The 60,948-nt window shown below is 46.9% G+C and overlaps 1 protein-coding gene across 1 annotated transcript; it reads right to left on the bottom strand.

Moving 5' to 3' along the window:
- Positions 1-2,276: 2,276 nt before the first annotated feature.
- LOC139280907 (aldo-keto reductase family 1 member D1-like) lies at positions 2,277-25,861 on the bottom strand. The gene is made up of 6 exons (XM_070900713.1): positions 25,791-25,861; positions 21,108-21,230; positions 18,062-18,171; positions 13,356-13,521; positions 5,014-5,096; positions 2,277-4,419 (listed from the first exon to the last, which is right to left on the bottom strand). The coding sequence occupies exons 2-5, from the start codon at positions 21,219-21,221 to the stop codon at positions 5,031-5,033; spliced, it is 456 nt and encodes a 151-aa protein (XP_070756814.1). The 5' UTR covers positions 21,222-21,230; positions 25,791-25,861; the 3' UTR covers positions 2,277-4,419; positions 5,014-5,030.
- Positions 25,862-60,948: the final 35,087 nt, after the last annotated feature.

Below are 60,948 nucleotides of genomic sequence, written 5' to 3'. Positions count from 1 at the left end.
CAACTGTTGTCTTTCCGTAACTGTAACTGTGACTGTCCCCAATGTAAGTTCATGCAAATCGTTCATTTATGAGCTGCTGACTCAACAGTTTTGCAGTCACGTAACTCCCACGGGGTTTTTCCAGTCTTGCGGGGGGAGCATGGGGGCAAGGGTTCATCACCCAGCTGACTGTCCTCCCCGAGATCCTCATCCTCCTCTTCCGCCACCCCTCTCTCCTGAGGTGGACCAGGGGTCCCATCTGGTAATGATTGTCCTCTCCTTATAGCTAGGTTATGCAACATGCAGCACACCACAATAAACTCAGCGAACTGGTCATGCTAGTATTGTAGGCTGCCTCCAGAGTGGTCCACACACCACTCCAATTGTCTTTTCAACGATATTTCGTGTAGCTATATGGTTTTCTCGGCTTCTGTCTGGGGATTATGTAGGGAGGTCATGAGCCAGCGGCAAGGCCATATCCTTTATTCCCCAGCATCCAACTGTGACCTTGTGGCTGACTGTTAAACAGGTCAGAGACAATGCTCTCATGCAAGATGTGCGCATCATGGATGAAGCCTGGAAAATTAGCATTTACTGCCATGATTATTTGGTTATGGTCGACAACGAGTTGCGCATTCAAGGAATGGAATCCCTCTCGATTACAAAATACCTCCACATCCTGCAAAGATGCTTTCAGGGTGATGTGCGTACTGTCTATTGCTCGCTGCACCTTGGGGAAGTTTGTTATTCTTGAGAAATCCAAAGCCCTCCTGGTCTGTGCCTCCCTGGTCATAGGGAAGCTTATAAAGTCCATCCTGCAAGTGTAAAGGGCTTGAGTCACATGTCGAATCTGCAGCCTACCAGCACCATCAGGACTGCACGTCCGTTGAGGTAAAGGTTACTGCGGCACTATCCTTCTCTGCATCGGGCAATGTGTGGCATGCGAAGAGATATCACAGATGTCGCTAGCTGAAGCTTGAAAGGAGCCCTATGTGTAGAAGGTTAGTGCGCAGTAACCTTTACCTCAACGGACAGTGCATTCCTGATGGTGCTGGCAGGCTGCAGATCTCCCTTGATGAGCTGGCATTTCTCAGGGATGACCTCCTTTCAGAAGCGCAGCCTCCTAAGGCAGGTGTTATCGGACAAGTTCAGGTATGATTGCTTTTCCCTGTAAGTTCGTCGGATGTACAGTCTCCTACTCCACATCAGTCTGCCACCTCTTTGATTGGGCTCTTCACTAAACCCAACTTCAGTCTCCAGCATGTGAGCATTTACTAATAATGGTACAGACCCCATCATTATCACTATTGCTATAAACGCCCTTTGTACTAATATAAATATAAATGTGAGTATCACAAGCTAGCATTAATCGTTTGCATGGATCATATAGAACAAGGAACTTATTAGAGCATAACAGGTCCCTAGCCTTCTCGAAAGCTGTCTCTTGAGATTTACCCCAAACCCAGTCATTACCCTGACGTAGCAACATGTGCAAAGGTTCTAACAACGTGCTCAGCCCAGGTAGAAAGTTAACAAAGTAATTGAGGAATCCCAGAAATGAATGCAGCTCCGTCACATTTTGGGGTCTAGGTGGTCTTGATGGTCTCCGTCTTGGAGTCCGTGGGCCTGATGCCATCAGCTGCGATCTTCCTCCCCAAACATTCAACCTCTGGCACCAGGAAAACACACTTGGAGTGTTTCAGCCTGAGTCCCACTCTGTCCAGGCGATGCAGGACTTCTTCCAGGTTGTGTAGGTGTTCTGTGGTGTCAGTGATCAGGATTTCACCTTGGAACACGACAGTCCTCGGGACGGATTTTAGCAAGCTCTCCATGTTCCTCTGGAATTTTGCAGCAGCCGAACGAATCCCAAAGGGGCATCGGTGGTAAATAAACAGTCCCTTGTGCATGTTAATGCACGTCGGCTTTTTCAAGGATTCAGCCAGCTCTTTAGTCACATAGGCAGAGGTCAGGTCCAACTTGGAAAATGACTTCCCGCCCTCCAGTGTTGCAAATAGATCGTCTGCCTTCGGTAGTGGGTACTGGTCCTGTAGCGAGACTCGGTTGATTGTCACCTTGTAGTCCCCGCAAATTCGGAGATCAACAAAATCTTCCCAATCAACAAATCATTCTAAAATACCAATGGAAGCCATGGTCGCATGAAAGTTCGTATTTCTTTACTCGTCACCAGTTAGTGTGTATGAAATAATCTCACGAGGCCAAGTACTGTAAGCTGAAATTAGTATGACCTTGGTTTCTTTATTAAAACTCCAGAGTGTCTAAACAACAAGGTAGCAAGCCTTTTATACCAGCACGAGGTGTGGGTGACCCGTAGGATTCCCGCAGTCACGCCATCTGGTGGCAACTATATATAGCTACATACATAATAGTGAGTGTCCGTGGTTTCAAGATGCAGCTTGTATTTATTACAATGTAAGTTATTTGGGACTGTCAATAAGTGTCCCTTTTAGCAGGTGACTGTTTTTTGGGGTTGTCGGATTGTACAGGTTTCATTGTAATCGGCCTGGTGCTGGGAACACTGCATTTTCACCACAATGATGCTGGACTTAAAGGGTTAAATTATGAGGCCAGTTTGCACAACCTTGAGTTTAGCCGGTTATGGGGTAATTGGATTGAGGTGTTTAATTGATGAAAGGATTCAATAGATTGAGAGAAACTATTTCCGTGGGTTGGGCAATGCAGAATACGTGGGCAGAATATTCCAATTAGAGCCAGACCATTCAGGAGGGAAATCAGAAAGCACCTTTTCACACACAGGAGAGTGGAAATCTAGAATGTTCTCCCTTTGTTGAAATGCTGCTCCAAAGTTTAAAAATACGTAAAAGTTACAACACGGAAATAGGCCATTCGGCCCAACCAGTCCATGCCAGTGTTTACCCTGCACACGAGCAAATAGTCCTAATCACATTTACCCCTCCTTCAATTCCATTTCCTCCACCCACCGATCCAGTCTAATCTTGAATGCCTCAGACACTAACTCTGGAAGTGAATTCCACAGCCTCACAACTCTCTGTGAAGATGTTTCTCTTGTTCTCTCTTCTAAATCTCGAACATTTAACCTTGTATCTGTGGCCCCTCGTTCTTCACCCCTCAACCACTGGAAACAATCTGCTTCTATCTACCCTGTCCCATCCTTTCATAACTTTAAACACTTCTATCATGTCGACCCATAATCTGTAATGTTGTAATGAAAAGCTCAACCAGCAATGACTTTCTGAATGTTAGCGACGAGAACACTGACTTGTCTGACTCATGGCTCTCGGTTTTTCTGGGGCTGAGTGTTACCTGACCTGTGACCCGTGGTTAGGTACAGAGCAAAGGTCACGGTCAGTGTGATGTCACCAGTGTCTCATTAACACACAGGTCGCGTTTGTGGCTCATTACCATTAATGGCCGGTACATCATGAGCACAACTGAAAAATCCCAGCCCTATTTTAATAGCAACTCCCTCCCTTCTGAGGTGCAACGATGTTCGTGCCATAACATCTTTGACAGTAAGAACATGAGCAGCACTAATTGGAGCGCTAAACAGACACAGCAAGATAGCACCCAATTTTCTGATGCACTGCAACTCAGGAAGTGGCCACTGATTAGGCCCTAAACCAAACTTAGGAATATCGCTCATGCCGCAATTTACTTTCCCTCAAAAACCAACAAGCAACAATAAGTACAGAAAAATAACTAGAGAGGGTGCAGAGGAGATTTACGAAGATGTTGCCTGGACTAGAGAATTTTGGCCAAGAAGAAAGATTGGATAGGCTGGGGTTGTTTTCTTTGGAACAGAGGAGGCTGAGGGGAGACATGATTGAGATGTACAAAATTATGCGTGGCTTGGATAGAGTGGATAGGACGGACATGTTTCCCTCAGCAGAGGGGTCAACAACCAGGGGGCATAGATTTAAAGTAATTGGGGGGCGGTTTAGAGGAGATTTGAGGGGAAATGTCTTCACCCAGAGGGTGGTGGGGGTCTGGAACTCACTGCATGAAAGGGTGGTAGAGGCAGAAGCCCTCACCACATTTAAAAAGTACTTGGATGTGCACCTGAAGTGCCGTAACCTACAGTGCTACGGACTGAGAGCTGGAAAGTGGGATTAGGCTGGATAGCTCTTGGTCGGCCGGCACGGACACAATGGGCTGAAATGGTCTCCTACCGTGCTGTAAATTTCTATGGTTCTATGGGGCGATAAGAAAAGGGATTTTACAAACATCAGGCACTACAAAAAATTTAAGACGATCTTTCTTTTCATTTCCAATCATTTGGCTCAGAAGAAAGTGATTGCTGGTGTGTACTGCGAGCCTCAATTCAGTTCCATCCACCCCCATTCAGGAATCCTGCATCACTTGTCCATCCTTGTACCTCTCGCGACAGACTCTGGAGTTCAGTATTCATCGTTGAAGGGATATTCTGGGTGATCGCTCCACCTACAGCAACAAAATAGGGAGTGATGGGTTAAGGTGAGGCAACAAAATCCATGCATGGCCAGGCTGGGCCCCACCTTTGTCCCTGTTAGCAGATTGCACAACTGAGGCATAGAGACCATAAGCTCCTGAATGGTGGGGGTGGTGGGGGGGGGGACCGTGGGGAGGTAATCCTGCTCCTCCCAGCCCACAAGGAGTGAACCCTGAGGTGATCCTCGCCTCACTGCAGCTGTGGGAGTCCCAGGGCCTGGGAACCCCGGCAGTTACACCTGCGAAGCAGGTTAAAACCGAGGATCCAGATAAAGATGGTACAGTTGGCCTCAGTGCTAATGCAGTAGGTAGAGGGAAAATCAACTTGCTCCTGATGGTTATCCAGTGACTGCTAATGGGAAGTGTTGTTGCAGGGTGAGTCTAGGGCTGGGTTTGGACAAGATCAGCCTGAACCAGGACCACACCAAGTGGCACATCTACCCACTGAGCCATCAGGGTTCGGTGGGGTTGAACAATAATAGTTATTTTGCCTTAAACAGTTGGAGGCTGCATTAGATGTGAAAGGTTCCTGACACTGATTCCTGGTTTCACAGATGGGAAGCTTACATCAAAAGTTCCACATATCACTGGTTTCTGTTGAGAGCACTGATCTTTTTCATTTCTTCACCCGTCAAAGAAAAGTCAAAAATCTAAGAAATGAGAGAAATCAGAGACAGTGAGGGGAACAAGAAATAAATTAAACATTATATTGGTTAAAAGTTACTGAAACTGCTGCTCCCTCTCAAATGATTCATCAGCTGCAATAGTTTTCACTGTGGCCTCACTGTGGATCTCACTCCCAATCCAACTGAAGGCTGAGGGTAATCTGATAGAGGTCTTTAAAATAATGAAAGGGTTTGCTAGGATAGATGTACAGAAGATGTTTCTACTTGTGGGGCAGTCCAAGGGGCTGTAAATATAAGATAGTCATTAATAAATCCAATGGGGAATTCAGGAGAAACTTCTTTACCCAGAGAGTGGTGAGAATGTGGAACTCTCTACCACAGGGAGTGGTTGGACGAAAAGTGTCATGTATTCAACCAGCAATGTAACCCAGGTATAATCTGACCTAAATTGTACACTGTGAGAACAATGACCACTTGGTGGTGAACTTGTGGGAGACACTCCTAACCTGGAGCTTCATAAGAACTTAAGAATTAGGAACAGGAGTAGGCCATCTAGCCCCTCGAGCCTGCTCCGCCATTCAAAAAGATCATGGCTGATCTGGCCGTGGACTCAGCTCCACTTACCCGCCCGCTCTCCATACCCCTTAATTCTCTTATTGGTTAAAAATTTATCTATCTGTGATTTGAATATATTCAATGAGCTAGCCTCAACTGCTTCCCTGGGCAGAGAATTCCACAGATTCACAACCCTCTGGGAGAAGAAATTCCTTCTCAACTCGGTTTTAAATTGGCTCCCCCGTATTTTGAGGCTGTGCCCCCTAGTTCTAGTCTCCCCAACTAGTGGAAACAACCTCTCTGCCTCTATCTTGTCTATCCCTTTCATTATTTTAAATGTTTCTATAAGATCACCCCTCATCCTTCTGAACTCCAACGAGTAAAGACACAGTCTACTCAATCTATCATCATAAGGTAACCCTCTCATCTCCGGAATCAGCCTAGTGAATCGTCTCTGTACCCCCTCCAAAGCTAGTATATCCTTCCTTAAGTAAGGTGACAAAAACTGCATGCAGTACTCCAGGTGCGGCCTCACCAATACCCTATACAGTTGCAGCAGGACCTCCCTGCTTTTGTACTCCATTCCTCTTGCAATGAAGGCCAACATTCCATTCGCCTTCCTGATTACCTGCTGCACCTGCAAACTAACTTTTTGGGATTCATGCACAAGGACCCCCAGGTCCCTCTGCACCGCAGCATGTTGTAATTTCTCCCCATTCAAATAATATTCCCTTTTACTGTTTATTTTCCAAGGTGGATGACCTCACATTTTCCGACATTGTATTCCATCTGCCAAACCTTAGCCCATGCGCTTAACCTATCTAAATCTCTTTGCAGCCTCTCTGTGTCCTCTACACAACCCGCTTTCCCACTAATCTTTGTGTCATCTGCAAATTTTGTTGCACTACACTCTGTCCCCTCCTCCAGGTCATCTATGTATATTGTAAACAGTTGTGGTCCCAGCACCGATCCCTGTGGCACACCATTAACCACCGATTTCCAACCCGAAAAGGACCCATTTATCCCAACTCTCTGCTTTCTGTTAGCCAGCCAATTCTCTATCCATGCTAATACATTTCCGCTGACTCCGCGTACCTTTATCTTCTGCAGTAACCTTTTGTGTGGCACCTTATCGAATGCCTTTTGGAAATCTAAATACACCACATCCATCGGTACACCTCTATCCACCATGCTCGTTATGTCTTGAAAGAATTCCAGTAAATTAGTTCAACATGATTTCCCCTTCATGAATCCATGTTGCGTCTGCTTGATTGCACTATTCCTATCTAGATGTCCCGCTATTTCTTCCTTAATGATAGCTTCAAGCATTTTCCCCACTAAAGTTGTTACACTAACCTGCCTTTTGTCTGCCCTCTTTTTTTAAACTGAGGCGTTACATTAGCTGCTTTCCAATCCGCTGGTACCTCCCCAGAGTCCAGAGAATTTTTGTAGATTATAACCAATGCATCTGCTATAACTTCTGCCATCTCTTTTAATACCCTGGGATGCATTTCATCAGGACCAGGGGACTTATCTACCTTGAGTCCCATTAGCCTGTCCAGCACTACCTCCCTAGTGATAGTGATTGTCTCAAGGTCCTCCCTTCCCACATTCCCGTGACCAGCAATTTTTGGCATGGTTTTTCTGTCTTCCACTGTGAAGACCGAAGCAAAATAATTGTTTAAGGTCTCAGCCATTTCCACATTTCCCATTACTAAATCCCCCTTCTCATCTTCTAAAGGATCAACATTTACTTTAGTCACTCTTTTCCGTTTTATATATCGGTAAAAGCTTTTACTATCTGTTTTTATGTTTTGCGCAAGTTTACTTTCGTAATCTATCTTTCCTTTCTTTATTGCTTTCTTAGTCATACTTTGCTGTCATTTAAAATTTTCCCAATCTTCTAGTTTCCCACTAACCTTGGCCACCTTATACGCATTGGTTTTTAATTTGATACTCTCCTTTATTTCCTTGGTTATCCACGGCTGGTTATCCCTTCTCTTACCGTCCTTCTTTTTCACTGGAATATATTTTTGTTGCGCACTATGAAAGAGCTCCTTAAAAGTCCTCCACTGTTCCTCAATTGTGCCACCGTTTAGTCTACATTCCCAGTCTAACTCTGCCCTCATCCCACTGTGGTCCCCTTTGTTTAAGCATAGTATGCTCGTTTGAGACATTACTTCCTCACCCTCAATCTGTATTACAAATTCAACCATACTGTGATCACTCATTTCGAGAGGATCTTTTACTAGGAGATCGTTTATTATTCCTGTCTCATTACACAGGACCAAATCTAAGATAGCTTGCTCCCTTGTAGGTTCTGTAACATACTGTTCTAAGAAACAATCCTGTATGCATTCTATGAATTCCTCCTCCAGGCTACCCCGTGCGATTTGATTTGACCAATCGATATGTAGGTTAAAATCCCCCATGATTACTGCCATTCCTTTTTCACATGCCTCTATTATTCCCTTGATTATTGTCCGCCCCACCGTGAAGTTATTATTTGGGGGCCTATAAACTACGCCCACCATTGACTTTTCCCCCTTACTATCTCTAATCTCCACCCACAATGATTCAACATTTTGTTCATTAGAGCCAATATCATCTCTCACAACTGCCCTGATATCATCCTTTATTAACAGAGTTACCCCACCTCCTTTCCCTTCTTGTCTATCCTTCCGAATTGTCAGATACCCCTGTATGTTTAATTCCCAGTCTTGGCCACCCTGCAACCACGTTTCTGTAATGGCCACCAAATCATACCCATTTGTAATGATTTGTGCCGTCAACTCATTTACTTTATTTCGAATGCTGCGTGCGTTTAGGTAGAGTGTTTTAATACTAGCTTTTAAACCATGATTTTTAGTTTTGACCCCTCCTGCAGCCCCTTTATCTTCATACATATTGTCCCTTCCTATCACCTTGTGGTTTACACTTACCCCAGTGCTACTCTGCTCTGTTGCCTCCTGCCTTTTGCATTCAGATATAAAAGGGGAGGCTCCACCCACTTCCTGCACTTGAGTGCGAAGGAATAAAGGACAGGTCACAGACTGACCTTCTCTCAAGCATGGGCCTCGTGTGCATTTATACTGTATAGTAAGGACGTATCAATGGCGACGAGAAATTGGGATTTATACGACGCGAGCATGACCACTAGCAGAACAGACGAGAGGTACTGTGTTAAGGAGTGGTTGGGACAGAGATTCAACATTGTTAAAGCAGCACACAGTTCTCCAGGCAGACAAGGGTAATCGGGCATGCCCCAACATGTAGCCGAATCCAGAGGGGGAGTTCGACAGAGACAATGGCAAGCTGAATGGCAATTCACACCATTGCAAGGGCCAATGTGGCCAGTAATGGGGCCATCAACATCTGTTAATGGTGCACTCAAGGACAATAACAGGGGCAGTCAGGGACGATCAACTGGCAAGAGACCTTTTGTTTCCAACAGCAGCTTATGTTGGAGGCGTGGAGGCACACACTCAGCCGGAGTTTGCAGAAATGAGCAAAATACCTGCAGAAATTGCAGAAATGAACGCTGGGGGAAATCGCTGGAAGCTGAAGTTCAGCGAGTTCATGTGGAGCACGTATACAGTTCATACACCAGGATGCCACCGATAATGATGAAAGTGCTCCTCAATGGCATCCCAGTATCAATGGAGCTAGACACGGGGGCCAGCCAGTCCCTGATGGGTACCAAACAGTTTGAAAAGTTGTGGGCGTCCAAGGCCAGGAGGCCAAAATTATCGCCGGTTGACGCATAGCTACGGACATACACAAAGAAGATCATTCCTGTGCTAGGCAGCGCCACAGTAGTCGTGACCCACAAAGATTCGGAGAACAGGTTGCCACTCTGGGTTGTCCCGGGGGATGGTCCAGCACTACTGGGGAGGAGTTGGCTTGCTGTCATGAACTGGAAATGGGGCGATGTCAATGCAATTTCCTCTGTGGAGCGAGTATCATGCTCACAGATCCTGGACAAATTTGACTCATTATTTCAACCCGGCATTGGCACTTTCATGGGGGCCAAGGTAGTGATTCACATAAACCCGGACACCAGGCCAGTACACCACAAGGCCAGGGTGATGCCGTACGTGATGCGGGAAAAGATAGAAGGCAATTTGGACCGCCTACTGAGGGAAGGCATCAGCTCATCAGTCGAATTCAGTGACTGGGCGAGCCCAATTGTGCCGGTGCTCAAGGCGGATGGATCGGTCAGGATATGTGGTGATTACAAGGCCACCATCAAGCGACGCAATCCGGTGGCAAACTTTTTTCAAAATTGGATCTGACCTCAGCTTACATGACCCAGAAGCTGGCGAATGAGTCGAAGAAGTTGACCACCATCACGACACACAAGGGGTTGTTTGAGTACAACAGATGTCCGTTCGGGATTCGCTCGGCCGCCGCGATCTTCCAACGAAATATGGAAAGCCTCCTCAAGTCGATTCCAGGGATGGTGGTTTTTCAAGGCGACATCCTCATCACGGGTTACGATACTGAACAACACCTCCACAACCTGGAGGAGGTGCTACGCAGACTGGACCAGGTAGAGCTGCGACTGAAAAAGGCGAAGTGCGTCTTCCTAGCTCCAGAGGTAGAATTCCCGGGGATGAGGGTAGCAGCAGACGGGATCAGCCCTACTGCGTCCAAGACGGAAGCAATCCAGAGAACACCCAGACCCCGTAACACGACGGAGCTGCGTTCGTTCCTGGGGCTCCTGAACTATTTTGGTAACTTTCTTCCCAAATTGAGCACGCTGCTAGAGCCGCTACACATGCTCCTACGCAAAGGTCGCGAATGGGTCTGGGGGGACAGCCAGGAAAGGGCTTTTAATAGAGCACGCAATTTGTTATGTTCCAACAATCTGTTAACGCTATATGACCCATGTAAGAAACTTGTGTTAACGTGCGATGCGTCGTCCTATGGGGTCAGGTGTGTGTTGCAGCATGTCAATGTCAAGGGTCAGTTACAGCCGGTGGCTTATGCCTCCAGAAGTCTGTCCCAGGCAGAAAGGGGCTACGAGATGATAGAAAAGGAGGCGCTCGCATGTGTATATGCGGTAAAGAAAATGCACCAGTACCTGTTTGGCAGGAAATTTGAACTGGAGACAGATCACAAACCTCTAACGTCCCCTTTGGACGACAACTAGGCCATAAATGCAAACGCATCGGCCCGCATACAGAGGTGGGCACTCACGCTAACCGCCTATGACTACACAATTCGGCACAGACCGGGCACCGAAAACTGCGCCGATGCACTCAGCAGGCTCCCGCTAGCTGCCACTGAGGGGGCTACCGAGCATGCTGCTGAGATGGTCAAGGCTGTTGAAGCTTTCGGAAGCGAAGGCTCACCTGTGACAGCCCGTCAGATTAAAGTCTGGACAAATAGAGACCCGCTATTGTCTCTAGTCAAGAAATGTGTCCTGAATGGGGACTGGGCAGCCACGTACAGGGCATGCCCTGAGGAATTTAAACCATTTCACAGGCGCAGGGATGAACTCTCGATTCAGGCCGATTGCCTACTGTGGGGAAACCGTGTAGTCATGCCCCAGATGGGCAGAGAGGTGTTCATCAGAGAACTCCACAATGAGCACCCGGGCATTGTCATAATGAAGGCAATTGCCAGGTCACACGTTTGGTGGCCAGGGATAGACGCAGATCTGGAACTTTGTGTTCGCAGGTGCGACACATGTGCCCAGCTGGGCAATGCGCCCAGGGAAGCCCCCCTTAGCCCCTGGCCATGGCCTGCCAAGCCTTGGTCACGCATCCGTGTGGACTACGCAGGTCCTTTCATGGGAAAAATGTTTTTGGTTGTAGTAGACGTCTACTCCAAATGGATCGAGTGTGACATTTTAAATTCAAGCACATCCTCTGCCACGGTAGAAAGTCTACAGGCAATGTTCGCCGCCCACGGTCTACCGGACATCTTGGTCAGCGACAATGGCCCGTGCTTCACAAGCACTGAATTCCAGGACTTCATGGCAGGCAATGCAATTAACCATGTCAGAATGGCAACGTTCAAGCCGGCCTCAAACGGCCAGGCAGAACGAGCAGTGCAGGTAATAAAACAGGGGATGCTCAGAATCCAAGGGGGTTCCCTACAAAGCTGCTTATCACGCTTCCAGATCCTGACCACAGTCGCTCACAGGGGTTCCACCCGCAGAGCTGCTCATGAAAAGGACGCTCAAAACCCGGTTATCCCTTATACACCCCACCATGAAAGAAATTGTCGAGAGCAGGCACCAGTCACAATATGACTACCATGACAGGAATGCGAGGGCGCGATGTATTGATGTAAATGACCCTGTTTTTGTCCTCAACTACGCTGCAGGGCCCAAATGGCTCGCAGGCACTGTGATTGCCAAAGAGGAAAATAGGATTCTGGTAGTGAAACTTACCAATGGACAAATCTGCCGCAAACATGTGGATTAAACAAAAAGGAGGTTCAGCAACCCCATAGAAGAAGCAGAGGAAGAACACAATATAGAGTTCACTCCTCCACAGGTGACCGAACACAGGGACCAAAGGGAGGAGAGCCCAGTCACTGTGGGCAGTCCGGATAGGCCTGAGGCAGCGCAAACAGCAGACACTCAGGCCAGCACCCAACAACCAGAGCCCCAACTCAGGCACTCTACAGAGAGCGTAAACTACCAGAGAGACTCAACCTGTGATCCCAATAAGACTTTTGGGGGGGAGGTGATGTCATGTATTCAACTAGCAATATAACCCATGTATAATCTGACCTAATTGTGCACTGTGAGAACAATGACCACTAGGTGGTGAACTTGTGGGAGACACTCCTAACCTGGATCTTCAGATATAAAAGTGGAGGTTCCACCCACTTCCTGCACTTGAGTGCTGAGGAATAAAGGACAGGTCACAGACTGACCTTCTCTCAAGCATGGGCCCCGTGTGCATTTATAGTGTATATTAAGGACGTATCAAAAAGCATCGATGAATTTAAGGGGAAACTAGACAAGTGCACGAGGGAGAAAGGAGGAAGGTTATGTTGCAAGGGTCAGATAGAGACAGGTGGAAGGAAGCTCGTGTGGAGCAGAACCAGTGGAATGGATCGTATCAAACCCTGGTTAGGCCGCAGCTGGAGTACTGTGTGCAGTTCTGGTCACCACATTACAGGAAAGATGTGGTTGCACTAGAGAGGGTACAGAGGAGGTTTACGAGGATGTTGCCTGAACTGGAGAATTTTACCTTTGAGGAAAGATTGGATAGGCTGGGTTTGTTTATTTCGGAACAGAGGAGGCCTCAAGTGAGACCTTAATGAGGTGTATAAAATTATGAGGGGCCTGGATAGAGTGGATAGGAAGGACTCATCACCCTTAGCAGCGAGGTCAATAACCAGGGGCATAAATTTAAAGTAATTGGTAGAAGGATTAGAGAGGATTTGGGGAGAATTTTTTTCACCCAGAGGGCGGTGGGGGTCTGGAACTCACTGCCTGAATGGGTGGTGGAGGCAGGAACCCTCATCCTATGGATATGCACTTGAAGTGCCGTAAGCTGGGCCAAGAGCTGGAAAGTAGGATTAGACCAGATAGCTCTTGGTCGGCCAGCACAGACACGATGGGCCGAATGGCCTCCTTCCGTGCTGTAAATTTCTATGTAATTCTATATAATAGAACACATTTAAGCAAAACATTACCTCAATGTAAAATACATTTAAACAAATTGGTACCTCAGTGTAAAATAACTTTAAACTACACTTTACCTCAAAGTTCTGTTTGATGCGTTCTGGGTTAAAACTTTTTGGAATGACGACTATGTTACGCTGAAGCTGGTAACGCAGAGCCACCTGGGCACTTGTCTTCTTGTACTTTGCTGCCACAGAGTTTAGGACAGGGTCATCCAGCAAAGAGGGAATCTCGATGTTCACCCTGCAAACACAGACAAGCACCATGTAATTTGCAAAAAGCCCCCTTCCGATTGTGCCTCCGGAGAGCACCACCTTTGTTGGGTACAGTCCCATAGGTACCGGACACTCTCTGGTACCTTGTCCCATTGCCATTCTACAGGGCAGTTTTCCACACTGTCGGGTAGATGCCAGTGTTGTAGCTGTACTGGAACAGCTTGGCTAGAGGCGTGGCTAGTTCTGGAGCACAAGTCTTCAGCACAACAGCCGGGATGTTGTCGGGGCCCATAGCCTTTGCTGTATCCAGTGCGCTCAGCCGCTTCCTGATATCACGTAGAGCGAATCGAATTGGCTGAAAACTGGCTTCTGTGATGATGGGGACATCAGGAGGAGGCCGAGATGTATCATCCACTCAGTAATTCTGGCTGAAAATGGTTTAAAACACTTCAGCCTTGTCTTTTGCACTTGCGTGCTGGGCTCCGCCATCATTGAAGATGGGGATATTCAGGGAGCTGTGTTTAATTGTCCACCACCATTCACAACTAGATGTGGCAGGACTGTAGAGCTTTGATCTGATCTGTTGATTGTGGGATCACTTAGCTCTGTCTGTAGTATGTTGTTTCCGCTGTTTGGAATGTATGTAGTCCCGTGTTGCAGCTTCCCCAGGTTGGCACCTCATTTTCAGGTACACCTGGTGCTGCTCCTGGCATGCTCTCTACACTCCTCATTGAACCAGGGTTGGTCCCCAGGCCTGATGGTAATGGTAGAGTGAGGGATATACCGGGCCACGAGGTTACAGATTGTGGTGGAATACAATTCTGCTGCTGATGATGGCCCACAGCGCCTCATGGATGCCCAGTTTTGAGCTGCTAGATCTGTTCTGAATCTATCTCATTTAGCACGGTGGTTGTGCCACACAACACGATGGAGTGTCCTCAGTGTGAAGACGGGACATCGTCTCCACAATGATTGTGCGGTGGTCACTGCTACCAATGCTGTCATGGACAGATGCATCTGCGACAGGTAGATTGGTGAGGATAAGGTCAAGTAGGTTTTTCCCTCGTGTTGGTTCTCTCACCACCTGCTGCAGGCCCTGTCTGGGGGCGATGTGCTGTGTTTTGAGTTGGCCCTCCATTCTGATGCAAAGCTGTAATACAAGTAAGTCAGTAGACGTGAAAAAAAGAAGGATTTTCACTTGTATAACGTCTTTGGTGATCTGAGGACATCCCAACGCGCTTTACAGCCCATGTAGTATTTTTGAAGTGTAGTCACTGTTGTAATGTAGGAAACGTAGCAGCCACAGCAAGTTCCCGTAAACACAGCAATGAGATAAATGAACAGGTCATTTGTTTTAGTGATGTTGGTTGTGGGATAAATGTTGGGCTGGACACCAGGGAAAACACCCCTGCTCTTTTTTAAATAGAAACATAGAAACATAGAAAATAGGTGCAGGAGTAGGCCATTCGGCCCTTCTAGCCTGCACCGCCATTCAATGAGTTCTTGGCTGAACATGCAACTTCAGTACCCCATTCCTGCTTTCTCACTATACCCCTTGATTCCCCTAGTAGTAAGGACTTCATCTAACTCCTTTTTGAATATATTTAGTGAATTGGCCTCAACAACTTTCTGTGGTAGAGAATTCCACAGGTTCACCACTCTCTGGGTGAAGAAATTGCTCCTCATCTCAGTCCTAAATGGCTTCCCCCTTATCCTTAGACTGTGTCCCCTGGTTCTGGACTTCCCCAACATTGGGAACATTCTTCCTGCATCTAACCTGTCTAACCCCGTCAGAATTTGAAACGTTTCTATGAGGTCCCCTCTCATTCTTCTGAACTCCAGTGAATACAAGCCCAGTTGATCCAGTCTTTCTTGATAGGTCAGTCCCGCCATCCCGGGAATCAGTCTGGTGAACCTTCGCTGCACTCCCTCAATAGCAAGAATGTCCTTCCTCAGGTTAGGAGACCACAACTGTACACAATACTCCAGGTGTGGCCTCACCAAGGCCCTGTACAATTGTAGCAACACCTCCCTGCCCTTGTACTCAAATCCCCTCGCTATGAAGGCCAACATGCCATTTGCTTTCTTAACCGCCTGCTGTACCTGCATGCCAACCTTCAATGACTGATGTACCATGACACCCAGGTCTCGTTGCACCTCTCCTTTTCCTAATCTGTCACCATTCAGATAATAGTCTGTCTCTCTGTTTTTACCACCAAAGTGGATAACCTCACATTTATCCACATTATACTTCATCTGCCATGCATTTGCCCACTCACCTAACCTATCCAAGTCGCTCTGCAGCCTCATAGAATCCTCCTTGCAGCTCACACTGCCACCCAACTTAGTGTCATCCGCAAATTTGGAGATACTACATTTAATCCCCTCGTCTAAATCATTAATGTACAGTGTAAACAGCTGGGGCCCCAGCACAGAACCTTGTGGTACCCCACTAGTCACTGCCTGCCATTCTGAAAAGTCCCCATTTACTCCTACTCTTTGCTTCCTGTCTGACAACCAGTTCTCAATCCATGTCAGCACACTACCCCCAATCCCATGTGCTTTAACTTTGCACATTAATCTCTTGTGTGGGACCTTGTCGAAAGCCTTCTGAAAGTCCAAATATACCACATCGACTGGTTCTCCCTTGTCCACTCTACTGGAAACATCCTCAAAAAATTCCAGAAGATTTGTCAAGCATGATTTCCCTTTCACAAATCCATGCTGACTTGGACCTATCATATTACCTCTTTCCAAATGCACTGCGATGACATCCTTAATAATTGATTCCATCATTTTACCCACTACCGATGTCAGGCTGACCGGTCTGTAATTCCCTGTTTTCTCTCTCCCTCCTTTTTGAAAAAGTGGGGTTACATTGGCTACCCTCCACTCCATAGGAACTGATCCAGAGTCAATGGAATGTTGGAAAATGACTGTCAATGCATCCACTATTTCCAAGGCCACCTCCTTAAGTACTCTGGGATGCAGTCCATCAGGCCCTGGGGATTTATCGGCCTTCAATCCCATCAATTTCCCCAACACAATTTCCCGACTAATAAGGATTTCCCTCAGTTCCTCCTCCTTACTAGACCCTCCGACCCCTTTTATATCCGGAAGGTTGTTTGTGTCCTCCTCAGTGAATACCGAACCAAAGTACTTGTTCAATTGGTCCGCCATTTCTTTGTTCCCCGTTATGACTTCCCCTGATTCTGACTGCAGGGGACCTACGTTTGTCTTTACTAACCTTTTTCGCTTCACATATCTATAGAAACTTTTGCAATCCGTCTTAATGTTCCCTGCAAGCTTCTTCTCGTACTCCATTTTCCCTGCCCTAATCAAACCCTTTGTCCTCCTCTGCTGAGTTCTAAATTTCTCCCAGTCCCCGGGTTCTCTGCTATTTCTGGCCAATTTGTATGCCACTTCCTTGGCTTTAATGCTATCCCTGATTTCCCTTGATAGCCACGGTTGAGCCACCTTCCCTTTTTTATTTTTACGACAGACAGGAATGTACAATTGTTGTAGTTCATCCATGCGGTCTCTAAATGTCTGCCATTGCCCATCCACAGTCAACCCCTTCAGTATCATTCGCCAATCTATCCTAGCCAATTCACGCCTCATACCTTCAAAGTTACCCTTCTTTAAGTTCTGGACCATGGTCTCTGAATTAACTGTTTCATTCTCCATCCTAATGCAGAATTCCACCATATTATGGTCACTCTTCCCCAAGGGGCCTCGCACAACGAGATTGCTAATTAGTGATATGGGATCTTTAATGTCCACTTGAGAGGGTAGATGAGGCCTCGGTTTAAGATCTCATGTGAAAGACGGCACCTCCGACAGTGCAGCACTCCTTCAGTACTGCACTGAAGTGTCAGCATGGATTATGTGCTCAAGTCTCTGGAGTGGGGCCTTAACCCATAACTTTCTGACTGAGGGGCATGAGTGCTGCCCACAGGGGAACGCCTGACACCCGACTACTATGAAGACAGGAGTAACTGTGCTATTACAATTAACCTCAGTGCCCCTGGCTACTGAAGGAGAATAATCTGTCAAGATTCCTGGCCCAGATTGTACTGCACATCTATGGCATCACATCAGGCAAGAATTGTGTCTATGGAGGTAAAGCGATGTCGGTGAGAGAGGTAAATTGCCCAATCCCAAAGCTGCAGACATTTTTATTCTGTCCGTAGCAACAAGATTTGAACATTGCTGAGCTGTGACCTGCTCAGCAATGCAAAGGTCGAGAGTTAGAATGTTAACCTCACTAAGGTGGGCTTAGATTAGCTGAGCTGGGGAGAGGTTTGGGCTTACCCAGCTTTTCAGCAATTGCTGCTGGTCACGGACTCTACCCTGCAGAGCGATGGGGGGTGAATTTACAACCCAACAACCCGGCTTAGGATAGAGATCCACGTGAAGGTATCTGATCTCAACCACTGCACCATCTCAGGCACAATTTCTGACCGCGACACACATGAAGAATGGTCAGTTGGGTGAGAAGCCCATGGAACATACCCCAACAGGGAGTGAGCACTCAGAGAGGGGAAGCAAGTCACCAAACTGCTTACCAGAGGGAGTCACGACAGGTTCCCAGGGGGCTGTAGCCCACGATGACAATGCCATGGGAGTCACAAAATTCATTTAACTTAGTCTGAATAAAGTACGGGTGGCATTCGACCTGAGCAGAAAAAGACAAAAAGAAAAAGCCTTTTGTAATTAAGAGCAGTGGACGCAGTTATTGGCCTGGCATTATTCTGTGTAAATGGCACTCAGTATAAAGGGTCTCAGTCTGGCTCAGTGGGGGGAGTCGAGGGCGGGGGGGAGTCTGGGGGAGTTGGGGGCAGATGGAGTGGGGGGTAGGGGAAGTTGGGGGGAGGGGAAGTCGGGGGTGGAGGGAGTCAGGGGTGGGGGAGAGTCGGGGGTGGGGGGAGTCTGGTCGGGGAGAGTTGGGGGCAGAGGGGGAGTGTCAGGAGAGGGGGGAGTCAGGGGCGGGGCGGGCTGGAGGGAATTAAGGGCAGGGGGGTGTTGGGGGAGGGGGGGGAATCGGGAGCCAGGGGGAGTCGGGGGCCGGAGGAGAGTCGGGGGCAGGAGGGAGTCGGGGGCAGGGGGCTGTCGGGGCGGGGAAATCGGGGGCAGGGGGGTTGTTGGGGAAGGGAGGGTAGTCGGGGGCGGGGGTAGTTGGGGGCGGGGAGAGTCGGGGGCGGGGAGAGTTGGGGCGGAGGGGGAGTGTTATCAGAGGTGGGTGTCGGGGGCGGGGGGAGCCGGGGCCGGAGGGGAAGTGTCCAGAGCGGGGGGGCGGGGGGGGAGTCAGGGGCAGGGGGCGGGGGCAGGAGGGCCTCGGGGGCAGGGGGTTGTCGGGTGCGGGGGGAGAGTCGGGTGCAGGGCAAGAGTCGGGGGCAGGGGGAGAGTCGGGGGCAGGGGGAGAGTCAGGAGAGGGTGACTTGGGGGCGGGGGGAGTCATGGACATGGGGAGTCGGGGGATTGTTGGGGGTGGAGGGGGAGTGTCGGGGGCGGAGGAGGAGTCTCGGGAGAGGGTGGTGTCGGGGGTGGTGGGAGTCGGGGCCAGAGAGGGAGTGTCTGGAGACGGGGGAGTCAGGGGCTGGATGGGCAGGAGGGAGTCGGGAGCAGGGGGTTGTCGGGGGCGGGGGTGAGAGTCCGGGGCGGGGGGAGAGTTGGGGGGAAGAGGGGAGTGTCAGGAGAGGTGGAGTCAGGGTGGGGGAGTCAGGGAATTGGGATGGGACAGTAGTTAGCAAGGACAGAAGGGTTAAGGGTGGATTTTTTGAGGAGGGGGTGATGGTGGCAGACTTGAGGGGGCGGGGGAACAGTACCTGAGGAGAGAGAACCGTTAACAATATCAGCTAACATGGGGGCCAGGAAGGGAAGTTGGGTGGTCAGCAGTTTGGTCGGAATAGGGTCAAAAGAGGAGACGGGCTCATGGACAGGACGAGCGTATAGAGCACACGAGGGAATATTGGAGAGAATGTAGAGAAAGATGCAAGTTAAGGGCTAGTGCAAGTGGGAACCTGAGGGGAAGTTTGTCCCTGTGGACTAGGGGACTGGAGGGAAGCAGCAGAGTTAGCTGATTGACAAAGGGCCAGAAATTAGTTTTTTTCGCCAAAAATACCGCTTTCACTCCGCTATCACTGCAAGGCCTAAAATTCAGGCTTCAATTTACGCAACGGTAAAAATCGGCATTGCACGAGGAATTGTGGCGCAAACCACTAATTTTCTGCAACTTTACTCTGAGGCCGCTGTGAGAGAGGCCTTGGGAGTGGGGAAAAAACCAAAAAATATATTGCTAAAAAAAAATCACAAAACGTTCACAAGACACATAACTAGCGAATCGCTGCAAAAGAATTAAAAAATAAGAACTTTAACTAACCGTTTTTGCAGATCTTCATACTCACTGCTGTTCTAGGGGCTGCAACGCAGATTTTTACCTGGCGGTTTTTTTCATCCTAAATACGGGTGCGCTGTGAGCCAAATTGTTGGCGAAAGCGATGTTTCAAGTCTTGCATGGTGGCGGTCCGCTCCCCAGCGATATTTAAAAACCACCGCCGCAAGACTTCCCCAAAAATATCGCCAAAAAAACAGGTGCAAGGTTGGTGAATTTTTAGCCCAAATTTAGATCCATGAACTCCTCACACTTGTTGTTGGGGATGAGGATGGAGGAGGCAGGGAAGAGGGGTTTAAGGTAACGGTTTGTAGTGGAGAAAAAAATCTGGGGGTTATTTTTGCACTCCAGAATGATCCTGAAATAGTGAGCTGTTTTGGCAGAGAAGAGTAGGACCCGATAGTGCTTTCTGTGGTCTAGCCAGATCTGGTGATGAATAGCTAAAGAAGTTATCTGCCATAAACGTTCAAGTCTACGTCCCTTTGACTTAAGTGAGCGGAGATGAGGGCGTTACAAGTGGGAGTGAACGGGATGAGAGAGAATAATAATTTTAATGAGGACTAGGAGGGTGTGATTGAGCAGATTGGTAGCTGTAGATGTACATGGTGAATGTCAGGACAAAGACTAGACGGTTGGGAATTTTAAAGTGTAATTGTAAGTGACTTGGGTGAGAGTTTTTTCAGGGGCAGACCTAGAAGGAAGTGACGTTATTGACATAATGGGAGTAGAGAGGTGACATGAGACGGCAAGGTCAACGATGTGGCCATTAATCTGGGTAGGGGAGTTTATATCGAGGGAGAGATTAAGAGATGATAGGAGGGCAGTGAACTCAGAGGAGACAGGGTCTGATGAGTTGCGATTCAGGTTGAAATCACCAAGGATGAGAAGTCGCTCGGTGCAGAAGCTGAGGAAGGAAAGCAGTGCAGATATCTCAGTGAGAATATTGGCATGGAAGTTGGGTGGGCAGTAGAGAACGAGGAATTTAAATAGTGGCGAGAGGGATGGAACAAGGTGAGATGCTCAAAGGAGGAGAAGGTACCGGAGGAGCAGGGGACAGACCAAGGTGTGATTTGCTGATAAAGGGCCGCACTGCTACTGGTGGGACATGTGGTGGAATGTATGGCCAAGCGGAGAGGCTTCCTTTAGGATGAAGGTGTCACTCCATCTGCTGCAATAAGTAGGACCACCACATGACACTACATGTTGTAAATGGACAGTACCTGGTTTACTGCTGGCTTGTACTTCAGGCCTGGTTTGTTCAGGATCTGCTCCAACTGTCTGCGATTGAAATTTGACACACCAATCGACTTCACCAAACCAGCATCTTTACACATTTCCAGGGCCTAGCAAATAAAAATGCTTGTACTAAAGCAAAATATTATGGATGCTAGAAATCTGAAATCACACCTGAAACATTAACTGTTTCCTTCGCCACTGATGCTGCCTGACCTGCTGAGCATTTCCAGTTTTTATATTAAATAAAAATCCTTTTCACTTTCATTCTAATGACCATCTCCAACAAGCGAGAGTCTAACCATCTCCCCCCTTGACATTCAACAGCATTACCATCGTTGAATCCCCCATCATCGACACACTGGGGCTCACCATTGACCAGAAACCTAACTGGACCAGCCACTGAGACAACAAGAGCAGGTCAGAGGCTGGGTATTCTGTGACGAGTGTCTCACCTCCTGACTCCCCAAAGCCTTTCCACCATCTTCAAGGCACAAGTCAGGAGTGCGATGGAATACTCTCCACATGTCTGGATGAGTGCAGCTCCCACAACACTCAAGAAGTTTGACACCATCTAGGACAAAGCAGCCCGCTTGATCGGCACCCCATCCACCACCTTAAACATTCACTCCCTCCACCACCGGTGCACCGTGGCTGCAGTGTGTACCATCTACAAGATGCACTGCAGCAACTCACCAAGGCTTCTTCGACAGCACCTCCCAAACCCGCGACCTCTACCACCTAGAAGGGCAAGGGCAGCAGGCGCATAGGAACACCATCACCTGCAAGTTCTCCTCCAAGTTACACACCTCCTGACTTGGAAATATATCGCCATTCCTTCATAGTCACTGCGTCAAAATACTGGAACTCCCTCCCTAACAGCACTGTGGGAGCACCTTCACCACACAGACTGCAGCGGTTCAAGAAGGCGGATCACCACCACCTTCTCAAGGGCAATTAGGGTTGACAATGAATTTAAAAAAATATACTCGGGTTCATAATCATATACTAGTGGCTACAATCACATACCCGGGTCTACAATCATATACCTAGGTCCGCAATCATATACCCAGGTCTACAATCATATACCTAGGTCTGCAATTATATACGAGTGGCTACAATCATATACCCAGGTCTACAATCATATACGAGTGGCTACAATCATATACCCAGGTCTACAATCATATACGAGTGGCTACAATCTTATACCCAGGTCTACAATCATATACCGAGATCTGCAATCATATACCCAGGTCTACAATCATATACGAGTGGCTACAATCATATACCCAGGTCTACAATCATATACCCAGGTCTACAATCATATACCTAGGTCTGCAATTATATACCGAGATCTGCAATCATATACCCAGGTCTACAATCATATACGAGTGGCTACAATCTTATACCCAGGTCTACAATCATATACCGAGATCTGCAATCATATACCCAGGTCTACAATCTTATACGAGTGGCTACAATCATATACCCAGGTCTACAATCATATACCCAGGTCTGCAATCATATACCCAGGTCGACAATCATATACCCAGGTCTACAATCATATACCTAGGTCTACATTTATATACCGAGATCTGCAATCATATACTAGTGGCTACAATCATATACCCAGGTCTGCAATCATATACCCAGGTCTATAATCATATACCCAGGTCGACAATCATATACCCAGGTCTGCAATCATATACCCAGGTCTACAATCTTATACCCAGGTCTAAAATCATATACCCAGGTCTACAGTCATATACCCAGGTCTGCAATAATATACCCAGGTCTACAATCATATACCCAGGTCTACAATCATATACCTAGGTCTACAATCATATACCCAGGTCCACAATCATATAACCAGGTCTACAATCATATACCCAGGTCTACAATCATATACCCAGATCTGCAATCATATACCCAGGTCTGCAATCATATACCCAGATCTACAATCATATACCCAGGTCTACAATCAGATACCCAGGTCTGCAATCATATACCCAGGTCTACAATCATATACCCAGGTCTACAATCAGATACCCAGGTCTGCAATCATATACCCAGGTCTGCAATCATATACCCAGGTCTACAATCTTATACCCAGGTCTACAATCATATAACCAGGTCTGAAATCATATACCCAGGTCTACAATCATATACCTAGGTCTACAATCATATACCCAGGTCCACAATCATATACCTAGATCTACAATCATATACCCAGATCAACAATCAGATACCCAGGTCTGCAATCTGATACCCAGTCTGCAATCATATACCCAGGTCTACAATAATATACCCAGGTCTGCAATCATATACCCAGGTCTACAATCATATACCCAGATCTGCAATCATATACCCAGGTCTACAATCATATACCCAGGTCTACAATCATATACCCAGGAACACAATCATGTATACAAGGCTCAATAAATATCCAGAACCATAATAAACAAATAAAATTAATGCACACACAGAGGTGAAGAACAGACAAATATTGAACTATTTTACACAGAGGCATGAGGAATGGGCAGATGTGTGGATCTATTTCACAAGGGGTGAAGAGTAGCTCTAGAAACAGGATAGCGATTTAGCCCCTCGAGCCTGTTCTGCAATTGAATGAGATCTGCGACCGAACTCCATATACTCGCCTTTGCCCCTTATCCCTTAATACCTTCAGTTAGAATCATAGAATGGTTACAGCATTCATCGAGCCCATGCCAGCTCTCTGCAAGAGCACGTCAGCTGCTCCCACTCCCCCGCCCTTTTCCCATAGCCCTGCAAATTTCTCCTTCAGGTACTTCAAGTGCATTCTAGATCCTAACCACTTGCTGCATAAAAACGTTTTTCCTCATTTCGCCTTTGGTCCTTCTGCCAATCAACTTAAATCTGTGTCCTCTGGTTCTCAACCCTTTCACCAATGGGAACAGTTTCTCTCTATCTATTCTGTCCAGACCACTCACGATTTTGAACACCTCGATCAAATCTCCTCTCAACCTTTTTTACTCGAAGGAGAACAACCCCAACTTCTCCAGTCTATCCATGTAACTGAAGTCCCTCATCCATGGAACCATTCTCGTAAATCTTTTCTGCACCCTCTCTCAGGCCTTCACATCCTTTCTAAAGTGCGGTGCCCGGAATTGGACACAATAATCGAGTTGAGACCCAACCAGTGTTTTATAAAGGTTCATCGTAACTTCCTTCCTTTTGTTCTCTTTCCTCTATTTATGAAGCCCAGGATCCCATAAGCCTTTTTAACCGCTTTCTCAACCTGCCCTGCCACCTTCAACAATTTGTGCACATTTACCCCCAGGCCTCTCTGTTCATGCAGCCCCTTTAGAATTGTATCCTTCAGTTTATATTGCCTTTCCTCATTCTTCCTACCAAAATGTATCACTTCGCACTTTTCTGCGTTAAATTTATCTGCCACGTGTCCGTCCATTCCACCAACCTGTCTATGTCTTCCTGAAGTCTATCACTAACCTCCTCACTGTTCACTATACTTCCAACGTTTCTGTCATCTGCAAATTTTTAAATTGTGCCCTGTACACCCAAGTCCAAGTCATTAATATATATCAAGACAAGCAGTGGTCCCAGTACTGACCCCTGGGGAACACCACTGTATACCTTCCTCCCGTTCGAAAAACCATTCACCACTACTCTCTGTTTCCTGTCACTGAGCCAATTCCGTATCCATGCTGCCACTGTCCCTTTTATTCCACGGGCTTCAACTTTGCTGAAAGCCTATTATGTGCCACTTTATCAAACACCTTTTGGAAATCCATGTACATCACGTCATCTGCATTACCCTCATCAACCCTCTCTGTTACCTCATCAAAAAACTCAATCAAGTTAGTTAAACACAATTTGCCTTTAACAAATCCATGCTGACTTTCCTTAATTAATGCACATTTGTCCAAGTTAACAAAACGCTATCAATCTCCGATTTAAATTGAACAATTGATCCAGCATGAATTGCTGTTTGTGCAAGAGAGTTCCAAACTTCTATCACCTTTTCTGAATAGAAGTGTTTCCAAACTCCAGTCCTGAAACTCCTGGCTCTAACCTTTAGGTTATGTCCCTTAGTTCTAGACTCCCCATCCATCAGAAATAGTATCTCTCTACCCCATCAGTTCCCCTTAAAAGCATGAAAACTTCGATCAAATCATCCTGTAACTTTCTAAATTCCCCAGCAATATAACCCGAGTTTGTGTAATCTCTCCTTGTAATGTCACCCTTGAAGTCTGGGTATCATTCTGGTAAACCTACGCTGCACTCCCTCCAAGGCCAATATATCCTCCTGAAGGTGTGGTGCCCAGAACGGCTCACAGTGCTCCAGGTGTGGTCTAACCAGGGCTCTGTACAGCTGTAGCCTAACTTCTACCCCCTGGTGTTCTAGTCCTCTAGATATAAAGGTCCGCAGAGCATTGGTCTTTTGATTGTTTTCTGTACCTGTCCGTGACATTTTAATGATCGATGTAGATGGACCCCCAAGTCACTTTGGACCTCCATAGTTTCTAGCTTTACACCATTTAGAAAGTGCTCTAATCTTTCCTTTTCAGGTCCAAAGTTGATGACCTTGCACTTGCCTCAATTGAAATCTATTTGGCAGTTTTACGCATAACGCAGAGAGGGGAGAATGAGGGTATGCCCCACCATACCTCCCAGGTGGCACACAGGTCTGTTGGGTGGTAAAAATACTTCCCGTTTTCATCTTTTGGGTAAATGGCATCTCCCGGCTGAAATATAAACACAAAGAATTACAAGGCATGAAGCAAAGAGAAGAATAATCTCCCAATGATCCTCCCCCCAACCATTCAACCAGCCAATTGAACCTTTCCTTGAGGCACTAACCCCTGACCTGATACAGGGCCACAGGTGCTTTAAGCGTCTGCTACTTTTCCCAGCCGAGTAGCTTTATTACAGTGATATTACTGAATGAAATGAGCAGCAAAGGGGATTGATCACCGGAAGGTTATTATCAGTCTTGGGATTCAGGAAATTAGGAACCTCCATGACCTGCATGGGTCAAACAGGATAATGAGACCACCTGTGTATTTTAAAGAAATGCTCCTAATGTGCACCAGATAATATCACTGGAATACTCTCCATTTGCCTGGATGAGTGCAGCTCCAACAACACTCTTAGACAGCACCTCCCAAACCCGCAACCTCTAGGGCAAGGACAGCAGGCGCATGAGAACACCACCCCCTCCACATTCCCCTCCAAGTCACACATCATTCGGACTAAGAAGTATATTGCCGTTCCTTCATCGTCGCTGGGTCAAAATCCCGAACAGCACTGTGGGATTTCCTTCACCACACGGACTGCAGCGGTTCAAGGCAGCTTCTCACCACAACCTTCTCAAAGGCAGTTAGGGATGGGCAATAAATGCCGGCCTTGTCAGTGACACCAACATCCCAGAAACAAATTTTTAAAAAGCTACAGCATGAATCATTAATGAGAGGAATCTGGACGGGATTGGTGTCATCACCTGGATCATAGAGACTGAGGCTTAAGTTTGATAGTGCCTGATAACTTGCACTAAATGATCAGGGCATTAACTGCCTGAAGAGGGGGCTATCCTCAGGCCTCATTGGAATAAATCCCACCAACTGTGAGCACTAACTGGGCTCCAGTTGCAGTTCTCTGGGCCGGTGGTGAGATAGCCCACAGGCAAGGCCTGGGAAACGGGAGGAGACTGAGCACAGAGCAGAGGAACCCACAGTATTCATTTGAAGGTAGGAAGTGCACTTCTTGCCACATTGAGGCAAATAGATTATTGCCCATTGCATAACTCTGCACCTGCCTCTCTTTTGACCCAGACCTTGAGCAGGCAGGTCGCCATTGGTATTGGTCGATCGGTGTGCCCAGGTCTGCACAGGTAGTTAGTGGCATCTTACTGGATGCAGCCAATCAGGCAACAGTGGCTGTAGATCACCCTGGTGTTTTTAAAAACTCATTCATTCATGGGATGTGGGCGTCGCTGGCAAGGCCAGCACTTATTGCCCATCCCTAATTGCCCTTGAGAAGGTGGTGGTGAGCTGCCTTCTTGAACCGCTGCAGTCCGTGTGGTGAAGGTACTCCCACAGTGCTGTTAGGGAGGGAGTTACAGAGTTTTGACCCAGCGATGATGAAGGAACGGCGATATATTTCCAAGTCCGGATGGTGTGTGAGTGAGTCGCGGTAGAGGTCACAGGTTTGGGAGGTGCTGTCGAAGAAGCCTTGGCGAGTTGCTGCAGTGCATCTTATAGATGGTGCACACTGCAGCCACGGTGCGCCGGTGGTGGAGAGAGTGAATGTTTAAGGTGATGGATGGGGTGCTTTGTCCTGAATCTTCCATACTCAAGGGAATATGAGCCTAGTTCATGCAACCTGTTCACATAATATAACCCTTTTATTGTTTGAAATCATTCTCAATTTGGTGACATTCTATAGAATTAACACAGAAACAGACCTTCACCTAATCCTATCAGCATAACCTTTTCACCCTTTCACCCTCATGTACATGTCTAACTTCCCCTCAGTTACATCCATGCTATTCACCTCAACTGCTCATTGTGGGAGCGAGTTCCACATTTTAACCACTGTAAAAGAAGTTTATCCTGAATTCCGTCTTGGATTTATTAGTGACTTGGATTTATTAATGGCTCCTAGTTTGGATTCTGCCTCAAGTGAAATCATCTTCTGTAAGTCTACCCTACTGATCTCCTTCATAATTTGAATTAGTTCACCTCTTTTCCCCATTTCCCCTCTTTACACTGTCTCCATAATCCCTTAATGTTCAAAGTCTATCGATTTCTGTCATGAATATACTCAAAGACTGAGCCTCCACAGCCGTCTGGGGAAAATAATTCCAAAGATTCACCACCCTCTGAAGAAGTGAAGAAGTTTCTCCTCATCTCAGTCCTAAATGGCCAACCCCTTATTCTGAAATTGTGACTCCTGGTTCTAGACTGCCCAGACAGGGGAAACACCCTCCCTGCATCTACCCTGTCTAGCCCTGTATGAATTTTGTCTGTTTCAATGAGATCACCTCTCATTCTTCTAAACTCTGGAGAATATAGGCCCAGTTTACTCAATCTCTCCTCATAGGATAATCCCCCCATCCCAGGAATCAGCCTGGTGAACCTTCGTTGCACTCTCTCAATGGCAAGTATATCCTTCCTTGGGTAAGGAGACCAAAACTGTACACAATACTCCAGGTGCAGTCTCACCAGGGGCCTATATAATTGCACACAATTATGCTTGTGGCGGAGGAGCGGCGCGAGATCATGACGGAGGTGCGAAAAATGAGGGCATGGGTCCCAGAAGAGCCGAGGGCCTAGGGTCAGCATGGGCCAGCCCACACTGCGATATGTGTGCACACTAGGTCCGTGCAGCAGAGCTGGTCTCCAGTCGTCCTGCTCAACCCTTGCCACTTGATAAAGGCCCAGCTCTGTCAAGCCCGTATGGTGGCTAATGAGCAACGGTCACCACACGTTAAAAAAATCCACGCACAGGCATCTTCCACCCCTGAAGTTCAGGACTGGAACATTGGGTCCTTTATTGAAATATCTACAAACTCATGTGGAAGCAAGTCATCCTCGTTCGAGGGACCGCCTATGATGATCATGATGACGATGATACAATTACAGTAAGACATCGTTACTCTTATACTCAAATCTTCTTGTAATAAAGGCCAACATACCATTTGCTTTCTTAATTGCTTGCTGTACCTGCATGTTAATTTTCAGTGATTCATGTACAAGGACAGCCAGGTCCCTCTGAACACCAACATTTGCCAATCTCTCACCATTTAAAAAATACTCTGCTTTTCTATTTTTCCTACCAAGGTGGTTAACTTTGCCATGTTCTTGCCCACTCACTTAGCCTGTCTATATCCCCCTGAAGCCTCTTTGCATCCTCCTCACAACTTACATTCCCACCTAGCTTTGTAACATTAACAAACTTGGATATATTATATTTGGTCCCCTCATCCAAATCATTGATATAGATTGTGAATAGCTGGGCACAAGGACGGATCCTTGCGGTATCCCACTAGTTACAGTCTGCCAACCCGAAAATGACCCGTTTATTCCTACTCTCTGTTTTCTGTCCTATTCTCAATCCATGCTAGTATATTACCCTCAATCCCATGAGCCCTAATTTTGTTTAGTAACCTCTTGTTTGGCACCATATCAAATGCATTCTGAAAATTCAAATACACTACATCCACTGGTTTCCCCCTTATCTATTCTGCTGGTTACAAACTCAAAATACTCTAACAGATTTGGTAAACATGATTTCCCTTTCATAAATCCAAGTTGACTCTGCCCAATCCCATTATTATTTTCTAAGTGCCCCATTGCCATGTCCTTAAAAATAGATTCTAGCATTTTTCCTCGTACTGATATCCGGCTAACTGGTCTGTCGTTCCCCATTTTCTCTCTCCTGACTGATGATCCCTTTAACGAATGTCCCTGGAGCCGGTTTCCTGGTGCTGCATGCCAGCTCTCCTTGGCGGTGTTTACTCCAGCCATTGAGATAAGTGGCAAGAATGAATTTTGCAAATCGGGTGGTTATTCAGCATTGCACACTCACTGATCTTTCTGATCTCACACACCCTGCCCTTTCCTATCTACCTGACGTTGTCGATCCCGGCAATACCTCTTACTGGTGGCGCTACGGGGCAGTGCCAGATTTGGCGGCGGCACTGGATTCACCTTGCCTCGAGCGAGACTGGTCTCGTGCCCCATTGACGGCACTAAGGGGACACATTTTTCCCACTCAAACTCTTTCTCAAAGATCTCTGTTCAGTTTTGGATTTTTACATTAAATATTACCCTCAGGTTTGACATCATTGAGCATCTCATAAGTAACATAATCCACATCGCATATACCATAAAAATCCTTTCACAATACTGAGAAGCAAAGGATATTAAAAATGTATCTCTCATTAGGTGGTCTGCCTTTCACAGAATTCAAGCAGTGTTTTCCCACAAATATAGCTGCCACTTACAGTAGGATGCAACTATCAGTCTGTACCCAACCGATTTTCAAGCTGTCAAAATTGGCTAGGGGACACACAATGCTGCTTTGGAATAATATCTTTGAAGTAACTTCTTGCATACCAGACAATATTACACGTTCTCTGCAGCTTGACAAAGTTAACAGTACCTAACTTTTAAATTTACTTTCAGACACCTGTGCAAATATGCTGAGATCCTTGGTCTTTCTGAGAGTGACCAAATCTCTCTATTGGTCACGCCTCCATCCTGTGCTTTCCTATTTTATTGGTTCCTATATGAACTGTGACTTCTGGCTGGATCTCTCCATTCTTAGAACTTATTCTGCCAGCTCTGTTCTGTTTCCTACTCTGGCACTTGGGAGGCAATGCATTAATGGCTACAAAACAGGCTATCTATCCCCTGACTTAAATCCCTCAGAACTCCCAATCTCATTCTCGTGGCTAGTGTCTTTCTATATCCTAAAGGTAACCCCTTGTAGTGCTGTGATGTCATTCTCAATTAATCTCCTTGCGTCTCCAATCCTTCTGTATATATTGCAAATCCAGGCTATCTCACATTATTCATAATGCATCATTCACTTTATCTCCTGATCCTGCCATTACTACAATCTAATGTCTGCTTGACTTTCGACTTAATTAATTGGAACTGATTCTCATTTACTTGCCTGGTTTTGCTGACTGTCCACTCAGTTTCAAACTCCTCTTCAGGAGCGATCATCACCAAGCTCACTCTGTTTTGCCACTTCAATTCTCCCTCCCACTCTGACCTTTTTGTCTTTGGCCTTCTACACTGTTCAAACGAAGTTCAACTCAAGTGAGGAACAATATCTCAGCATCCTACAAGACACTTTGCAGCCCCTTGGCCTTAACCTTAACATCAACAACTTTCACTGCAGCTTCCATGTTCTCTCTGGCAGAAGGTGCTGGCGATGTTCGATGGATGAGCTGGAATGTCCAGGAATGGGAGGAAGGAGCAGATTGGTGCTGGGCATGGGGACTCCACTCCACCACCCATCATAACACCGTATGGACAGGGTGGTCTGCACCCTCGGTGCCCACCTGTTTATTCTTCCAGCAGGCCCTGCCGGCACTGGGTCTGCTCCATTTTGTCCGTCTTGGCACACTGACCTTTCTACCTACCTCTCTCGCCATTCACGCAGTCTCCTTCACACGCTCTCTGTGTCTTTTACTGCTTTGATTTCTCTCATCCTGTCTCCTGCTAATATCACCTCTCCGATTTAACCATCTCCACTTTAACTTATCTGATCACCTAGGCTCTAGTGGAGCCTAATTGTTGGCATGGACTGGTTGGATCAAATGGAATGTGTCTCTGCTGCATACTCTAATTAATTCTATGAATAGCATTTAAGAGGAAGTTATATAAGTACATGAGGGAGAAAGGAATAAAAGGTTATGCTGATAGGATGAGATGAAGCAGGGTGGGAGGAGGCTCGTGTGGAGCACAAACACGGGCATAGACCAATTGGGCCGAATGGCCTGTTTTTGTGTGTAAATTCTATGTCAGATCTCTCCACAGATACAAAAAGATCCAGAGACGTCACTTTAAAACTGTAATTGACCGTGGATATCTGCCACTCGGCTGGCAGTCCCATAAGGAGCTCTGGAACGCTTCACTTCTACCCCCAGGAATCCCATGCCATCCTTTGCCCTTTCTCTCCCAAATCTCCTCACTGGCACTGATCAAGTTCCCCAGGATCCATCAGTTGGTGCATTTTAGCCCCAACCACAATTTCACAGCTTTAAATCTCCATTACCCATTCCCCACCTCTGCTCTCTGCTTCTCAAATTTGTTTTCTGAATTCCTGGACTTCTCTGGACATCTAGGCCTCGAAATTCGGGTCGTTTGCGCCTCCCGTTAGTGCCCCGGGGGGTGGGGGGGCGCGGTTAACGGGCGGCAAATGAGTTTTGGCCCGGGTGCGGCACCGCTAACAACTCCTGCTAAATTCCGGGGGCTTTAGCGGCGGCGGTAACCCGTAGCGCCCTGCTTCACCGGCGATGATAACATGATCACCATAGTCAGCGCCCCAGACCCTAAATTGGATATTGCCCGCTGAAGCCAGCGACAGGTTCAGTGGGCGGCTACAGGGCAGTCGACTGCTCGCACAGCGCAAGTTAAAGGGGAGTGTAGGGGAGGACGAAAACCCCCTCATTTTACCCAGAAGGAAAGGGGCTGTGGGATCAGTCTGTGCTGTGAATTGAAACCGATGGAAGGAAAACTTTGGGACACAAATGGAGACCCCCCCCCCCGTGTTTGGACTCATAGGAAAGGGAATTTAATTTGGAACTATCTACCAGAAAGTTTGAAATCCTAAAGTGCACATGGAAGAAACTATGAACTTTAATCGAATTTGGGATTTTTTTAAAGGTCTGCAAGAAAAGGGGTGGAGTCAATATCAAAAGGGCCAGTTTGGACATTGGAACTAATCAAATTGTCTGGGAACTGTATACCCTCGAAACTTGCCCCTTGAAAACATTAGCATTTAAACAATGCCACATACATATTCCAACACCTTTTTCATCAGGCATAGAAATATCTGGCTCAGGCCAGACTAGCACAATGGCTACAGGAGGCCAATGCAATCAACACCCACTCAAACCTTGAGTAGGTTAAGATCAGTGGGGAAAAAAACCTAAAAACCTCAAACTGTTGCATTTTTCAAAATCAAAAGTCCACCAATGAGAAGAATCGACTTCAGCAGGAGAGGCGGACTGGATAATCTGGCTATAAAAAAAGGGGTTTCTGACGTAGTGAGATAGAGGAGTGATGATTTTCCCTGCCCTGGTGATTCAACAACCACAACCACAGGCCTCTCGACACGGAAGGAAAACCAGTGTCCGAAGACACTGAAGATAGAAGAAACAAACCACCAGACTGCAGAAGGCACAGTAGTGAGTATAACCTCTGGTCCCCAGAACTCCCAACTCAGTTAGGCCAGGAAAGGTGGGAGGTTGGGCATTGTACTGCTAAACTGGTGTAAAGATTTTCGTTGTGTCCGTTTAGTGGGATTTAGGGGGATTGTTTTGTTGGTGTATTGCTGTTTTGTTGAGTTACACCTTGCCAAATAAATTGGAAGCCTAAAGTTCCTCTTGGAATCACCTTGTCTCAGTTCTATTGTATTACATCTCCTGATCGTGAGTCTTATGTCAGAACCGTGTAAGGGAAGCTAGGAGCGCCTCGAAAACGCTCAACTGTGTGTCACAGGCTAGGGAAGAAGGGGTTAGGAGTGTTTGACACTCACAGGTGCCTCACAGGCTAGGCATAAGCTGTGGGGACGCACGAGTCTCAAAACCCCCTTCATAAGCTGTGGACACAGTCTCTCCAGGGGTGCTCTTGCAGCACTCAGGGTACCTCACAGGCCAGGCATAAGCTGTGAGGGCAGAAGCCCAGAGAGAGACACCCAAGGCACAACAACAACCCTGTGAAAACCCCTTACAGGAGGTTTGGGCCAAACCACCCAAAAAAATCCGCCGATTTTGCCAAGCGCCCCCATTGGGGCTTTGAATGCAGGGTCATCAGAGGTTCTCCCCTTTAAGCTAAGGGGTGGGTGTTGAAGCGTGTCAACAGTATGTGGAGTGTCTGCGTAGTGCTTCACTCCCTGCTCCAGTAGCGCCTCGCCCATAAAGGAAGTGGAGGGCACCAGATTGCGCTTCACTTCCTGCGAGGGACGGTAAGCACAATTCAGCAGCGGGGGCGGGCCAGGAGCAGGAAGTCCCGGTCCCAGCTGGTTACCGCCCACAAGTGGGACACAGGGCAATTTCGCCCCCAAAGTATTTGTTTAATTTCTCTGCCATGTCCTTGTTCCTCATTATAATTTCTCCATCTCAACCTGTAAGGAACCCACATTTATTTTCACTAATCTTTTCCTTTTTACATACCTATAAAAGTTTTTATAGTCTGTTTTTATATCTCTCGCTAGTTTACTCTCATGTTCTATTTTCTCTTTCTTTATCAATTTCTTGGTCCTCCTTTGCTGAATTCTGAAACACTCCCAATCCTCAGGCTTACTGCTCTTTTTGGCAACATTATTAGCCTCCTTCTTTGATCTGTAGAATTTACCAATATTTCGCAAAGATTCCTTGTACCTTTCCCCTGCAGAGGAGAAGAATCCCTTTCTGGACTTTTAAAATTGAAGGAAACACTTCGGGACACAAATGAGTTTAAAAGGGCAGATGAGGCCTGCAGGGGATAAAAGGGGACCCCCCGCCCCCAGTGTTTGGACTCATAGGAAAGGGAATTTAATTTGGAACTATCTACCAGAAAGTTTGAAATCCTAAAGTGCACATGGAAGAAACTACGAACTTTAATCGAATTTGGGATTTTTAAAAGATGAATGTTGGGTCTGCAAGAAAAGGGGTGGAGTCAATCTCGAAAGGGCCAGTTTGGACATTGGAGCTAATCAAATTGTCTGGGAACTGTTTACCCTCAAAACTTGCCCCTAGAAAACATTAGCATTTAAACAATCGATCATGGAAGAAACATTATCACCCCACCCAGAGGACCCAAATGTCACATACATATTACAACAGCATTTCAACAGGCATAGAAATATCTGGCTCAGGCCAGACTAGCACAATGGATGAGAGCTCATCAACTTCGAAAAGCCTATTAACGCCAGATTAAAACCACTTAATCAAGTTTCAGTTAGCTGGGCTGCAAAATCGAAACAAAGAGCTGGGCCAGATTTGGTGGGAGATAAGGAAGCCTTTTTGGGGTATATCTATTCCCAGTTTTACAAGGAAAAACTCACAGACTCAAACACAGACACAGACACAAGCAGCCGGAGCTGGGGAGTGAAGAAATGGAATAGTGAAGGAAACTACTAGAACTCATCAAGAACTGACCGAGCACGAGGCCCACGAAACTGAAGGTTGTCAGCAGCCAAATTGACAACCACGCTACAATCTACTTCTGAACGGGTGAGAAATTACCAAAAAGGACTAACTAAAACTTTTCCTAACCAAAGAAAGTGGGTACTTACACCATACTCCAAAACGCAACTTACCGCATCAACGGCACACCCCAATCGAAGACTACGCAGTCTGAAGTCCTCTCCTCCGTCCGGGGTACAGCTCGCCTAGAAGGCCAAGTGCAGCGAACCCCGAAACCGCGATTCACCAACAACTGTCAAAAGGGATTGGTGAGTATAGCCCCTGAGCCCCCAGAGCTATAACTTAGTTAGTAAGGGGAATTGGGAGGGGGGAGGCTGGGATAACTTGTGTAAATGTATTTGCATTCTCCTTTTTACCCCATTTAGAGTTTAAGCTGTATTCTTTTCCCCACAGGCTGTAATTTGACATATTATGTGTTGTACCCCTCAGTGTGTATTGGTATTACTATTCTGTGTGTGTTATTAAAGGTGTGCCTTTTACTTCTTTTTAAACACAATAAAGCCATACGTGCTTCCTACCTTGAAACCGATTGTCTGTCCAAGTCTGTCACAGTCCCTTCATAATTCCAGAGTCCAGAACCAAGGGTGTGAGAGCGATTCGGAACCGCTCATATAAGGTCAGAAGGGAAAGCCGTCCCCCTGAAAACCATCCCTTACAGATCGAATACTATCTTTAACTTCTCTTGTTAGCCACAGTTGGACCACTTTTCCTGTGGGGTTTTTGTGCCTTAAAGGAATGTATATTTGTTGTAAATTATGTATTAATTATTTAAATGCCAGCCATTGCTCGTTTACCGTCATACCTTTTAACGTAATTTCCCAATCTACCTTAGCCTACTCTCCCCTCATGCCTACATAGTTTCCTTTGTTTAGATTTAAGACCCTAGTTTCGGATTTAATTAAATCACTTTCAAGCTAAACATAAAATTCTATCATATTATGATCACTCTTCCCTAAGGGCCCCTTTACTACAGGGTTATTAGTTAACACTTTCTCATTGCACAATACTAGATCTAAAATAGCCTGTCCCTATTTGGTTCCTCAACATACTGATCTAGAACACTATCTTGTATACATACGATGAATTCGTCCTCCACACTATGGCCGGAATCTTCCCAGCCCTGTGAGTTTGGGTTTGGAGGCTAATTGACAGCGGGGCGAGATCCCATTCTGAACACGCCTCCGTATCAGTTTCTCAACTGTCGGGTCTGCCTGTGCTCACAGACCCGGGCCAGGCAATTAACATAGAAACATAGAAAATAGGTGCAGGAGTAGGCCATTCGGCCCTTCGAGCCTGCACCACCATTCAATATGATCATGGCTGATAATTTTTGCAACTTTAGGATCCCATTCCTGCTTTCTCTCCATACCCCTTGATCCCTTTAACCGTAAGGGCCACATTTAACTCCCTTTTGAATATATCTAACGAACTGGCCTCAACAGTAGAGAATTCCACAGGTTCACAATTCTCTGAGTGAAGAAGTATCGCCTCATCTCGGTCCTAAATGGCTTACCACTTATCCTTAGACGGTGACCCCCTGGTTCTGGACATCCCCAACATCAGGAATATTCTTCCTGCATCTAACATGTCCAATCCCATCAGAATGTTATTTGTTTCTATGAGATCCCCTCTCATTCTTCTAAGTTCCAGTGATTATAAGCTGAGTCGATCCAGTTTTTCTTCATATGTCAGTCCTGCCATCCCGGGAATCAGTCTGGTGAACCTTCGCTGCACTCCCTCAATAGCAAGAATGTCCTTCCTCAGATTAGGAGACTAAAACTGTACACAATATTCAAGTTGTGGCCTCAACAAGGCCCTGTACAACTGCAGTCAGATCTCCCTGACCTATACTCAAATCCTCTCGCTATGAAGACCAACATATCATTTGCCTTCTTCACCACCTGCTGTACCTGCATGCCAACTTTCAATGATTGATGTACCATGACACCCCGATCTCGTTGCACCTCCCCTTTTCCTAATCTGTCACCATTCAGATAATATTCTGCCTTCCTGTTTTTGCCACCAAAGTGGATAACCTCACAATTATCTACATTATACTTGTGGAAATGTATTTTTATCTAAGCTGATACCAAACGGTATTTGTGTGCCTTTTGATTAAAATGGAGTCCTGGCCCTTCCAGAACTTTCTGCATTTTAGCAGCCAGCTTATTTTAAACAGCTAAACCTGCTGTTAGATGGCTGATGGTTATCAGACAGCTAGGAGACAAGTCATGCTGAGACAAGTAACCCCCCATGGTGCTCTCCTATTGTCTACACTACAGGAGTTCCATGTCACCCCACCCTTATCTTCTAGCCATTATCTCTTTCCTTTACCTCATCCATTTGAAGCAAACAGGTAAACTAACCAGGAAATTGGATAATCCTGATACAATACAAGACAGGTGATAGCCCATTACCTATGACTCATTGAGTAATGGCCGTTTGGCTTTCTGATAACCCTGACAAAAGGAAATATCTTGACACCATTTCAGTCCAGGATATAGTAATTAACTCTTTATCTGTATTCACTGACTGTGAGACAGAGCAATACACAGGGAGAGGCCAGAACTTGGGTTTTACTGTATAAATATCTTGTGAAGCTGTACCATTGCGGAGGTTTCATTTTGCCCTTGACTGAGTGAAACCTACCCCTTGCGAGCAAGTAAATTAAAAGGGAAACTTCCATCGGAGCTGTAAGTGTCGGAGTCATTCTTTTCGGAGGTCGAGATTTCGACAGTTATTGGAGGTTCCACCGAGATGCATACTCTCTGTTCTGTGAGTAAAACGGATACAGGCATAGTGCCTCTCCAGTGAAAGGCTTCAGTGGCCAAACAAGGTGAGCCTTTGCTCACAAGAGGTTTTCTTCACTGTTGAATCGCAGATGTAATCTGTTGTCCACAGCTGAGGTACTGCATCTACAAGACTCGGCATTTAAAAGTTAAAGGTATTTTTTTTATAACCATTTCTTTCTCAGCTCGCCAGCAGAAGAGAACAGGTTCTGGAAAAAAATCTCGAGACAGCCCGGGGAAGGTTTCAGTAGGTAAAAGAAAGCGCTAGTCGATCGAAAAGGGTTCCAGGTTCTTATATGATAAGATTTTTATTGTTTTTAATTCGGAAGGGGTTCTTATGTGATAAGACTATTAAAAGAAAAGAAAAAAAGAAAGCGCTAATAATCGATCGAAGGTTCTTATGTGATAAGATTTTTATTGTTTTTAATTCGGAAGGGGTTCTTATGTGACAAGACTATTAAAAAAAAAAAAGAGCGCAATCGATCAAAGAGTTTGGGTACGGAACCTTAAGTTTTATCAGCTGTTATTAGGATAAGTTAAGGACTCGGTCTGTAGTGGCGTACAACGCAGACTGAGAATTCGTTTAGAGGTTATGATTTGTGTACTCACGGGAATATTGTTTGTTGTCCTTGTATTACTGTTGTGTGCAATACCTTTGTGAGTCATTGCCATTAGAGAAACGGGAAGAGTCACTAGGGAAAATTGTGATTCGGAAAAAAAAAAACCACAAGGATTGATTAAGAAAAGAAACAGTAACTGATTGATCAACTACGATTGGTTCGTGCCAACATATCTCACACACCCAGACTGAGCCCGAATTAAGAGCCTTTTCAGGCCACGTAACGGCCAGGAGAAGTGGGCGTAGAGAACTCGGTTGGCCGAAAGGATTGTGAGATCAGAAACTGTGGGAAAATCTTAATCATCCAGAATGGGTGCCGGAGCAAGTTAAAACACCACAAAAGGCACACCAGCCTATGTCATGCTCTAGAATTGTGGTCAGTCTTCAATTGACCAAAGAAACAAAAACCAGTAAAGTGGACTAAGGGTGAAAACAGGCCATTTCCACCCGATGGTTCATTTAATTTAGAGAGAACAACGTGTCTAGAGGAATGTCTTATAAACAGAGATCCAGGTAGAGAAAAAAAAAGGAAAGTAATAGAAAAGGCCTGGGTTCCGATTCTTCAAGTCCATGTAAAATTAACAGAGGAAGTAAATCAAATGAAAAAAAAAAGAGAACCTGATAGTGACTTATGAAAAAAAAATGAAGCTAGTAAAAGAAAAAGCTTTATTGAATGGAGAGAGACTTGTGAATGTCTTGTCTTTGAATGAGAGTGCGTGAATGTCTTGTCTTTGAATGAGAGTGCTTCTGTCTTTTTTCCTTGTGTCTGGAAACCTGTTTGGAAAAGTTGTGGAGCTGCCTGTTTGTTTTAGCTCCACCCACTTTTTCAAACAAAGTGAAGTTTTTTTTAACCCTTCATAGTGTTGTCCTGTATGTGGGAAGTTTAAGACATTTTAAGTTAGAAGCGCAGGTGTGGATTTATTCGGATGAGAGGTTACAGAGCTAGGAAATGCACAAAGGGATAGGTTTGTTGAGACATGGTCCCGGTGGTTAAAAGTTGTAATGCTTTTTTTTTTAAAAGCCTTTGTGGGTCTCTCGAGGTGCAGGCTGGGGGAGTACACTCTCATTGTCCTTGGTGTAAAATCTTGGTACAAAAGCTTCTAACTCAGTAGGAGGATTTTTTTGGATAAAGAGTGGCAGTACAATAATTGAATTGGGATTTTGAGATATTTCAGGTGATCTCCTTGATCAACATTTTGAGTGTATTGGAAAAATCTTGGGTTTGGAAGCCTTTTAATAAGATTAGAAAACAAGTACTTTACATTCTGTGATCTGTGAATCACTATAAGCATAAATGAGAAGTCCGTGTAACACACAGATTCGTCCAGTTCAGAAGCCCACACAAATGGAGGTTTGTCCATGACCTACGAGCTGTGAATGAATCTACTATATTCTCACAATGCTTAAAGGATGTGGAATGAAGTATTCCGGAATGCTTTCCAGAATCTTAAACAGTCCCTCACTTCAGCACCAGCCTTGGGATTACCAGATTACACTAAGCTATTCAACTTATTTGTGCATCACAAGTCGGGTTTTGCACAATCTGTTTTGACTCAGTTACATGGGGACAGGCAGCGACCGGTAGCGTATTTCAGTACCCAACTAGACCCAGTGGCACGCGGACTACCAGGATGGCTTCCTTTGTTGGCAGCAGCTTATTATGCTATGCAACAGGCTCAGACAATCAAAAATGCAGAACAAGTGGAAAATCTCCTGCGAGCCATTTAATGCCCCTTAAAACTTGCCATTATCAAATGCCAAGCACATACAGGCCAGTCGAATGAGGTGGCACTCGGGAATGCCAGAGCTGATAATGCAGCTAAGTCAGCAGCTCTGTCGAAAGGGGGGATGCAGGTGTCATTGTTCCCACTAAGGAAAAATAATTGCTCAGACCCGCCACCCACTATTAATGACGTGCTGGCCTTTCAGACACAGACCAGTACGGAGGAGGTGGTGACCTGGACGAAGGATCAATGTTATAAAAATCCAGAAGGAATATGGGTTCACCATGACGGCCGCGTGGTGGCCCCTAGATCCTTACTTCCATGGATTGCCCGATGTGTTCATACATTCACACATGCAGGCAAAGGGGGATTGGCAGATTATATTTTGGCAACTTGGTATGCACCAGGTATTTCGGCAATTGCAAAACAAATCTGTGAAAATTGTGTTACCTGTCAGACAATGAATCCGGGTAAGACGGAAAAAGTAGAATCTGCCTCCCACCCAAATCCAGTCGGGCCTTTTGTACATTTACAAATGGATTTTATTGAATTACCTATGTGTATGGGATTCAAGTATGTATTAGTTATTGTAGATGTGTTCTCTAGATGGATTGAAGCCTTTCCATGTAAAAAGGCCGATGCCACTACTGTTGCTAAAAGTTTGTTAAAAGAAATTGTACCGCGCTTCGGAATCCCTGCTAAGCTTTCCAGTGATAACGGGTCACATTTCACGGGAACTGTCACAAGAGAAATGTGTAAAGCTTTACAGATTAATCAACGTTTTCATTGCAGTTATCATCCACAATCAGCTGGACTTGTTGAAAGATATAATGGAATGCTTAAAAATAAGCTGGCAAAACTATGCAATGACACTGGACTGAAATGGACAGAACTGCTGCCCTTAGCTTTGATGGTAATGCGATCTGCAACCAACAGAACAACAGGCCTGTCACCGCATGAGATAGTTATGGGACGTCCCCAACGACTACCTTTTACAGCACCATTTACTGCAAAACAGATGGACATCCACAAAATGGAGGAAAATATGTTGAATTATTGTATTGCACTAACCAAATGTATTTCCAGCTTTCATTCACAGGTAAAGGAAGCCCAAGTCAAGCCAGCGGAAGGGAAGTGTCATAACCTGGAGCCAGGGGAATTCGTTTACATCAAGATTTTTAAAAGGAAAAGCAGTCTACAGCCAAGATTCGAAGGACCATACCAGGTCTTGCTGGCGACCAATACTGCAATCAAGGTAAAGGAAAGACCAACATGGATCCACGCATCCCATTGCAAACGGGCACCCGACCAGGAGGAAGGGACGAAGGAATCAGAGGAACAGAAAAAGGAAGACTGAATAAGGAACTGTATGGACTATGGGGACTGATGGTGCTGGGATTGACAGGGTTTTACTTCACATTATTGATTACACCAGGGGTACAAACCCACCACCGAAGGGAATTGCACGTAAACGTATTTATGGCACTGAGTCATAGGTATGCTCAAGAAAGAAACTTGTCGAGTTGCTGGATATGCTCCCATGTACCGGTCCACTCCAGGGGGGGTATTCCCCTGAGATCTGTCCCCTTTAACGAATCAGAAATGGTAGAATGGTTGACAGTGCAAAACAGGACAAACCTAACTAAGGGGCCAGAAACGAAGGAGCAAACAGAATGGAGGTCGGCAGGGTATAAACTTACAGCCTTCCAGGGATTGTACCAGCCCAATTATGATAATAACCATCAGCCTCCCTTCCTAAGCATTACTCCCAGAATAAGAAATCCTGAGGGTATAATATGCCTAGTGAGTAATGAGACAAAAGAACCAGAAATGGGACGCAGCAAGTGTTCCCAAATGATTAAATGGCAAGCCACAACTAATCCGACTGAGAGAAAGATAGCAACCGTTGGCTGGACAACGGTCCATAACAAAGCCCCAGGTGAAGGGTGGGAAGGTGAGACCACTCGAGTAGGGACAGTGCGAAAGGACCAGGAGCTGACGTCCTATAATTGCACCTACTTTATTTGTGGCCATAAAGCCTACCCATGGTTACCAGCCAACTGGACAGGGTCCTGTTACTTAGGATATGTGGTACCCCTTATCAGATCAGTAAGGACTCTAAGGGAGGCCTATGGAAGCCACAGATTTAAACGGGATTTAACGTGGCTAAACGGAATATTCAAGGTAATGGTGCCACCCTATGGAATAGCATCGACCGAATGGCAGTTACGGGAACTGGCTAACTTAGTAGAATCAGTAGCCAACGCAACTTCCCAAGCCTTTGAAGGGATAAATGACGAAATGGTAGCTATTCGAACAGTGGCTCTCCAAAATCGTATGGCCTTAGATTATCTCCTAGCCAAGGAGGGAGGGACATGCGCATTAATAGGTGAAGAATGCTGTATGTATATCCCAGATAAATCAGAAGATATCGGCAGTCTAGCTGAAAACATCAGGAAAAAGGTAATAGAGTATAAACAGACAGTTGGCCAGGACGGTATCACCTTGTGGGGTTGGGCATCAGGATGGTTGGGAGCCCTGTGGAAATCTGTGGTACAGGGTTTGATCATATTCCTGCTGATAGTCTTCGCCCTGTATCTATTATTTGTCGTCATTAAGTGTTGCTGTGCCAGGGTTGGAGAAACTATGTTACCTACCGAGACCACGGCTAGAGTTATGGTAGCAACAACTGCTGAAGGCTCTTGTGTAGAAATGGAAATGGAGAGACTGTACAAGATCAGAATGGATTGAGTTGTCCTTGTGAAGGACAAAATGGGGGAATGTGGAAATGTATTTTTATCTAAGCTGATACCAAACGGTATTTGTGTGCCTTTTGATTAAAATGGAGTCCTGGCCCTTCCAGAACTTTCTGCATTTTAGCAGCCAGCTTATTTTAAACAGCTAAACCTGCTGTTAGATGGCTGATGGTTATCAGACAGCTAGGAGACAAGTCATGCTGAGACAAGTAACCCCCCATGGTGCTCTCCTATTGTCTACACTACAGGAGTTCCATGTCACCCCACCCTTATCTTCTAGCCATTATCTCTTTCCTTTACCTCATCCATTTGAAGCAAACAGGTAAACTAACCAGGAAATTGGATAATCCTGATACAATACAAGACAGGTGATAGCCCATTACCTATGACTCATTGAGTAATGGCCGTTTGGCTTTCTGATAACCCTGACAAAAGGAAATATCTTGACACCATTTCAGTCCAGGATATAGTAATTAACTCTTTATCTGTATTCACTGACTGTGAGACAGAGCAATACACAGGGAGAGGCCAGAACTTGGGTTTTACTGTATAAATATCTTGTGAAGCTGTACCATTGCGGAGGTTTCATTTTGCCCTTGACTGAGTGAAACCTACCCCTTGCGAGCAAGTAAATTAAAAGGGAAACTTCCATCGGAGCTGTAAGTGTCGGAGTCATTCTTTTCTGAGGTCGAGATTTCGACATACTGCATCTGCCATGCATTTCCCCACTCACATAACTAATCCAAGTCACTCTGCAGGCTCTTAGCATCCTCCTCACAGCTCACACTGCCATCCAGCTTAGTGTCATCTGCAAACTTGGAGATATTACATTCAATTCTTTCGTCTATATCATTAATGTATATTGTAAATAGCTGGGGTCCCAGCACTGAACCTTGCGGTGCCCCACTAGTCACTGCCTGCCATTCTGAAAAGGACCCATTTATCCCGACTCTCTGCTTCCTGTCTGCCAACCAGTTCCCTATCCATGTCAGTACATTACCCCCAATACCATGTGCTTTAATTTTGCACACTAATCTGTTGTGTGGGACCTTGTCAAAAGCCCTTTGAAAGTCCAAATACACCACATCCACTGGTTCTCCCTTGTCCACTCTACTAGTTATGTCCTCAAAAAATTCTAGAAGATTTGTCAAGCATGATTTCCCTTTCATAAATCCATGCTGACTTGGACCGATACTGTCACTGCTTTCCAAATGTGCTGCTATTACATCTTTAATAATTGATTCCAACATTTTCCCCACTACTGAAGTCAGACCAAACATCCATAATTCCCTGTTTTCTCTCTTAACAGGTCGTTGAAAGATATTTGCGGATTATAACCAGGCACTTAACATTTCAGCAACTTTTTGAGGAGTTTGCCGTCCCGGGGAAGTGTGTCGGGTTCCCAGTGACTCTCCATTGCTTTCAATAGGTGACAGCTGCAGAAGTGGTATAAAAGCTACCATTTCACAGCTGTTCACTTTCCAATCTCAGAAGCTGTAACCTTCAGTGTTTGAAAGAATATCTTCATAGAAACATAGAGCGTAGGTGCAGGAGTAGGCCATTCGGCCCTTCAAGCCTGCACCACCATTCAATAAGATCATGGCTGATCATGCAACTTCAGTACCCCATTCCTGCTTTCTCTCCATACCCCTTGATCCCTTTAGCCGTAAGGGCCACATCTAACTCCCTTTTGAATATATCTAATGAACTGGTCTCAATAACTTTCTGTGGTAGAGAATTCCACAGGTTCACAATTCTCTGAGTGAAGAAATTTCTCCTCATCTCGGTCCTAAATGGCTTACCCCTTATCCTTAGATTGTGACCCCTGGTACTGGACTTCCCCAACATCGGGAACATTTTTCCTGCATCTAACCTGTTCAATCCTTTTTGAACTTTATATGTTTCTATGAGATCCCCTCTCATTCTTCTAAATTCCAGTGAATATCAGCCTAGTCGATCCAGTCTTTCTTCATATGTCAGTCCAGCCATCCCGGGAATCAGTCTGGTGAACCTTCCCTGCACTCCCTCAATAGCATGTCCTTCCTCAGGAGATCAAAACTGAACACAATACTCAAGGTGTGCTCTCACCAAGGCCCTGTACAACTGCAGTAAGAACTCCCTGCCCCTGTACTTAAATCCCCTCACTATGATGGCCACCATGCCATCCTTTACTGCCTGCTGTACCTGCATGCCTACTTTCAATGACTGATGTACCATGACACCCAGGTCTCGTTGCACCTCCCCTTTTACTAACCTGTCACCATTCAGATAATAATCTGCCTTCCTGTTTTTGCATCCAAAGTGGATAACCTCACATTATCCACATTATACTGCATCTGTCATGCATTTGCCCACTCACCTAACCTGTCCAAATCCCCCTGCAGCCTCCTCGCATCCTCCTCGCAGCTCGCACTGCCACCCAGCTTAGTATCATCTGCAAACTTGGAGATACTACGTTCAATTCCTTCGTCTAAATCATGAATGTAAATTGTAAATAGCTACGGTCCCAACACTGAACCCTGCGGCACCCCACTACTCACTGCCTGCCATTCTGAAAAGGTCCCGTTTATTCCCACTCTTTGCTTCCTGTCTGCCAACCAGTTCTCTATCCAGGTCAATACATTACCCCCAATACCATGTGCCTTAAGTTTGCACACTAATCTTTTGTATAGCACTTTGTCAAAAGCCTTTTGAAAGTCCAAATACACCACATCCACTGGTTCTCCCTTATCCACTCTACTAATTACATCCTCAAAAAATTCTAGAAGATTTGTCAAGCATGATTTCCCGTTCGTAAATCCATGCTGACTTGGACCGATCCTGTCACTACCGATGTCAGGCTAACTGGTCTATAATTCCCTGTTTTCTCTCTCCCTCCTTTTTTAAAAAGTGCAGTTACATTAGCTACCCTCCAATCCATAGGAACTGAACCAGTTTCTATACAATGTTGGAAAATGACCACCAATGCATCCACCAATTCATGGACCACTTCCTTAAGTACTGTGGGATGCAGACTATCAGGCCCTGGGGATTTATTGGCCTTCGGTCCCTTCAATTTCCCTAACACTATTTCATGACTAATAAGGATTTCCCTCAGTTCCCCCTTCTCGATAGACCCTCGGTCCCTTAGTATTTTTGGGAGGTTATTCGTGTCTTCCTTAGTGAAGACAGAACCAAAGTATTTGTTCAATTGGTCTGCCATTTCCTTGTTGCCCATTATAAATTCCCCTGATTCTGATTGCAAGTGACCTACATAGAGCTAGTGCCTTCGGCTTCATACACTTTGGAATAGTTTGTAGTGAACTCTATATTCACTGTAATCTTCTTGAAGGAACATTTCTGACCATTAACAGATTGCTTCTGTCAATTCAAATGGATGTGGCATCTAAACAATCAGAATGGGCCCGATTTATGCTCTCTCATCTGGGTCCTCAGAGTGTGGTGAGCAACAGCCACATGAGCAACAACAGGAGTGCCGACCTTCTCCTGAGCCACCTCATGCTGCACAGGGCATCACGCTGGCATTTACCCATTTTGCCTATCTCTTCTAAAAGTTAAATATTCTGCAATATTTAGTCAACTGTAGACACTTTGCAACCATGACTCCGTAATGGCTATTAGATCAAACCGATTAATTTCTATCTGCGCTATTAATTCTTCTATTTTGCAGCAAATACTACGTGCATTCAGATATAGTGCCTTTAGCTTTGACTTTTTACTATTTTTCCCTGATGGCATCTTAGTCGACAATGCCCTATTACCTTTGTTACCCTCTCTGCCCCTTCCTGACCCACTCTGCTTATTTTTACCCTCAACTCTGCTCCAGAGCCTTGACATTTCTCTTGCTGCTTTTAAATTCACACTTTCCTGAATCCCCCTCCCACTCCCCTTCCCTCTCATTAGTTTAGCGTCTTGTGTACCACACCTAGTTATTCGATTCACCAGGACACTGATCACAGTCCAGTTTCAGAGGAGCCCATCCCAATGGAACAGCTCCCTCTTTCCCCAGTACTGGTGCCAGTGCCCCTACCTCCCACACCACTCTTTGAGCCACACATTGAACCTTCTAATCTGCTAATCCCAACACCAATTGGTGCGTGGCTCAGGTAACAATCCAGAGATTATTACCTTTGAGGTTCTGCTTTGTGATTTGGATCCCAACTGCTCTCTCAGCAGAACCTCATTATAGTTCTACCTATGTCGTTGGTTCCTACGTGGACCATGACAACTGAATCCTTCCCTTCCCATTCCAAGTTCTTCTCCAGTCACGAGAAGATGTCTTTAACGCAGGCATCGGGCAGGCAGCACAACCTTCGGAACTCCCTGCAGAGAACAGTATCTATCCCTCTGACTATACTGTCCCCTACCACAACTATATTCCCTTTCTCTCCCCCCACTTGAATGACCTGCTGCACCATAGTCCCATGGTCAGCCTGCTCATCCATCCTGCAGGCTTTTCCCTTATCCACATAGGCAGCAAGAACCTCATACCTGTTGGATAAGGGCAAAGGCTGAGGCTCCTCCAGCACTGCACCTGGGGTCCCCTTACCTGCCTGAGTTGCAGTCACACCCTCCTGTCCCTGACCAGTTAGCAGACCTGTACCACTATCTAACCTAAGGGGTATGACTGGCTCCTGGATCAAAGTGTCAGATAACTCTTCCCCCTCCCTGATGCCCCGCAATGTCTGCACCTCAGACTCCAGCTCAGATGCAGGCACTTACTGCAAACATGGTTGTGTGCGGGATCACAATGCGTTCCACAAACTCCCACATGCTGCAGTTGCAGCACACCACCTGCCCTGCCATCCCTATATGACAGTGTTCTATTTAATTACATTTATATTTAGCTAACTTAATTTACAGTTTTGTTTCTTGACTACTTAATTGATCTAGATTAAGTTATGGGCAATTAAATTAAATATCTACCTGTAATACAAAGCACTACAATATGTAGGCAAAAAGGAACAACTCCTTCCTCCTCTTCTCTGAATTCCCACTCTTTCCAAATTCACAAACAAGAAACTCTGTTTAAGTGACTCTGTTATCCGGCTCTGTGCAGACTTGTTCTATGAGTTTTCCTGCTTTGCTGGTCGCTGGCTTGTGGTTTCACATTTTCTCCGCCGCTTTTGATCTACGTGGCCTCAAACTTCGAGTTAACTTCGCCATCATCTTTCTGCACCACAACTGATTTTCATTATCATGGCAATAACCTCCATCCTCCAATTCTCCACCCTTCAAATAGCTGCTGGACTTATCGCCTGCTACACCTGTCTCTGAACTTGGACAACATTTCGCTGATGCTCCACGTCGACTCCATCCTACCTATATCAACTTTTTCCCTCCACGGGACATCCGACTTTAACTCTGGACTTCCGACTAATGTCACCCACCTATTTCCTGCTACCACCAAGTTATATGCAACCCTATAATTGCTACATAACCAGGCCGATGTAACTTGAGTTTTCCCGTGTCCATTCACGTGCACACTTTGCCTGCCGCTCTGGACCTGAGCCGTTCACTTCTATTCCCAGGTTTTTCTCCCCCTTTTCCATTTCTCTCTATCCCTCCCTGACCGCTCTCTCCTGTCATCATACCACCTCTTATCTCTTCTTTCCCAAATCCCTACCCTAACCCGTCATTACTCTTCAACCTTCCTACTCTCCTGCCGCCATCTGAATAACTAGTATCCTGGCGAATCGAATAACTAGGGCTGTAGAGAGAGCTTTAAACTAAATACTGGGGGTGGGAGTGTTCAGCTGAGCAGAAATTTAAAAAGTCAAAGAGCAAGGAGAAGGCAATAGAGCCAGGCAGCACGGGGGGAATGATAACCAGAGCATGACAGGAAGGGACAGAAAGTAGAAACATAAGAGTGTATCAGAAAGTGGGGTCAAAGCAGGGAAAATGGTGAAGAAACAAAATTAAAAGCTCTTTATCTGAATGCACGCAGCATTCGTAACAGGATCGATGAGTTGACGGCACAAATAGATACAAATAGGTATGGTTTGATAGCATTACAGAGATGTGGTTGCAAGGTGACCAAGGCTGGGAACTGAATATTATGGGGTATTTGATAATTCGGAAGGATAGACAGAAAGGAAAAGGAGGTGGGATAGCTCTGTTAATAAAGAATGAGATCAGTCGTTAGTGAGAAATGATATTGGCTCAGAAGATCAAGATGTTGAATCAGTTTGGGTGGAGATAAGAACTAATAAGGGGAAGAAGTCACTGGTTGGCGTAGTCTATAGGCCCCCTAACAGTAGCTACACTGTTAGACTGAGTATAAATCAAGAAATAATGGAGGCTTGTAAGAAAAGTACGGCAATAATCATGGACGATTTTAATCTTCATATTAATTGGACAAATCAAATTGGACAAGGTAGCCTTAAAGAAGAGTTCATAGAGTGTATGCGGGATAGTTTTCTGAACATTACATGCATAACCAACCAGGCATCAGGCTATCTTGGATCTGGTACTGTGTAATGAGACAGGATTAATAAATTATCTCCCAGTAAAGGATCCTCTTGGAAAAAGTGATCATAGCATGATTGAATTTCAAATTCAGTTGGAGGGTGAGAAAGTTGAATCTTAAAGCAGCGTCCTGATCTTAAATAAAGGCCCTAACAAAGATATGAAGGCAGAGTTGGCTAAAGTGGACTGGGAAAATAGATTAAAGTGTAAGACGATTGATAAACAGTGGCAGACATTTAAGGATATATTTATAACTGTCAAGAAAAATATATTCCAATGAGAAGAAAAGACTTTAGGAGAAGGGAGAAGTATCTGTGACCAATGAAGGAAGTAAGGATGGTATCAAATTGAAAACAATGGCATATAAAGTGGCGAAAATTAGTGGGAGGCCGGAGAATTGGGAAACTTTTGAAACTTTTTTAGTCCTCAGGCAAGGGACGAAATTTTAAAGAGAGGGAAAATAGATTATTAGCAAAAAATATAAAACCCGATAGTATATACAGACATATAAAAAGGAAGAGAATAGCTAAAGTAAACGTTGGTCCCTTCGAGGTCGAAACTGGGAAATTAATAATGGGGAACAGGGAAATGGCAGAGACTTTGAACAAATATTTTATAACAGTTTTCACGGTAGAAGACACTAAAACATCCCAATAGTGGATAATCAAGGGGCTATCGGGAGGGAGGAACTTAAAATGATCACTATCACTAAAGAAACAGTACTCGGTAAAATAACTGGATTGAGGTGGACAAGTCCCTTGGACCTGATGATCTGCACTCTAAGGTCTTAAAAGAAGTGGCTGCAGAGATAATGGATGCATTGGTTGTAATCTACCAAAATTTCCTGGATTCTGGAAAGGTTCCAACTGATTGGAAAACAGCAAATGTGACGCCCCTATTTAAAAAGGAGGCAGACAGAATGCAGGAAACTATAGACCAGTTAGCCTAACATCTATTGTTGGTAAAATGCTGGAATCCATTATTAAGGAAGCAATAGCAGGACATTTGGAAAAGCATAATACAGTCAAACAGAGTCAGCATGGTTTTATGAAGGGGAAATCATGTTTGACAAATTTGCTGGAGTGCTTTGAGGATGTAACGAGCCGGGTGGGTAAGGGGAACCAGTGGATGTGGTGTATTTAGACTTCCAGAAGGCATTCGATAAGGTGCCACATAAAAGGTTACTGCACAAGATAAGAGCTCACAGGGTTGGGGGTAATATATTAGCATGGATAGAGGATTGGCTAACGAACAGAAAACGGAGTCGGGATAAATGGGTCATTTTCAGGTTGGCAAACTAAAACTCGTGGGGTGCCACAGGGATCGGTGCTAGGGCCCCAAACATTTACAATCTATATTAATGACTTGGATGAAGAAACCGAGTGTAATGTAGCCAGGTTTGCTGATGATACAAAGATGGGTGGGAAAGCAAGTTATGAGGACACAAAAAATCTGCAAAGGGATATAGACAGGCTAAGTGAACGGGCAAATATTTGGCAGATGGAGTATAATATGGGAAAGTGTGAAGTTATCCATTTTGGCAATAAAAATAAAAAAGCAAATTATTATTTAAATGGAGAGAAATTTCAAATTGCTGCAATACAGAGGGACCTGGGGGTCCTTGTGCATGAAGCACAAAAAGTTAGTATGCAGGTGCAGCAAATAATCAGGAAGGCAAATGGAATGTTGGCCTGTATTGCAAGGGGGATGGAGTATAAAAGCAGAGAAGTCCTGCTACATCTGTACAGGGTATTGGTGAGGCCACACCTGGAGTACTGCGTACAGTTTTGGTCTCCTTATTTAAGGAGGGATATACTTGCAATGGAGGTAGTTCAGAGAAGGTTCACGAGGTTGATTCCGGAAATGAAGGGGTTGACTTATGAAGAAAGGTTGAGCCTATACACATTGGAGTTTACAAAAATGAGAGGTGATCTTATTGAAACATATAAGATACTGAGGGGGCTTGACAGGGTGAATGCAGAGAGGATATTTCCACTCGTGGGGTAATTTAGAACTAGGGGGCACAGTTTAAGAATAAGGGGCCGCCCATTTAGAACTGAGAAAAGAAGGAATTTCTTCTCTGAGAGGGTTGTAAATCTATGGAATTCTCTATCCTAGAGAGCCGTGGAGGTTGGGTCATTGAATATATTTAAGCTGGAGATAGACAGATTTTTGAGCAATAAGGGAGTAAAGGGTTATGGGGAGTGGGCGGGGAAGTGGAGTTGAGCCCATGATCAGATCAGCCATGATCTTATTGAATGGTGGATCAGGCTCGAGGGGCCAAATGGCCGACTCCTGCTCCTATTTCTTATGTTGTTATGTATCCCAGGTTTGGCTTCCTCTTACATAAGACCACAGCTTGCCCTCTGTGCCTCTCTTGACATCCTCCGAAGGACCCACGTGGCACTCGTCGCTGCCTCCTCACGAGTAGCAACACCAACTGTCCTATCCTAGTCTCCCGCCGACCTTCCTGCCCAGCGCATCCGCCCACAGGGCTAATCTTTACAATCTCCTCCCCACCCAAACTCACCCCGCCCCCAACGCTGACCCTGTGGACGTTGGCAGTGGATCAGCCATCACTGACCCTCTCCGCATCTCCCTCCAGAATGTCCATCCGCTTGCGAACATGGCCTTTCCCTTCCATGAGCTTATCATGGATGATTGCATCAACATCATGGCCCTGACGGAAACTTGGATGAAGGGTGATGATACATTTGCCTTAAGTGAAGCCTCCCTGCCTGGCTATACCTTCCACCACTTGCCCCGCCCAGACCGCCATGGTGGCGGTGTGGCTCTCATCAGCAAATCACTCCTTGGTCTGTGCCCCTACTCCTCCGGCACTTTCTCCTCCTTTGAACATCTCACCTTGTTCCACCAAGATATCTTCACTGTTTTCCTCCCTCAGCCTCTGCACCGAGCGACTTCTCATCCTCGGTGATTTCAACTTCCATCTCAATTCATCATGCGCGCTCTCCTCTTATCCTCCCTTAATCTCTCCCTCTATGTGAACTCCCCAACCCATATTCATGGCCACCCCCTTGACCGTGCCATCTCTCGTGGCCTCGCTACTCCCATCGTGACAATCACAGATAAGGCCATCTCTGACCACTTCCCAACACCGACACCTTTGCTGCCGAATGCAAATATTTCCCCCGCTGTTTTTTTTTTCTTCCTACCAAATAGAATAACCTCACATTATACTCCATCTGCAAACTTATTGCTCACTCACTTAACCTGTCTATATCCCTTTGCAGGCTCTCTGTGTCCTACTCACAGCTTACTTTCCCACCAAGCTTTGTATCATCAGCAAACTTGGATACATTGCACTCGGTCCCTTCATCGAAGTCATTAATATAGTCATTGTAAATAGTTGAGGCCCCAGCATTGATCCCTGCGGCACCCCATTAGTTACAGCCTGCCGACCGGAAAATGACCCATCTATCCCGACACTCTGTTACCTCCAAACCCATGAGCCCTTATCTTGCATAGCAACCTTTTATGTGGCACCTTATCGAATGCCTTTTGGAAATTCAAATATACTGATCGTGGGAGAGAGAGAGACATTGGGAGAGACAGCGAGAGAGACTGTGGGAGGGGGGCGGAGAAAAGAGAGACTAGGGGGCGTGGAGAGAGAGACTGGGGTGGGGGGCGGAGAGAGAGACTGGGGGGACGGGGAGAGAGAGATTGGGGTGGGGGGCAAGAGAGAGACTGGGGTTGGGGGGGGAGAGAGTGACTGGGGTCGGGGGGAGAGAGAGAGACTGGGGTTGGGAGGGAGAGAGAGACTGGGGGACGGGGAGAGAGAGACTGGGGGGGGAGAGAGAGACTCAGGGGGGGAGAGAGAGATAGAGAGAGACAACTGGGGAGGGAGAGATTGGAAGGTGTGAGAGAGAGAGAGAGAGAGAGCGAGAGAGAGAGAGAGAGAGACTGGGGGGTGTCATGTATCTCACACTACTGTATATAACTGTATCTTACCATGTTATACATGAATGTAACTAGATATGACCTGTAACCACAAGCTCACCTTACCACCAGGGGTGCACTTGCAGGAGACACTGGATACCTGTTCCACACAGGTATATAAAGACAGGTCTCAGGCAAGTGAGGCATTCGAGAGCTGTGTAATAAAGGTGCAGGTCCTGAGTGACCTTGACTTCAGCATGTGCCTCGTGTAAGTCTGTACTGCAGGGACAGGACTTTACAGTGGCGACGAGTTACGGGATTACAGAATCCACAGAATGGCGACCAACAGCTCAGATGAAAAATACAATGCTGGAGATAATTGGGAGGACTTTATAGAAAGGCTCCAGCAAAGCTTTGTAACCAAAGACTGGTTAGGCGACGATAAGGCAGACAAGAGATGAGCCCATCTCTTGACCAGCTGTGGTCGATAACATACGCCTTAATGAAGGACCTGCTGGCACCTGAGACCACCTGAAGCCAGCGAGCAGCCTACACATGGCCAGACACAGGTTTTACAACTACAGACGCTGTGTGGGCCAGAGCATACCCGACTTCGTGGCGGAACTTCGGAGGTTGGCTAGCTTATGTGAGTTCTCCGATGAACTAAGGAGCGAAGTACTGAGAGAGTTTTTTACTGAAGGAATAGGCCACGCAGACATATTCCGAAAGCTCATAGAAACCAAGAACTTGATCCTAGAGGCAGCAGCACTGGTTGCACAGACATTCTTGGCAGGAGAAGAAGAAACAAGGTTGATCTACAATGTGGATACGACAACTAATGAAACATCGGAACAAGGGGTCCACAGCGTGAAACAAGCTGCTACCCCCACACACAGACAAAGGCAGGAGAGCAGGCCCTCAAGGCCGTTCACACCTCATCAACCCACAATGCGAGCAATCAACGACAAACTGAGAAAAGCTCAAGAGAGATCAGCCAGACGCAGCTCATCCTTTGGAAACAATGGAAGCGGTCTGTGCTGGAGATGTGGGGGAAGGCACTCATCAAGGGGGTGTCGATTTCAGCATTTTGCAGAAACTGCAACTATACAGGACATCTGGCCCGCATGTGCAGAAAAACGGCAGCTTGGCTGGTATACGAATCGGAGGGGTCGGAAAGTGGACCAGAAGACGGTGGGGACAGTACCCAGGACACCGAGAAACAGCAGGTCAACACAATCAATGACCACTGCTCTTACAACAAGACGCCTCCAATAATGATGAGGGTCCTACTCAACGGGATACCCGTCAACATGGAGCTGGATACGGGAGCGAGTCAATCTCTCATGAGCGCTCAACAATTTGAACAGCTGTGGCCGCACAAAAGCGACAGACCAAAACTCACAAGGGTCAACACCAAACTAAGGACCAATACCAAAGAAATTGTCCCAGTCCTTGGCAGCGCCATGCTCTCAGTCACACACAAAGGGACAGTGAACCGACTTCCCCTGTGGATTGTCCCCGGAGATCTCCCAGCACTGTTGGGGAGAAGCTGGCTGGCAAAACTAAATTGGAAATGGGATGATGTTCATGCCATGTCGTCAGAGGAACGGACCTCCTGCTCAACATTTCTAAGTCGATTTGAACATCTCTTTCAGCCAGGTGTGGGCATCTTCACAGGGGCTAAAGTCAAAATCTATATCTATAGGATGCTAAACCGGTCCATCACAAGGCTAGAGCTGTGCCCTATGTGATGAGAGAAAAGATTGAACATGAACTTAACAGGCTTCTGCGGGAAGGCATTATTCACCCATGGAATTTAACGACTGGGCAAGTCCCATCGTCCCAGTCATGAAGCCTGATGGATCTGTACGAATCTGTGGGGATTACAAATCTACCATAAACAGAGTCTCCCTACAGGACCAATACCCGTTGCCCAGAGCGGAAGACCTATTTGCCACATTGGCTGGAGGAAAACTTTTCTCAAAACTAGATCTCACAGCTGCGTATATGAAGCAAGAACTGACCGAAGAGTCTAAGCTACTCACCACCATCAACACACATCGAGGCCTTTTCATGTACAACCGATGCCCATTCGGCATCAGGTCGACAGCTGCTATATTCCAGCGCAACATGGAGAGTCTGCTCAAGTCCATCCCGGGGACGGTTGGATTTCAAGTCAACATACTTATCACGGGCAGCGACACCGACTCCCATCTCTGCAATTTGGAGGAAGTACTAAAGCGGTTGGATCGGGTAAGCCTGAGAGTTAAGAAATCCAAGTGCCTGTTTTTCGCGCCCGAGGTCGAATTTTTGGGCAGAAGGATTGCCGCTGATGGAATCCACCCAACAGAGTCCAAAACCGAAGCAATCCGCCTGACACCCAGACACCGGAATGTCTCGGAACTGCGCGCCTTTCGCGGGCTACTCAATTAATTTGGGAAATTTATGCAGAACTTAAGCACGCTGCTGGAGCCTCTCCACGTGCTACTCAGAAAGGGGTGCGATTGGTTTTGGGGGGACGCCCAGGAATGCGCCTTCAATAAGGCACGTAACCTTCTGTGATCCAGGTAAAAAGCTAGTTCTCACATGTGATGCGTCAGCGTACAGGGTCGGGTGTGTTTTACAACATGTCAATGGTGCGGGTAAATTACAACCCATAGCTTATGCCTCCAGGTCACTTTCGTGGGCGGAGCGCGGGTACGGAATGGTGGAGAAGGAGGCACTCGCATGCGTGTACGGTGTCAAAAAGATGCACCAATACCGTTTCGGGGCCAAGTTCATGTTAGAGACTGACCACAAGCCCCTCACGTCCCTACCATCCAAGAGCAAGGCAATAAACGCCAACGCCTCGGTGCGCATTCAACAGTGGGCGCTCATGCTGGCATCTTACGACGACACCATAAGGCACAGACCAGGCACAGACAACTGTGCCGACACGCTACCCCTGGTGACCACGGAAGGGTCTGACGAACAGGACTGTGAGATAGTCATGGCAATCAATGCCTTTGAGCCTGGACAGCCAGCGACCCCACGTTATCCTTAGTAAAAAGATGTGCCTTAACTGGTGACTGGGCAGAGGCTCGCGATGCCTGCCCCAAGGAGATCAAACCTTTCCATAGGCGCATGCATGAGCTGTCCCTACAAGCAGACTACCTGATGTGGGGCAGCCGAGTAGTTATGCCTCTGCGAGGCAGAGAGGCATTTGTCCGGGAGCTCCACCGCGAGCAACCAGGGATCGTTCTCATGAATGCCATAGCCAGATCCCACGTCTGGTGGCCTGGCATTGACACGGACTTGGAGCTCTGTGTCCGACGGTGCACCATTTGTGCCCAATTCAGTAATGCCCCCAGGGAGGCCCCCCTGAGCCCCTGGCCCTGACCCACCAAACCGTGGTCGCGGGTGCACGTAGACTATGCGGGACCATTCATGGGCAAAATGTTCCTTGTAGTTGTAGATGCATTTTCAAAGTGGATCGAATGCACCATTTTAAACTCGAGCACCACCTCCACCACTGTGGAGAGCCTTAGAACCATGTTTGTAACGCACGGAATTCCTGACATATTGGTCAGTGATAATGGACCATGCTTCACCAGTGCAGAATTCCAAGATTTCACAAGTGACAACGGCATAAACCACGTTAAAACGGCACCATTCAAGCCAGCCTCCAACAGTCAGGCAGAGAGAGCAGTGTAAATCATTCAATAAGGCATGCTCAAAATCCAAGGTCCCACGACTGCTGCTGGCATACAGATCTCGTCCACATTCATTGACTGGGGTTCCCCCCGCGCAACTATTGATGAAATGGACCTCTCATTAATCCTCCCAGACATGCATGAAATCGTTGAGGCAAAGCGCCATAAGCAAACTGAGTACCATGACCGAAATTCGAGGGGGAGGTGGAATGAGATAGGGGACAAAGTGTATATGCTAAACTACGGCAGGGGTCCCAAATGGCTTGCAGGGACAGTAACAGGAAAGGAAGGAAACAGGCTACTGGTGGTACAATTGGACAATGGCCAAACGTGCCGGAGGCATGTAGACCAAGTCAAAAGTAGAATCACCAATAACACTGCTGAACCAGAGGCAGACTACAATGTGGAACTCACACCACACCTGGTGGACAGACAGAGGGAACAACCTGAGGAAAGGGCAATCCCAACAGACAGCCCAGTCGAGATACCAGCAATCACACCGAAAGAAAAACAGGCACCAAGGCAAACAACTGAACCACAACTCAGACGCTCCACGCGAGAGCATAGACCACCTGAGAGACTGAACCTATAAAGACAATAAGACCTTGTGGGAGGGTGGTGTCATGTATCTCACACTACTGTATATAACTGTATCTTACCATGATATACATGACTGTAACTAGATATGACCTGTAATCACAAGCTTACCTTACCACCAGGGGTACACTTGTAGGAGACACTGGATACCTGTTCCACACAGGTATATAAAGACAAGTCTCAGGCAAGTGTGGCATTCAAGAGCTGTGTAATAAAGGTGCAGGTCCTGAGTGACCTTGACTTCAGCATGTGCCTCGTGTGAGTCTGTACTGCAGGGACAGGACTTTACAGAGGGGGAGAGAGAGAGAGACTGCGGGGGGGGGGTGGGGGGCAGAGAGAGAGAGAGAGAGAGAGAGACTGGGGAAAGGGAGAGACTGGGGGAAGAGAGAGAGAGAGAGAGAGAGAGACTGGGGGAAGAGAGAGAGAGAGAGAGAGACTGGGGGAAGAGAGAGAGAGAGACTGGGGGAAGAGAGAGACTGGAGAAGAGAGAGAGAGAGAGAGAGACTGGGGGAAGAGAGAGAGAGAGACTGGCTGGAGAGAGAGAGAGAGAGTGACTGGCTGGAGAGAGAGAGAGACTTGCTGGAGAGAGAGAGAGAGAGACTAGCTGGAGAGAGAGAGAGCGAGAGAGACTGGCTGGAGAGAGAGAGAGACTTGCTGGAGAGAGAGATAGAGAGAGACTGGCTGGAGAGAGAGAGAGAGAGTGGCTGGAGAGAGAGAGAGACTGGCTGGAGAGAGAGAGAGACTGGCTGGAGAGAGAGAGAGATTGGCTGGAAAGAGAGAGGGCACGAGATACTGGGAGAGAAAGAGAGAGAGCGAGAGAGAGAGAGAGAGAGAGACCATGGATGGGGAGGGGGGGGAAGAGAGAGAGAGAGAGAGAGAGAGAGAGAGAGAGACTGGGGGGGGGGCGCAGAGGGAGAGAGAGACTGTGGGTGGCAGAGAGGTGGAGAGACTGGGAGAGAGAGAAAGAGAGAGAGGAAGAGACTGGGGGAAGAGAGAGAGAGTGAGAAAGAGGGCAACTGGGGAGAGAGAGAGGGAAAGTGGCGGGAGAGAGAGAGAGAGAGTGACTGGGGGGAGAGAGAGAGAGAGAGACTGGAGAGACTGGGGTGAGGGGCAGAGGGAGAGAGAGAGACAGTGGGTGGCAGAGAGAGGGAGAGACTGGGAGAGAGAGAGAGAGAGACTGGGGGCAGAGAGTGAGAGAGAGAGAGATACTGGGGGGAGAGAGAGAGAGAGACTGGGGAGAGAGAGACAGTGAGCAACTGGGGGGAGAGAGAGAGAGACTGGCGGGAGAGAGAGAGAGAGAGAGGGACTGGGGGGGAGAGAGAGAGAGAGAGAGAGAGGTAGATTGGGGGGCAGAGAAAGAGGGGAGACTGGGGGGAGAGATAGAGAAAGAGACTGGGGGAGAGAAACTGAGGGGGTAGAGCGAGAGACTGGGGGGGAAGGGAGAGAGACCGTGGGGGGGGAGAGAGACTGGGGGTGTAAGAGAGACTGGGTGGCGGGTGGAGAGAGAGACTGGGGGGAGAGAGAGACACGGGGGGGGAAGAGAGAGACTGGGGGCTGGAGAGAGAGACTGAGGGGGGAGAGACTGGGGGGGGAGAGAGACTGGGGGGAGAGAGAGAGACTTGGGAGGGAGAGAGAGACTGGGGGGGAGAGAGAGACTGGGGGCGAGAGAGAGACTGGGGGGGAGAGAAAGACTGGGGGGGAGAGAGAGACGGGGGGAGAGAGAGACTGGGGGCGAGAGAGAGACTGGGGGGGGGAGAGAGACTGGGGGGAGAGAGAAAGACTGGGGGCGAGAGAGAGACTGGGGGCGAGAGAGAGACTGGGGGGGAGAGAGAGACTGGGGGGGAAGAGAGAGACTGGGGCGGAGAGAGAGAGAATCTGGTGGGGGGGGAGAGAGAGAGACTGGTGGGGGGGGGGGAGAGAGACTGGGGGGGGGGAGAGAGAGACTGGGGGGGAGAGAGAGACGGGGGGAGAGAGAGAGACTGGCGGGGGGGTGGTGAGACAGACTGGGGGGAGGAGAAAGAGACTAGGGGGAGGGAGAGGGAGAGAGAGACTGTGGGTGGCAGAGAGGTGGAGAGACTGGGAGAGAGAGAAATAGAGAGAGGGAGAGACTGGGGGAAGAGCGAGAGAGTGGGAAAGAGAGCAACTGGGGAGAGAGAGAGAGAAAGTGGTGGGAGAGAGAGAGAAAGAGAGAGAGAGACTGGGGAGAGAGAGAGAGAGAGACTGGGGAGAGAGAGAGAGAGAGAGACTGGAGAGACTGGGGTGAGGGGCAGAGGGAGAGAGAGAGACAGTGGGTGGCAGAGAGAGGGAGAGACTGGGAGAGAGAGAGAGAGACTGGGGGCACAGAGTGAGAGAGAGAGATACTGGGGGGAGAGAGAGAGAGAGACTGGGGAGAGAGAGAGAGAGAGACTGGGGGAAGAGAGAGAGAGAGAGAGAGACTGGGGAAGAGAGAGAGAGAGAGAGACTGGGGGAAGAGAGAGAGAGAGAGAGAGACTGGGGGAAGAGAGAGAGAGAGAGAGAGTGACTGGGGGAAGAGAGAGAGAGAGAGAGAGACTGGGGGAAGAGAGAGAGAGAGACTGGCTGGAGAGAGAGAGAGAGAGAGTGACTGGCTGGAGAGAGAGAGAGACTTGCTGGGGAGAGAGAGAGAGAGAGAGACTTGCTGGAGAGAGAGAGAGCGAGAGAGACTGGCTGCAGAGAGAGAGAGACTTGCTGGAGAGAGAGATAGAGAGAGACTGGCTGGAGAGAGAGAGAGAGAGAGAGAGAGAGTGACTGGAGAGAGAGAGAGAGACTGGCTGGAGAGAGAGAGACTGGCTGGAGAGAGAGAGAGATTGGCTGGAAAGAGAGAGAGCACGAGATACTGGGCGAGAAAGAGAGAGAGCGAGAGAGAGAGAGAGAGAGAGAGAGACCATGGATGGGGAGGGGGGGGGGAAGAGAGAGAGTGAGAGAGAGAGAGAGAGACTGGGGGGGTGGGCAGAGGGAGAGAGAGACTGTGGGTGGCAGAGAGGTGGAGAGACTGGGAGAGAGAGAAAGAGAGAGAGGGAGAGACTGGGGGAAGAGAGAGAGAGAGTGAGAAAGAGAGCAACTGGGGAGAGAGAGAGAGAAAGTGACGGGAGAGAGAGAGAGAGAGAAACTGGGGGGAGAGAGAGAGAGAGAGACTGGAGAGACTGGGGTGAGGGGCAGAGGGAGAGAGAGAGACAGTGGGTGGCAGAGAGAGGGAGAGACTGGGAGAGAGAGAGAGAGAGACTGGGGGCAGAGAGTGAGAGAGAGAGAAAGATACTGGGGGGAGAGAGAGAGAGAGACTGGGGAGAGAGAGACAGCGAGCGACTGGGGGGAGAGAGAGAGAAAGTGGCGGGAGA

The sequence above is a fragment of the Pristiophorus japonicus genome, chromosome 15 (genome assembly GCF_044704955.1).
Source record: "Pristiophorus japonicus isolate sPriJap1 chromosome 15, sPriJap1.hap1, whole genome shotgun sequence".
Lineage (NCBI taxonomy): Eukaryota > Metazoa > Chordata > Chondrichthyes > Pristiophoridae > Pristiophorus > Pristiophorus japonicus.
The sequence above is the reverse complement of the archived record's forward strand: the minus strand, read 5'-3'. Positions and strand labels throughout refer to the sequence as shown.

Coding starts and splice junctions, on each gene's coding strand:
- LOC139280907 (XM_070900713.1), bottom strand. CDS start 21,221: ATGTGTAAAGATGCTGGTTTGGTGAAGTCGATTGGTGTGTCAAATTTC. Junction 13,522..18,061: donor ACCTGTCGTGACTCCCTCTG/GTAAGCAGTTTG, acceptor CTGTGTTTGCAG/GGTGAACATCGAGATTCCCT. Junction 5,097..13,355: donor GCATCAAACAGAACTTTGAG/GTAAAGTGTAGT, acceptor CTCATTTCTTAG/ATTTTTGACTTTTCTTTGAC.